Source organism: Lactuca sativa, chromosome 8 (genome assembly GCF_002870075.4).
Source record: "Lactuca sativa cultivar Salinas chromosome 8, Lsat_Salinas_v11, whole genome shotgun sequence".
In the NCBI taxonomy this organism is placed as follows: domain Eukaryota; kingdom Viridiplantae; phylum Streptophyta; class Magnoliopsida; order Asterales; family Asteraceae; genus Lactuca; species Lactuca sativa.
The window spans coordinates 171,530,174-171,602,262 of NC_056630.2; the positions used below are offsets into that span (position 1 = coordinate 171,530,174).

A 72,089-nucleotide genomic window follows, 5' to 3' on the forward strand; every position below is an offset into this window, starting at 1 on the left:
CCGTTTAGATCAACCACGAAGGATGGGAACCGCTTCTACATGACTTTTACCGATGATTATAGTAGATATGGGTATATCTATTTAATAGAGCAAAAGTCAGAAACCTTTGAAAAGTTCAAAGAGTTCAAGAATGAAGTGGAGAATCAATTGGGCAGGAAAATCAAGATGCTTCGATCCGATCGAGGAGGAGAGTACCTAAGTCTTGAATTCCACGATTATCTCAAGGAGTGTGGAATAGTTTCGCAATTCACGTCTCCTAGGACACCGCAGTTGAATGGTGTGGCAGAAAGGCGTAATCGAACCTTATTGGATATGGTTCGCTCTATGATGAGTCGTGCTTCATTACCTATCTCTTTCTGGGGGTATGCCTTAGAGACTGCCGCCCATATCCTTAACCGAGTCCCTACTAAGAAGGTTGCCAAAACACCTCACGAGATGTGGACAGGGAAAGCTCCCTCGTTGGCACATATCAAGGTTTGGGGTTGCGAGGCTTTCGTAAGACGAGATACTCACGACAAGCTTGAACCTCGAAGTGAGCGATGTATTTTCATCGGCTACCCGCAGACATCCTTTGGATATCTCTTCTATAGACCAAAGGACAATGTTGTCTTCGTTGCGAGGAGAGGGGTTTTCCGAGAGCGAGAACTCATAAGCCAAGGAGACAGTGGGAGGCAAATCGAGCTTGAAGAGATTCAAGAGTCAATAGATGAAGGAACCTCTACCGCTGGCACTCAACTAGAGGAGGAAACTCCGGTTGAACCGATTGACGAGTCCTTACCTCTTAGACGTTCCGATAGAGTTAAAGTTCTACCCCAGTTTTATAGTTTTCATATTACTACCGAAGGGGACACGTATATTAGTGATGGTACACTAATAAATCTTGATGAACCTAATAGCTATAAGGAAGCCATGGCAGGCCCGGAGTCTGCGAAATGGAAAGAGGCAATGGATAGCGAGATCCAATCCATGTATGATAACCAAGTTTGGAATTTGGTTGATTATGTGCCCGGACGTAAGACCGTTGGGTGCAAGTGGATCTTCAAGAAGAAGACCGACGTGGATGGAAACGTGCACACATATAAAGCGCGATTGGTTGCGAAGGGCTTTACTCAAACTCCCGGAGTTGACTATGATGAGACCTTCTCACCAGTTGTGAAGATTAAATCTATTAGAGTGATGCTAGCAATTTCCGCATTTCATGATTATGAGATTTGGCAAATGGATGTCAAGACCGCTTTCCTTAACGGAAAGTTGGCTGAGGATGTTTACATGGCTCAGCCCGAGGGGTTTGTGGATCCAAAGCATCCGAATAGATTGTGTAAGCTTGAGAAGTCCATTTATGGACTTAAGCAAGCGTCTCGCAGATGGAATCTTTGCTTCAATGAGAAAGTCAAAGAGTTTGGATTTGTAAGAAGCGAAGACGAGTCTTGTGTATATGTCAAAGCCAGTGGGAGTATAGTAAGCTTCCTCGTTCTATATGTCGATGACATATTACTCATAGGAAACGACATACCGACTCTGCAGGAAGTTAAGTCCTAGCTCGGGAAGTGCTTCGCTATGAAGGACCTCGGAGAGGCTTCTTACATTTTGGGAATAAGGATAGTGAGAGAAAGATGTAAGAGACTAATTGGACTTAGTCAGAACACTTACTTAGAGAAGGTACTAAAACGTTTTAGTATGGAAAACTCAAAGAAGGGAGAATTACCGATACAAAGTAATGCCAAGTTGAGTAAGACTCAAAGTCCGAGTACCGAAGCTGAGATAGCAGAAATGAGCCGAGTACCATACGCTTCCGCAGTTGACTCAATCATGTACGCTATGACTTGTACTCGCCCTGATGTAGCCTTCGCTTTGAGCATGGTTAGTAGATATCAAGGGAATCCTGGCAGAGCACATTGGATTGCGGTGAAGAATATCCTTAAGTACCTTCGGAGGACGAAGGAATGGTTCTTAGTCCTCGGAGGGAGTGATGACTTGAAGGTGCGAGGGTATAGTGACGCCAGTTTTTAGACCGACAGGGACAACTACCGTTCGCAGTCGGGCTGGGTCTTTACCTTAAATGGAGGAGCAGTGACATGGATGAGTTCCAAGCAGGAGACCGTAGCTTATTCAACGTGCGAATCAGAGTACATTGCAGTGAGCGAAGCGTCGAAGGAGGCAATATGGCTAAAGAACTTCATCGGTGATCTTGGAGTCGTACCTGCCATAAAGGAGCCCATGGAGATTTTCTGTGATAACGAAGGAGCGGTTTCCTTGACCAAGGAACCAAGGGATCATGGTAGATCAAGACATATCGACAGAAAATATCACTTCATTAGACATCGTGTCGAAGAAGGACAACTCATAGTGAAGAGGATATCATCAGAAGATAACCCAGTAGATCCGCTTACGAAGGGACTGAGTAGGGTTAAGCACTTACAGCATGCTAGGAGTATTGGGCTGAAGGATGATATTAGCATAGATTAGATAGTATTAGAAACGTGTAATAGATAAATGTAATTAACATTTGATGATTAAATAAAGGAGTTTTATTTATGAGTAATGTTACTGTCTTATGTTAATTGTTTAACTATTGTTTCACTTTGCATGTTTTGACTTCCAGAATAATTGAAATTATTAGGAATAATAGAATTGTTCAAATTGTCCACAATCGTTCATATGTTGGAAGTAGATATGAATGAAGATTGTCATGAATTGGCGTGTAGATTGTCTGAATGGTGTTAGACATAGCAAAAGGTTGCTGCAACGTTCATGAGTGCTTATGAACTAGTTTTGAGCATTGGAACAAACTCGCGCTTGCTGGAATCACCTTATGGAATAAGATATAAAAGGGTGATCGCAAGACGATAATATCATATAGTCTTAAAACCTAGATATATGGTTTGTTATTTGTTAATTGATTGTACATTGATAATGCGAAAACGCATCAGTAACTCGGTGTTATAAAATGCATTGTTGTGTATAGTTGGTTAATGAATAAGTAAATGCATATAAGTCGAAGTTTATCTGTAACTTTTATCTAAGAAGGTAAAAGCGATATCTCGGTCGCTCGATGATTTGATTTGACTTATGTGCCGGGCCCGGTCAGAACTAAATTGATGTGTTCAATTAACTTTTATGTCAAATAAATCAGAGATCGAGAAACCTAAATGCTTGACTAACCATTCCATAGGATTGTCAGCATGATATCTAACAGAGGACTGTACAATCCCTTATCTAAAGGACAAGATTGATTAGATCAGAGTTTGACAGCGTCTTTGAGAGCTACGATTGCAAACCGAATTGTACTTGTGTATATAGTTACTAGACTTATCCAAGTGGGAGACTGTTGGAATAGTGTCTAAGGCTGCAACTATATTAGGCAAGTATTTGACCCAGTTGTGCATGTCCTTTTGGGTTGCCTTCACCATAGCAACTTGATAGGATGATTTATTAAGAGAGAGTAAATATTATTAGTATATTATGAGAATAATATAATGAATAATATATTGTTATTTGATTAATATAAGTCATAGAATTAATTAGAATTAATTTGGTGACTTAAAGAGATTAATTAAATAAAGGGGTATAAACTGTCAATTGTTTGATAGTTAAGCTTTAGACTATAAATCCATATAGATATATAGTGGACGGATTCTAAGAGCTTAGGGATAGCTAAAATCGTCCATATGGCTTATCTAAGGAAAGGATTTGGATAGCCTTAAGAGAAGATTATCCAATTAAGGTTTAGGTTGTAACCCTTAAGGAGTCTACAAGTATAAATAGATCCCATGGGCAAGGGAAATCGACACCTCTCCTAAAGTAAGAGAACCCTGGCCGATTTCCTCCCCTCTCCTCTCTCCTAAATCATCTTTCTTGCTATTGGTGTTTGTAAGCCATCAGAGGAGTGACATTTGTGACTCTAGAAGCTCCAAGACCACAAGATCAACAAGGAACTCAAAGGTATGGTTCTAGATCTGTTTCAATGTTGTTATTTAACCTAATTAGCCATTAGAAGTCTTGGATTCAAAGCATGTTTAATTAGAAAGCCTAGATCCAAGCATTAGGGTTTTGCATGCGCACATAGGAAAATTCTTATGGCTAAAACCCATCACCAGACACATTGACAGAAAATATCACTTCATCAGACATCGAATAGAAGAAGGAATCCTCATGGCAAAGAGGGTATCATCGGATGAGAACCCAACAGATCCCCTCACGAAGGGACTGACTCGAGCTAAGCATCTCCATCATGCTTAGGTATCTAAACAAAAGTCGTAGATTTCGTTAAACTGTGATCAAGCATAAAAAGAACGCCCAAAACGGACTTCGTATGAAGAAGTTACAAATTTTCTAAGTTTCGTAACAGCGGTAGATAACTAAAAACTCGAAATAAAGATCGAGCGATTTTTTTGCCGACACAACTTAAATGAGAGTGGAAGGTCTCGACAATAGTAGTTCAATGGTAAAAAGACAAATAAAAACGGACGTCGGATAAAGAAGTTATGGATTTTTAACGGAATTATCGTGTCCCGGCCTATTAAATAAAATATAAATAAAAATAAAGTCAAAATTTGCCAACGAAGTCTAAATGAAAGTTTTAGAGTATTTTCTCACCTCCGCGTGGATATAAAGAACGTAAAAAATGGAGCCCATATGCGAAAGTTATGGATGTTACAAGTTCAAGGCACACACACAAAGACGATTTACGCCCAGCGTACCCTCGTACGCCCAGCGTACTCGGGTGCTAGGCCTCGGTTCGTCCACGTCGTTCCGGGTCCCATCCAATGCTCCGTCCGAGGATGCGGTAAGCGCTGAAGTCGCGTACGCCCAACGTACTCCGAAATTACGCCCAGCGTACTCCGAAATTATGCGCAACGTAATCCCTCTTTCAGCACCCTATAAATATCATACGAGGTTGCCCATATTTATTTTCTTCCTTACCCATTTCTTTCACCCTGGAACCCCTCTAAAGCCCCTCTAAACCACCCGAAAGTCCCGGTACACCCCTAGTACACGACGCAAGGTCCGAAGCCCCGAGATTCCCGAGAATCTCACCACTTTCCGGTCGAAGCGCTGCCCGAGAAAAAACTCGTTTTCTTCGAATCGTCGCATTTTCTTCGGTGAGTTCATACCCCTATAAACTACACTTTCAAATGTGTTATCAATGCTTTTATACACTTTTAAGGGGGGGGGGGGGGGGGGATGCAAGTAAACACACGGTTATTATCGTGTGTAACCTAAAGCTTCACTATATACTCTTTTTATCAAGTAAATCATATGTGATTCATAATTACTATATGGAAACTTTCGTACGCAAAATATATCTCGATAACATCTTGTCTTTTGAAATTAAATATGTTGTTATATATATATATATATATATATATATATATATATATATATATATATATATATACGAATCAAACATTTTATCTATACTTTGAGTATATGTGTTCATTTATGTCACTACAAAAGTTATACTTTACATAACATGTGAGCATTTCACTAGGGTTTACTATACAAACGAAACAAACTTTTGGAAAAACTATAATCGGTATAGTTTACGACGAACATTTTTACATATTAAAAACTCTTTATCAAACTGTCTTACATACTTTATGTTTCCTTTCAAACGCTGTTAGAATCATGTTTCTAACAAAGGTCTTCCTATACTTAAAACTGTTCTTATTAAACAAACTGCTTTCAAACCGTTTTATAAACTGACATCAAGTCATCATATCTTATTTATTAAACTTTTCAAAGGTTTTACAAAACTTCTTTTATATTTTTATATTGTCAATTACATGCCTATATATGTATAGTTATATAAGTAATGTTTAAAGGACATAGGACGGCTAGCTCGCTTTATTTCCTTTTCCCCGTTAGGATGTGGCCTGAGGGCATCAGTTATTCGTCCGAATGTCATCTAAATATTAATTATATATATCATGTATACATATATAGACATAAAAGTTTCCATCAGTTGGTTCAGTACCTTTGGGTAGCAAAGGCATACTTCAGTTATACACGTACAATACTAGTAACTATAATAGGTATAGTTAGGAGATACTACTTACCATTCCAAGTACAAGGAATCACACAAGAGTCAGTTTATTCATGAGTCTATACTAATACATTACATACTATATGAAGAGATACGATTACATACAATTACAACGCATAAAATTTCAAGACATACAATTACAAGAGATACGATTACATAAGATAGTGTACTAGATATTCATGAAATTTTACATACTACAAGTACTATATCAAGGAAATACTTTCATATACAAAAACAAAGTGGACTTTCATATGTAAATCTTTTTAATACTAAGAATTGTGAGACATTTCAGCTTCACGTACTTTCGAGTATGCATTTCAAGTCCTGTATTATAAACCATAATCTCTTGGAGGGAGAGCGTGATACTTGTGTATATATCTATACGGGATTGACAATCTCGCACCTAAACTGTTAGCTACAGTTAGAGCGGCAGGTCTGGGGTGACAAACGTCATAACATTCCAACACCTGAAGAACGTTGTTACAGGCAATCTGGGTCATTATCATGGTTATAAAACTCACATGGGGTATTAAAAACACGTTGATTTACGGGGTTATCAAATACCTTAGCGATTTTATACGTACACAAATCTACTATTTTAGGCATGAAAAACACCATGGTAGTTCATTTTTGGGACTTTTAAACTACCACCCACTTATGGGAAAATATTAGATTTCTAAAAGCAAACATTCAAAACAGTCGGGTCTTGGTAGAAGGCTACTTTTTATACTAGTAGAAAATGGGATTTTCTAGGGTTTTCAAACGTTTACAATTACTTACAAACATGTTCATTGGTACAAACTTTCCTTCAAACATTTACAGGTCTTTCTTTACAGTTTTACAAATCAAAGTCACATAAATACTTATGAATTCACCAGCATTATTGCTGATACTCGCTTTCAAAATAACTTGTATTCCCAGGTCACAAATAGGCAGGTACGAATACCAGGTTTTGTGAAGACGGAGCAGTCAAGACTCGTCTTTTATAATGAATATTCATTTTGTAGAATTATACTATGAAAGAACTCGCATGTAATTAAAAATATACTATTAATGCAATGGATGATGTTGTTGCTTGTTTACTACTTTGCATTGTTGTGATACATTACATGACGTCCTCCGCCCCAGAACGTTTCCGCCGTTCTTGGTTTTGGGTTGTGACAAATAGTATAAGTTATGATTTATTAATATATTATAAGTTCTAATATATTAATTTAAAATCATATTATTTAATTAGTATTGATCTATAATTAATCTAGGATTAATTTAGAGATCAAAAGTATTACTAATTAAATATGGGCTCCTATATTTATATAGTGTAGGCTAATGCTTATTTGGAATGGGCTAGGCTTGCATGGAAAGTCCATGGATACTCCATGGAGCTTTAACCCATGGATCTCATGGAAATGAAAAGACATGGGTATTAGGGTTTACTTGGATGTAATCCTAATCCACCACACTATATAAAGGAGGCTTTGGTTCTTGAAATCACACTAGTTGTGGTGAGTAAAGTAAGAGGGCCGATTTCAAGATAGTTGTGACTATTCTCTCAAGGTTCCAAAGTTTGTGGTGATTTGTGATTTCCATTTGAGGCGTCCACACTATTGGTGCTAGGCTCTAAAACTCCAAGCAATCAACTACAACTACAAGGTAAGTAATTCTACTAGCTTTATTTGATTCAAGTTCCCCATGCCATGCTAGATAGGATAAGAACCTTGGAAAAATAATTATTTGCATGTATCTTAGTCAAACATAGATCCAAGGTTTCTAGGGTTGCATGTACACCATAGGAGTGTTAGAATGCTCAAAACCCATCAAAAACATGTCATGTTGTACTTATGTCATCATCACCATCAACATTATGAATGTTATCACTGTATCCCATCAAGCTCATATTTTTACTTCGTTTATATATTATCCCAAAAGATGTACCACGTAAGTAAGAAAGAATTTGCTTAATAGCACATGCGTGAGATTCTCTTGGACGTTGCATGTAACAGCTAACGACTCCAACCAAATATGCTAAATCTAGATGTGTGTGCAAGAGATATCGTAAGCAACACACTAGTTTTCGATAATGGGTAGCTACAACTTTAGGTTCATCTTCAGCGTTAGATAGTTTTAGCCTTGGCTCCATAGGTAGTGAGTTGAATTACAGTCTTTCGCGCTTGCTTCTTTTAGAATTTTCATGGCATAACTATCTTGTTTTACTTTTACACAACTTTTTTCTTGCAATACCTCAATACCCAAGTAGCAAGTTAGTTTTCCAAGGTCTGACATTTCGAATTGTAACGTCATTAGGTTCTTGAATTGGTTTATAAACTTTAGACTTGTTCCCGTCACGAATAAGTCATCTGCATAAACCATAACAATTATAAACTTTCCATTTGAAACCATTCTATAAACAACATTTTCTTGCATGCATCGTTGAAAACCCATATTTCTCAAAGTATTATTAAGTTTCAAATTCCATGCTCTTTGAGATTGTCAAAGACCATATAAAGCTTTTGCCAATTTGTAGACCTTTTTTCTTCACCTTGCTTCACGAAACCTTCCGGTTAGCTAATGTACACTTCTTCCTTGAACTCACCATACAAGAATGTCATTTTTCTGTCCAAGTGATGAATTTTCCATCCATTCCCGGCTGCGAGAGCAATCAATAGTCTTATTGTCTCAAGACAAGCTACTGGCACGAATACTTCATGAAAATCAATACCTTGCTCTTGTACATAACCTTTAGCCACTACACATGCTTTATACCTTGTAAATGATCCACTCATATTTCTTTTTAATTGATCCACACATATTTCTTTTAATTTTATACAACCATCTTAGCCTGATCGGTTTAGCATCTTTAGGTGGAAGAGCTAATTTCCAAGTGTTGTTCTTTTTAATGGAGTCAATTTCGGCCTTCATAAATTTAAGTCAATCCTTGTTCACTTTAGCTTCATTAAAATTCTTAGGTTCTTCATTGAATGTCAACATTAAATGATCTACATTTAGCTTGTAGTCATTTAATCTTCTTGGCAACACTGAAGTTCGAGTAGACCATTGAAGTGGGAAAAAACTTGCATTGCTATTATGATCATCAACAGGTTGCGATGGGCTATTGTCAATGTGCAACGTGCCATCACCTTGGTTGGTTTAGGCCCGATCGGTGGGTTGTTCGGTTTCTATTGTAGTTGGGCATGAACCAACATTACATTGGGCTTCTTCAACGGTTTGATCATTACTTCATGAGACCATGAATGTACCCGATCCATTTCCAACTTGATTTCTGTGTACATTAAATTGGGCCGACATTGGTGCCTTAGACCCGTTCCTATTGAAGGAAACTCACCTCGCAAAGCTGACTGTTGAAATCTCGAGTGAGGAATCTCTGATGGCTGCTCCAACGACTCCCCGGCTATTAATATCACAATAGCACTTAGTCAAAACCTAATAATCCTCCTTAGGGTAAAATGACCATTTTACCCTTGGTCAAAGTCAACATTCTGGGTTGACCAACTACCCGAGTCGACCTATCAACTCGCCGAGTTCTTTAACTCAATAGTCCTAAAATCGCGATCCAACTCGCCGAGTCATCCCCCCGACTCGTCGAGTTCTATCGTGTTGCTCATGGTAGCGATTTAGCGAATCAACTCATTGAGTCCCTTCACAGACTCATCGAGTTCTATCTTAAGCTAAAACGAGACAACACGACCCAACTCGTCGAGTTCCCTTAGGGACTTGACGAGTTCCTCTGTCTGTTTGGCCATCTTAACAGATTAAGCCTCTACTCTCAGATCCAAAGTCCAAACTTCGTCTATACACTGGAAATACCACTTTTAGGGGTAAAGTTTCCAACTTTACCCGCTAATAACCCATCTTAATGGGTTTAGCTAAAACTCTAGTTCCTTAGGACATAGTGATGGGTTTTGAGCATTCTAACACTCCTAAGTGTACATGCAACCCTAAATACCTTGGATCTATGTTTTCTCTATTATACATACAAATATGAACATCCAAGGTATTATCCTAATGTATATAAAATAATGAATATAACAAGATAGAATGCATACCTCTTTCATGTAGAAAGTCTTCATGAAGCTTGAGTGCCTAGTGCCCCAAGTGTGACACCTCAAATGGTTCACACAACACCAAATACACTTGGAATAACTTGAGAGAAATCTACACTTCATGAAATCGGCTAGCCCTTCTATTACTCACACTAGTGACCGATTTTGTCAAGAATAAGATCTTTATATAGTGTTACAATTAGGGTAAACCCTAATTGTCATGACTTTCCATTTCCTTGGATCCATGGGTTCAAATACACCATGAAGCATCCATGGACCATCCTATGGGTTTTAGCCCAACTTGATTATCCATGGAGCATTAGCCCACTATACAAGTATGGATGATTTACACAATCAACCCATATATTTAATTAGTCTTCTTTTGATCACTTAATTAATCCTAGATTAATTCTTGATCAATACTAATTAAATAATCTTATTATTCTTATTATTAATATACTAGAACTTATAATATATTAATAACCATAAGTGTCTTATTTCTCTCATTATAGTCTATCCAAGTGCATGATGCCATGCAACCCAAATGGACCATGCCGGGTCGGGTCAAGTCTTACCAATTATAGTTATGGACTTAGACATTAATCCAACACATAGATCTTTTTCCAACAACCTTATTACTCCAAACCAATGCATGAAAACCCAGATCTAGGTCCAAGATACCAGAAGAACATGTAAATTAAAGCCTCAGACTTCCCTTTAATGCATGGCCTTTTAGGTCACAAAAGGCCATAACAACACCTTAGAGGTTGCATGGGGGCTTTAATGGCATAAAGTTTTCATGTTTATGCCTTAACAACCCTTAATGATCCCAGATCTGAAAGGATCCTTGCTTGGGACGTCTAAACCCCAAGGGCCAAGCTTCTTGAACCAAAACCCTCAAAAAGTGGAAATAAGTAGATCTAATGAATAAATGATCAAGTTAGAGACTTGATTACCAGAAAGTGAAGGGAATGACATGTTACTTTTGGATCAATCTTCTCTTGGAGTTCTCAAGCTTCTTTTTCTTCTACAAGCTTCAAAACACACAATAACACTAAAAAATGGCTCACACACTCACACAATGCTCTAGGGTTTCGTGGATTAGGGTTTGGGACTTGGAGGCTGGAAATGAGGCCAAAAAGTGGGGATTAAGATGCTTAAGTAGGGTGCAAAACCCCGAAATTAGGATTTCACTCTGGCAGACCTACTCGCCGAGTAGATAACTTAAAACCCGCATCCAAGACCCATTTCTACTCGACGAGTCTGGGGCTTCCAACTCGTCGAGTAGCTCTAACAAAATGAATAATTTATAAATAAATGCGTACCAGAAACCAGGCGTTACAGTTTTGTTGAGGTGCATAAGGAGCCGTCAAGATATATGTTACCCCTTCTTCATTACAAAAACGATTTAACTCATGCGATGTGAATTCTCCACCTCTATCCGTATGGAATATATTGAACTCTTTACTGGTTCATTTTTGAATTGATGTCTTGAAGATCTTAATAACTTTGGATGCATTGTTTTTGTGCTTCAAAAGAAAAGACCACATGTATCTAGAATAATCATGAATAAGAATTAAAATATAAATATTACCCACTTGGGCGGGGGGATCAACCAATCCAAAAATATCTCCATGCACCATCTTGAGAATATTTGTTGCTCTATACTTAGCTTTCTTTGGAAACGACTGCATCTTTTGTTTTCTAACCTAGCAAGATTCACATAGTTGGTCTTGATGTTCATTTTTCAATACCCCTTTAGCTAGCTTGTGCATTAAGTGTATTGCACCAAAGTTAATGTGACCAAGCCGTGTGTGCCATAACCATGCTACTTCATTGATTTTAGCTTGTAAACAATGTGGTTTTCCAACTTTCAAACGAATCTGGTAAAGGCAGTTTGCACTTCTTGGGACTTTCATTAGTAATCTTCGATCTCCATCTCACAAGGTTAAGAAATCACCTAACATTTGTATGTCACACCCGAATATAGTAAATTTTCTAAGAATTATTACATTACTAAGAAGAGATGGAATGTAATAGATATATTTCATCAATTTTTGCTCTCCATTTTTGCCTTCGAATAAATTGATCCTTTCCCTTTGATGCTACCACATGATCTATCTCCAAATCTCACCCTTTCCGTTATGTTCTTATTTAATTTAGATAATAAGAGTAGTTGCCGATCATGTGGTTGCTCGCACCATTGTCTAAGTACCTAACGCCATCTTGATGGAAATTTTCCTCAATCTTTGGAAGGATATATTTTTCTTCATTCAAGAACACCGCTTCTTGAATTGCATTCATCGTAAAGAAAGTTCATTCTTCATGATTTGTATCTCCTTCGTATGCCTCATCAAAGTTTTCCTCATGGTTTTTGGTTCGATTCAGGCATCTTGAAGTGAAGTGTCTGTATTTGTCACACCAGTAACATTGGATGTTTGAGAGAACTCTTTGCTCGCATGGTTTGCCCTTTTGTTTTTTATCTTCACGAGTTTTAGAGGATCCTAAGTGATCATGATTTTGTGTGTTACCTGGACCATGTTCACCACCACGTGCTTTACCTGGATAATTTGAACCCTAACCTCTACCTCTTGATGATTCATTGTTTCTTTTGGATGATTCAGATTTGGAATAGAGTAGCTTTGCTTGTGTTTCGAATGAGTTATCTTCACCCTTAATTCTTTCTTCATAGGCTTTAAAGCAACCAACCATGTCCTCAAAACCTATTGTTTTATGATCCAATACTTGTTCGAGAGCTGCCACAATATTCACAAATCACATAGGGAGGCTCGTAAGAAACTTCTTTGCAAGCTTCTGTTTAGTGATGACCTATCCTAGTGAAGCAGATTTTAAAGCAATTCCAAACAGTTTAGTTGCAAAATCATCTATTGTGCTTGTATCACCCATCTTGGGATTTTTGAATTCAATGATTAACGTCTAGAGTCTCGCTTCCTTCACTCGATCGGCTCCCAAGTTTCAAGTCTTAATTGCATCCCACATCTCCTTAGCTGTTCTGAGATTTCTGATTTGAAGTATCAGGTCTTCCGGTGTTGACTGGAACAATAGTCCTTTCACGATATTGTTGCTCTTGTAGTTGTTGGAGCCTAGATCAACGACATCCCAAACCCCATGGATTCTAAGCAAAACCTCCATTCGCATTCTCCAAATCATGTAGTTTGTCGACGTTAAAATTAGGTATTGAAATGTTAACGAGGTAGGTTCCTTTGTAGTTGGCTGTGAAAAGCCTACTTCTCCTGTCATCACCAAATGGATTATGCTTCTGCCTTAATTGTCAAGCTTTCGATTCTTTTTAGCTCTTCAAACTATTGATCGAGAATTCCTAAAGCCTTAACCTCACTCAGGGTGTATGATCCTCATGTTTTTGATTGATCCAAGCCGAGAAAACCTACCACACGAACAAGAAAGTTGTTTATTCACTGTTCCGATTTAGATTTATGCTCATGTTTTCCACACGAACTGTTTCTCTGATTTTGAACATGAAAGCTCTTTCTCTTTTGTCCCAGGTTCACCTTCTGTCACAGGTCTTTGATTCGAAGCTTTGATACCAATTAAAGGTAACATGAAATACAAGTAACAAAATTAGAATACCTAACTCGCATGAACTTTATTTGAAGAAAATTACTCAAAACTTCAATCGGATACAGAATACAAGATCCTATCTCTATTATATACTATACAGATCACATTAGAATATAACTAGGATACCTAAATGTAATTAAACAATACTTTCCATGTGAAGCATTCCTTATGGCTCAAGGAAAACTCTAAAACCTTGGACAACACTCCAAGTAACCTTTGATTTGGACCCGAATACGCCAACATGCCACATTTGTCTCAGATAAATTGTCAACAGTTTATTGTACAGATTGTGAATGCTATCAATAACCATTTTCCACAAACTATCTTTTTCATTCATCATCCTACGCCACCATTTGATTAAGAGGGCTATATTTTGAGCTAATAAGGATCCAATTCCAAGACCTCCATCAAATATTGGCGCGATGACTTTTGACCATTCCATCCAGTGAATTTTCTTTTTAGGTCCTCCACAGCTCCCCCAAAGAAGTATGCTCCTGATCATTTCAAGATTATAAATAATTCGTTGATGAGCTTTGAATAAAGATATGTAGTAGGTCAGAAGGGAACCAAGGATGGATTTGGTGAGAGTGGGATGACCGTCAAACGATAATGATTTAGCTTTCCAAACTGATAGGTTGGAGCTAAATTTATCAAGAATCGGCTTCTAGTTCTTTTTCAAGAACAACCCCAACCGGGACACCTAAATAATTGAAAGGGAAAAAACCCTCCAAGCAGCCGAGAATACGGACAATTGCATGTAATTTTGCATCGGAAACTCCAACTCCAAATATAATTTTACTAATTGGTTAATTTCATATTTCTGGGTAATTGAGCTCTCAAATAAAGTTTGATCATTTTACGGTCATTGAATTTGCCTAAACAAATATATGATTGTCATTCATGGCAAAATTAAAAATTATATTAATATTAGGTTGATCGTTGGATGTGAACTAAATTTAGTTTTGTTAAAATGTTAGTATTTAATTATTTGGAGTTGGTCAAGTAAGTAGTTTTATCAAAACAAAACAAACCAAATCATGAATTTATTGTTTTTAAAATTTTTAATATTAAATTTTACAAGTTTATGCTCAATAACAAAAATCATGTATTTTATTTGCAGCTTTATTGTCTTGAAAATGTATTTTAATTTGTAAAAAAATCATTTTTAATAGTTTACACGTATTATATGTCAATGATAGTAGGATTGTGTCAACAACACATTCTGGGATTTTTGCAAATTTGTTTTGTCTACCAAAAAAATATATTTTACAAATTGTCCTTATTATTTACAAAAGGTATCAATTTTAGGATTAGTCAAGGTAAACACTATATTATTGGTATATATGGTTTCAAAATCTTGAATTTTTGGGCCTTTTAACAATTGGATTGCACCGTTAACAACATATAAAATAACTAATTTAACATTCTTATCGTTACACAGGGTGTGTGTGGGTTCATCATCTAGTTTGTGACAAGTTTGAGCAACCTAACATAATCATCATCTTCTTCATTGCTATAATGGTTGGATATAGAATTTGAAGTCAACTGGTTTTTTTGAATATTTTTAAAACCGACCGATAGGTTATACAATGTTATGATCGATAAAGTGGCCTTGTCAACTTCTTCCTCTCATTTTGAATCCAAAAATCAGTCACATCCTATCTCTTAAATCATAATCTAGGATTTAAAGATTTAAACATTTTATTTCATATTTCAATATCTATATGGGTATTGTTGGTTTAGTTGGTGCTTTATCAATCAAGATATATATTAGTTTAATTGGTGGGAAAATGATTTAAAAGTCTAACGAAGTTTTCAAACCATTAAAAAAATCTCAATAATGTTTTATCTGTTCAAAAAAACCCAACAAACTTAACTTTCTGTCTAAAAAGTCCAACAAAGTTCCAAACCGTTCAAAAAATCTCAATTTTGTTTTGTTTAAGTTTGTTGGGTTTTTTTTTAACAGTCAAAACATGATTGGAGTTTTTAAACGTTTTGGAAACTTCGTTGGTCTAACAAGTTATTTTCCCGATACGGTAATGAGTCATGTCATTTGTTTCTCTTATTTGACTTTCAGGAAAGTGTAACTTAGTTGGGGCTTTTTAGACAAAATGTTAAGTTTGTTGGGTTTTTTTGAACAGACAAAACATGATTGGGGTTTTTTGAATGGTTTAGAAACTTAGTTGGGTTTGTAAGTTATTTTTCCTTTAATTGGTATGTGGTCACAATTCACAAAATATGAAGATGATAAAGGTTTCAATGTGGATTGAAAAACTATATCGGTAAGTTGTATGTTTTTTGATCATTAGATATCATTTGTTTTGGATAGTTTTATGGATCTATTTGTAACTTAAATCCATGTAAGTGTAGTTATATATTTGTAATCTAAAATTAAATACTCATATGTTGCATTACGGGGAAAAAAAACCTTGACCTTTAGAATGCAAAGTTCGGGTTAGAGGTTATTTGATAGTTGTTAATTGAATCAAGAGTCAAGAGTCTGACTCACTGAGTTAGACACAACCTTGAATCTGAAGCATGAACCGAATCAAAAGCTTCTAAATATATACCAAATAGTGTGAATCTAACACAGTCATCCGAGCCTTTTACTAGAGGTCATAAAAGGCCTATCAATTTATCAAACACCTAATATAATGAGTGCGTTTGAGATAAACTGAGATTAGAGAACTAAGGAGTAAGGAATATACTTACCTTTACTAAAACACAAAGTGGAATAAATTTGACCAAGTCAATATCCAAGTCAGCAAGAAATGTCAAACGCCAAATACCAAATCCGCATAAAATATTTACGTCCTTGCAACCTATTGGGAAACCTGAAATTGTTCAATTGGCCAAAATACAAAAACATAGATCATATCTTAATTACATTAATATTTATTTAAATTAATTAAAAAAATGAAAATAAGATAAGAATATATTAATGGTTATTATATTATTTTATATATTTCAGATTTCATCATACAAAATTGATAGTCTTAACAACCGAAGAACTAACCGTGTTTGATTTATGAAACTACATGAACCAATTGTATAACATTGTCCAACATAATCCTTAAATTGATAATTCTTAGAAAATGCATGGATCATTCATGACATTTCGTTTTATCAAAGATATACTTTCTTTCGAAATTTCAAACCTTATCACAAATTCACAACTATCAAAAAGCATGTGCTTTGTGGAAAAAGTACAAAATAAAGGATTGATTCAAAATCAAAGCACGATCGAAATGTGAAACAATAATATGAATGTTTTGGTCTTAAAATAATGAATACTCTTCTGAAATTTGTTGTGTAAACTTCCAAGACTTTGATGTTTTAAAAAAACCAAAATGCAATAACAAAACTATTTTACACGGTTGAGATAAAGTCAAATTTAATCATTTTTAGTCCGGATAAAACAATTTCGAGTTAGATGCAACCATAATATCGAATTTTTGGAATATATATATATATATATATATATATATATATATATATATATATATATATATATATATATATATATATATATATATATATATATATATATATATATATATATATAGGGTTGAGATCGGTTGAGAACACATAGTTTCCCGAGAACCTGATAACTAAATATGGAGCGTTAGATCAAAATTAACTCATTAAGGGCATGATCGTAATCTTACCGATTTCATTTAATGTTTATTTTTTGTGTTATTGGACAAAATTAACATAATAAATCAAATTTCGGATTTTAATATTTTTTTTAAATGGAGTTTTTTTAATTTTTTTTTCAGAAAACATGAATTTTTTTTAAAAAAAATGAAAAAATGTAATTTTTTAAAAAAAATTGCAAAAATTTTCAAAAAAAAAAAAACTGTACTTTTTTAAAAAAAACTGCTTCTTTAAAAAACAGCATTTAAAAAAGAACTGCAATGTTTTCAGAAAAAAAAAAAAACCTGCAATTTTTTTATAAAAAACTGCATTTTTTTATAAAAAACTGCATTTTTTTTTCAAAAAAAACTGCAATTTTTTCAAAAAACAAAACTCCAAATTTTTTTTAAAAAATTGTATTTTTTTTTCAAAAAAAAACTGCAATTTATTCAAAAAAATTACAGTTTTTTATAAAAACAACTGCATTTTTTTCTTAAAAAACTGCATTTTTTTTCAAAAAATAACTGTAATTTTTTCTTATACTATAATATTCTTAAGTAAATCATAAAAGATCTTATTTTTATTAATCAATCTATAAATATAATGGTGCAATTATTTTGTTCGATACAAAATAATATATAAAAAATAAAAAAAGCTTCAAAGATTCACAATGTTATTATTTTTTCGTATCAAGATTTTCATATTTTCTTCAATTTGTCACTTTTTGCATCTTCAAAATTTTCCACAAATTCTTTCAAATCTACAAGAAAATAAAAAAAATGATTAATGCAAGAACACTCACAAAAATGCATATGTATATATCATGTAAGATTCACATTCGATTATATAATATAATATTCACATGTGATTGTATCTTTTAAAATTCAAATGTGAAATTCATAAAATAAAATGAAGAACACTCACACAAAATTACATGTGATTTATATGTGAATTACATGTGATTTATATGTGATTTATATGTGAACATGTAATTCATATTTGATTCACTTGTGAATTACATGTGATTCATATATGTGAATTACATGTGATTTATATGTGAATCACATGTAATTCATATTTCATATGTGATTCGTTGTAGATTACATGTGATTCATATGTGAATTACATGTTATTTATACGTGAATTACATGTGATTTATATGCGAGTCACATGTGATTTATATGTGAATCATATATAATTTATATGTGAATCACATGTAATTCGTATGTGATTCGCTTGTGAATTACATGTTATTCATATGCGAATTACATGTGATTTATAAGTGAATAACATGTGATTTATATGTGAATCACATATAATTCATATGTGATGTGATTCATATGTGAATTACATATAATTCATATGTGAATTACATATGATTTTTATCAATCAGATATGTAATGTAACTAACTGTCTAGGTTACTTTAAAGGAATTACATGTGATTAAAAAACAATAATTAATCAATAAAAAAAGGAATGATTTTTAGTAACTTTTTTTAATTCTTTTTTAAGAAATGATTTTTTTTAGTCAACTTGAAAATTACCTGTGTTTTGGCTTTGAATCATAAATAGCTAATAGTTAAAGACGTAAAGATACTTTAGACGTACATATTTGGTTTGTAATTTGCAATCACAAAATAAATAAAGTGTAGCTAGTTGTACCTGTGCCTTCTGGGATGGTGTAATCCAACATCATATAGTTGTCTGTGATAGTATTTCCAACTATGTGAATGTTTTCCGATAATAACTGAGTGCAATTTCAAGAGCCCATCCATCAATCACAAAAACCACATCCTACAACAAAATACATACATACCTTCTAACTAAATTTAAATCAAACAAACAAAACAAGTAATTGCATCAATAATAAATGTAAGTCATTTGTTATCTTCATTGTAAGAAAAATTCTTTCCATATTTCTATAAACTTCATCTTCTGTTTTTCTATTAACTAACAGAAGCTGGCCTTTGGGTTCTGTACATGATTGAAACATAATGAAATTTGAAAACTACAAACAAATCATAAATTCTAAAATTTAATCAAACATGAAAAACTATCATTCCTACTCAAGATACGGGTAAACTCAAGAAATAACAACATATTTTTGTTCATTTTTTTACTTTATAATTGAAAAACAAATTGAAATGGTAAAATCCTAAGAAAATATCATGGATTATTAGAAGTGAACAAAGGAATGCAAAGTTGTATACTTGTATTAAGCCAATCTACCTTAAAATTAAAGCAAAGGAAAAATGGATTTGAAATTGGAATCAGTCATTAATATTCAATCTGATTATTGGTTTTTTCTGTTCACCATTTTTGGTTTCTGGTTATTCTGGATCGGATTCGGTTCAGACCGGTTCTGATATCAAGCACCTTCTTAAATAACATACTTCTTAATAGAAGCAAACTGAAACTGGTTAGTGAAATTCGATTCAATTTTCAGTTTTCCGTTCACTCCTTAATCGGTATTCGGTTATTTCGATTGGATCTTATGACCATCCTTTTAATACTTATTATAAAATATATTTAAAAATAATTAAATTCTGCGCGGTTTCTATAAATCTATTTTATTTTACAACAAATATTTAAGAAAATTTACTTTGAGAATTATAAAATGTATAGTGTACACCACCCATTTAATATTTTAATGATTATCTCAATTTTTTACATTAGGACAAATTTCTTTGAAATTGACATAAAGACATAGACGTTGTAACGTTGACTTAGACCTAGACGCTAACTCATTATAAATCATCGAATCAATGTTAAACTATCTTCCACAAATAATATAATCAGAATTCCGAAGGCTATTCATTCACTAATTCATACATAATCGCAAAGGTATTTTCAGAAGCATCAAATTCAAACCCTCACTTACACTCTACTACTCATGATCTCAAGCAATTAGGTTTTTAATCGTTAATGGTGTAACTGTTTAGATATGAAGCAAACAGGTGTGCAATTAGCCCCAATCGATGAACAGAAGCCCATAACTCCACAGCAGCAGCACGAAATCATCGTTCCTTCTCAATCAAGGCCACCACAACCGAATCTACCTGCTTCTGATCTCCTAACAGGTAAATTTCTCCATTTTCTACTTGATTGGATCATTGGGTGTGCGTATAAACTATAAAGTGATATGATTTGAGGTTTCGCAAATAAATATCATATAATTTTGATTTTGAACAGATATCATGCAATTTATAACTTTTTTAATCGATTGGTGATCTCATTCGATTCGCAATAACTTTTCCTTGTAACTAATTTAAAGGAAGCAGAGAAGTTTACATAGACATTGGTGTCCCTCTATACGAAGCAGCCATTAAAGGCGATTGGAAAGCTGCTGAAGCGATTCTTGAAAAAGATCCAAAGTTAGTACGATCAAGTATCACTGAAAATCACGAAACAGCCCTCCATGTTGCAGCATCAGCAATAAGAACAAAACAGTTGCAAGAATTTGTGGAAAATTTAGTGGATAAGATGGATGAAAAGGACTTAGAACTTCAAAACAATAGTTCCAATACTGCCCTTTGTTTAGCAGCTGCAGCTGGAAATGTTGAAATGGTTAAGATTATGGTGAACAAGAACAAAAAGTTGCTTTCAATCCCTGGTAGTCAAGCAATGATGCCTCTTTATATGGCTGCTTTATTTGGTCAACGTGACATGGTGAAGTATCTCTATGATAAATCTAAAAACTTGAGTGATGATGGTTGGACACCTCAAAATCGTGGGTGGCTTCTTCTTAAATGTGTTGAGGCTGATCTCTTTGGTAAGCATGTTATCCATGATTTTCATTGTTGATTTGTTGAAATTTTTTCTCTCATTGTAAAAAATCGTTTTTAGATATCGCATTAAAGATAGTGCAAGATCGCCCTGAGCTTGCTAGTAATGGGAATGTACTTGGAGTTTTGGCTCGAAAGCCGGATGCATTTATTGAAACAAAGACTAATGTAATATGGAGAAAAATCAATTCATGTAAGCATCTCTAATTCTTGATTTGTTTTAATTAAGGGTAAATTACATAGATAGTCCTTGTGGTTTAGGGTAATCTGTGTGTTTGGTCCCTAATAACTTTTTTTTTTACCTTGGACCGTTCCTACTTTATATTTTTGTTGCACGTTTGGTCCCTGTCCGTCATAAAAAGACTGATTTAACAGGACCAAACGTGCAACAAAAGTATAAAGTAGGGACGGTTCGAGTTAAAAAAAAATATAAAGTAGGGATGGTCCGAGTAAAAAAAGTTGTTAGGGACGAAACACGCAGATTACCCTAAACCAGAGGGACCATCCGTGTAATTTACCCTTTAATTAATTATGATATAATTTTGTTTCTTGTTTTAGGTTTTGCTTCCATTGGTTTAAAAATGGGAGCTCCCGAAAAGGAAAACGAAGCATTACAATTACTAAGAATCATTTGGAAAGATATTGCGAAGAAGCCAAAGAATCAAATAGATGACATCATCCGGGGCCCACCCGATCCAATCAAGCAAGATGACAAGCTACATTTGGGAAAGGAAGATCAAGCTCTACAACTACTAAAACTCATATCCGAAAATATTGTCAAAATGCCAATTGAAATCCAAAAATTAGTTGGAAGTGGTGGTGGGACCACATCAAAACCAATAACAAGGATGCCATCAATGGTGAATGTTAAAAGAACTTATTCTTCTAGAATACTGTTTCTTGCTGCAGAAATGGGCAACACTAAATTTGTGGTTGAGCTTATTAGGCAATACCCTGATTTGATATGGAAAGTGAATGATAACAATCAAAGTGTGTTTCATATTGCTGTGAAACATCGTCATGAGGGTATATACAATTTATTGTATGAGATTGGGTCAATGAAGGATTTGATAACTCCTTTGAAAGATCAAAATGAAAATAATATGTTGCATTTAGTTGGGAAGAGTGCAAAGAGAAAACGTCTTCAAGATGTTTCGGGAGTTGCTTTACAAATGCAACGTGAATTGTTGTGGTTCAAGGTACGTTTTACATGAGTTTTTTTTTTTTTTTTTTAAATATTTATTGATTATTGCTTTTATTCTTTCATTTCATTAGTTCTATATATAGATTTCGCTTTTAATTATTTTATTGTTTAGGGGTCAAATAACCAGTTTCATAACTCCTTTATATACAACAAAACTTATTCTCATAGGGTAAAACAAATTTTCCTATTTTCCCCTAATTTTGACATAAGTTGAGAGACTTTTACTCTCATTTCACACGATTCCACACTTTTTTTTACTAATAAAAATGGCCTCTTTAGTCATTTTACCCATTAGATTTTGCTTCTGACTATCCGATTATTTTCATGATTCATGCAAGTGTTTGTTCAGTAGTGTTAAATGCATGAAATAGCAACGTACTTAATTTGATTTGTATATTATAACATCATCTTTTCATTTCTTCCTATTACAAAAAATCAACCAAATTATAGCAATGTTATCCAAATACAAAGTAATGTTCTTATGTTCACTACTATTGTTGTTTAAATATTTCAAAGTAAAATGTCCTAATCTAAAAAAAAGTCTAAAAAAATACAATGTTGTAATTAGCTAGACTTTGCGAAACATAATGTCCTACTAAGAACAAAAAAAAAAAATCAAAAGAAAATACCGTAATTACGTAAATTTTTCAAAATACAATTCCCTAATAAGAAAAACAATCCAAAGTAGCATTCTATAACAATACACAAATAAATAAAAGTATTGTTGTTTCACACATTTAGCCGTAAATAAAAGAGCATATAACACATACACATTTATGTTATAGGAAGTAGAAGCCATGATCCCTCCATCTTACAGAGAACGTAAGAACAAAGACGGTTTAACACCACACGAATTATTCACAAAAGAACACAAAGACCTCGTTTCACAAGGTGAGAAATGGATGAAAGGAACCGCTAGTCAATGTATGGTCGTTGCAGCACTCATAGCCACCATAGTATTCGCCGCCGCTTTTACAGTGCCAGGTGGATACAACCAATCCGATGGTATCCCAATCTTCCACACAACACCAACCTTCATAGTTTTCGTAGTAACAGACGCCATTTCCTTATTCTCATCCACAGCTTCAATTCTCATGTTTTTATCCATCCTCACGTCTCGTTATGCCGAACGCGATTTCTTAGAGTCGTTGCCTAAAAAACTCATGTTGGGGTTAACATCGCTTTTTTTGTCGATTACGAGTATGACGATTGCGTTTAGTGTTAGTTTTTTTGTGCTTTATCGGAAGGGGTTGATTTGGGTGCCGATTGTGATTGGGTTTTTAGCGGTTATGCCGGTGTTTTTGTTTGCTTGGTTGCAGTATCCGCTTTTGGCGGATGTGATTCATTCGACGTATGGGTCTAGGTATTTGTTTAGACCTAGGAAGCTTATTTTGTACTATAAAAATCCTAGGCATTGATGAAATTTGGAATTTTGGTTGTGTGTGTATGTATGGTTATGTATTTGGAATAAGATTGCTTGTGTATTGGTTTTAACTTTTATGTTGTAATGTGATTGTTGTGTTAATATAAAGAATGTGGCCTTGAATGCAATAATGAGAGACGAATGCTTGTGAAGAGAAATGACCAAAACATTAAAAACACTAAAATACTAGGATTATTTAATGACTATAGCCATTATACCAATAATTCCTCGGATATACCATATTTGGGATCTTTGTTGATATATCTCCCAACAATGTGAAATGCAACTGTGAAGATAATTCTAGGTATTATGCACAAAAAACTGGCTATTTGAACTCTAATGTGGAAACTCATCTTGGTTGAGATATTGATCCTTTGGTGTTCTAGAATTGGAACTCTTTTGCTTTAGATCTTTGTCTCTTGCTTTTTTATTTCTAGCCTCTTGTTGGTCATTTTTCTTTGTCAAATAACATTAACGTTCCAAAAAAAATCAGTTATACTATCGATCTACATGCATACATGTTTATCTGTTTTTCAGATTCTTTTATCCATGTATGTTAATTGTTTCTTGAGTTCTTGGTATTTACATTAATTATGTAAATTGCTTCATATGTATGTTAATTTCTTATCTTTTTGGATTCATTTGAATTTTATGGGAAAATTCGTAAAGAATGTAGATTATATTGGATGTAGATTAATGAGTAAATACCAAAAAATATTAATAAAAAACATAAATGAACGAGTAAATTACAAATCTAGGCCTTATGGTACATTGTATTTTGGTGTTTGGTCAAAGGGTAAATGCTATTTAAAAGAATAGCAAATTTTTTTATTAATGGTTAAATTGAATGCTTGGGACCAACCATGCAACAAAATGACAGGACAAAGACAGACAATCCGTACAATAAATTACAAAATTGTCCTGCACTTGCACTCGAGGCTTTTAGATATCACATGTACCATTTATGTAATTTTGTCTTTATAAAAGCAAGTAACAAATGCAATTAGTTTATATGTAAATAAAAAAAAACTTTAAGATATACCTCCTTTCAGAATCGAGTATAGAGAAAGAATAAATGACATTTTTTACTATTTTACTATTTAAATTACTTGAATTTGTTATATAACTCTATCAAAATCTATTAAAATTTGAACCAATTATAATAACAATATAACAATCCAAAAACTTACGTAAATTTTTTTCATTTATTAACTAGAAATGATATCCATATTTGTTTCCCACAAATTCCATTACATAATACATTGTTCAAAAGATCAGAGTACCCAAAACAACTAATGCGGAATACTGGAGAGTGCATACTGCGCCATTAAGCCGGACCCTTGCCCTTAGAGCCAGAAGTACCTAAAACACCCAACAAACTGTAAGCAAACACTTAGTGAGTTTCCCAAAATACACAACACATACAATCACATAAAAACTATGCAATAGAAAGACATACATGAACTGCCATGGACTCCCTCCATGGTCTATACTTGGAATGCCATGAGCTCCCCCCACGGTCTGATAACCAAGTGCCATGGGTTCCCCTCATGGTCTTTACCTGGAATGCCATGGGCTCCCCCATGGTCTTCACATAAAACAATCTATACCATAAAGCATACAATTGCATATCAACTAATTACTACATATCATATAATGGGCCGACATTGGTGCCTTCGACCCATTGGTATGATGAGAAGACTCACCTCAATCTGCTGAGCACAATAGTTGCTCGCCTATCAGCCCGAAACCTCACATTGAACAATGGTACAAATAACCCTAAATTAGGATTATAACTCAACCTAGTCAAAGAGTCCAAAAACCTAAGCCTAAGTCCTTACATGGTGGCCCAAAAGTCTTTCTTTTACTAATGGGCCTAGGATCCAAGATAAAAGCTATTAAAGGGTCACATGACCCAATAAGGCCCAACCAAAACAACTATGGCCCAAAACAGAATAATCAGACCACTAACTCTAAATGGGACCAGACCCAAAACTAAATAAGTCCCAAAAAGCTTACTAGCCCACACAAAGCCCAAACCCATCTAGGGTGCGTACGCCCAACGTACCACTCCAATACGCTTAGCGTACTAAGCCCCTTGGCTATACGCGTGGCGTACACGATATTACCCCCGGTGTACAAGCAGAATATGCACCAACGACAATTAATTGCTTAATACTTGGGATTTCAACGTTAAACTTCAGATTCGAGTCCATTAAGATGTCCTAGGGCATAAAGTTGACAACTTTATGCCCTTGCATGTCATAAGGGTCCCCGATACTTCATTCTACCCATTAATACCTCATTTAAGACCTCAAACTCATGCATGGTATTAAAACAACCTTCAAGATGGCACCTTTATGCATCAAGCATGCTCAAAGAGCTTAGATCTAATTATCCTAGTCTATGGAGTTGCTCAACTCACAAGAGAGGGTCCCAGAACCAAAAAGGGACTTCACAACAAAACCCTAGATCAAACTAACAAAAGAGATGACAAGGTTATGATTTATACCTCCAGAAGTTCCTCAAGATGAACTAAATGCATGATCTAGAAGTTCAATGACACCCAAGACTTGATCACCACCTTCTCCTTCTTGAATGCTCTCTAAAATGGCCACCAAAACACTCTTTAAGCTCAAGGATCACACTCACATGAAAAATCTGGGGTTAAGGGACGAAATGAGGCTATGGAGGCTGATTAGGGTTTGGTCCAAATGATATAAGGTTGCTTAAATAGGGTGAAAGTCAAAGAATTAGGGTTTTAGACATCTGTCACGTATGCCCCGCGTACATGCTCGTACGCCCAGCGTACGAGCCCCAGCCACCTAATGCCCTCACACCCTTACGCTAAGCGTACACATATGTACGTCCAACATACGGAAATGACCATTTTTTTGAAAAAATTGAAACACTTGAGGGTGAACAATGGAATACCTGGATTGGAGTGTTACAAATAATAACAAATGCAATCACTCAGAATTTTTATAAGTGTAACCAACATATATATGTTCAAAAAATTATGAACCGATTTCAATCGGTTCCAAACTTTAGGAACATAAACCAACCCTGGTCACATCGGATCTCGGTTCTGGTTTTGAAATTGTCGGATCCTATCCGGTTCTGGTTCCAAAAACAATTATTCGGTCTTAATGCTTACCCATCACATTAAAAGAAGCATGGCCATCAAAGAAAATGATAAAGGTTATAACTTACAACTCCAAAGACCTGGAAAAAGTATAAAAGATTGCCTTTAAAAAATATAGTTGAAGATTTCTCTTCCTATTAGTGTACATTAGCCCATTATTTATTAGCTCATTGTTGTATTGTATAGGCCCAATTGTATTATGTATTTTGTATATAATATGTTTGTGTATGTATGAATGAGAAGGCAAGTAATATTTGGCAATCTATTATGGTATAAGAGAATTGATCCTCCTAACCCTACCTATTGTCGCCCTCATCTTCTCCATCTCTCATGTGATCATTTTTTCTTCTTCTCCACCATTCTCATGGTTGACAGCCACCTCAAACCCTATAGCATCACAAATATAAAATATCTTGTTCCCTTGATTCTTGACTTGAATCAATTGAACTATGATGCTTTGAGAGTTTTATTCCAGACCCACTGCAAAACCTATGACGTTTCCGGTCACGTTGATGACACTTCCAATCCGAAAGACGACAAAGACGTGGCATGTCACAATCTTGATTCTCTTGTTTCCATGAAGATTTATGGCACCCTTACTCAACCTCTACTCACTATGGGTCTCAAAAATGACTACAATGCTTGATAAGTTTGGAAAGCTCTTGAAGATTTGTTTCTAGACAACAAAGATGTGCGGGAAATTGAGCTTGAAAACGAATTGCATTCTATGGTTCTTGGTGATCGATTTATTGTGAAGTATTGTCAAAAGATTAATATCATGGCAGAGTTATTAGCTAATATCGGGTCTCTCATTCCCGATAAAACCTTGGTCATCCATTTTTTCAATGGCTTAGGTCCCAATTGTGACAACATCACAACTCCCATCCGTCATCATGAGCCTGTTTTGAGTTTTCTTCAAGCTCACTCCATGCTTGTTCTTGAAGAACAATGATTTGACAGGATCCGTCCCTCTCAGGTTGTTTACTTAAACCACTCATCGACCTCAACAATCTCTTCATACCAATGTTGATGGTTCCCAATCTCAGCCTCGTAGGAACCCTATCCATGCTCCAAATTTCAACAATAATAACCGAGGACCACCACACGACAACCGTCGCAGCCACAACCGTGATAATCACCGCCAATAGCCCTCTGTCGGACGTCCACAACAGTAAAAACAACCACCATCTTAGGTGTTGCATTGGCTTAGCTACCCTCCCTGAATGAACGATTAGATTCAAGTTTGAAATGATAAAGAGATTCACAAGAACACATAAGGTAAATAAGATTTCGTTTTCATTAATGAGTTAGAAGAACAATTCGATATAGGAAAGAGCTAATCTGTCAAAACTCTAATTCACTCTGCTAACTAATGTCCCTTTATATATGCTTCAGAGGAACATCATAAAGGAATCCTACATAAATAGAAAAACTACGAACCTAAGAATACATAATGTGTGAATTCGGAACTAAATCAATTCACACAAAGTAAAGACATAGACATGATAAAACATGTAAACTTAGCGCGCTACAAATTGACACAACTTATACATTCCAAAACCTAACACTCTGCCTTGGTGGCCACCCTCTTTGTGGTACAACTACCGACCGATGCAACAACCTTCCACCATCGGTCGCTAACAAACATGTAATATTCCAAAATCAAGGCAAATTTTTTCATTTTTAAACCAATCCAAATCCATAATTATCAAAAAATCGTAGTTTCTAAAAGTCATAAAACAAGAATCATAGTATCCCAAAAATCATAATCTCATAAAAATCCAGGATGATATGCATGATCAAGCCTTTGCCTTGCCTATGTCCTCTGAAGTACCTGAAACCATAACAATCAACATATAACAGCATGCAAACAGGAGCCTTCATCCTGACTGGACCGCCTCATAGGGCCTACAACCTATCTATATCACTCTCCGGGCTTTCAGCCTGAATGGACTGCCTCGCAGGGCGTACAACCTATCTGGACCGCCCTGTGTATCTTGGCCTTCAGCACAAAGCAAGACCGCCTCAACCCAACAAGCTATAACATGTCGACATATACAATAACAATCAATAACCAACAAATACAGGTAATCATACAAATCTACCAGTCTAACATATAACCAACAAATACAGGAAATCATACATATCTACCAGTCTAACATATATCCAACATAACATCATCCTATATACCAGGATACATAACCTAGTGGGTCATCATTGGTGCGTTCAATCCACAAGTACAATGAGGAAAACTCACCTCAATGTTAAGAAGGTAGTTGAACAAATCACTTCTCTGAAACTAGCTCTACCGATCACCTAAACATTAAACATGGAACAAACCTTAATTCCCTACCCAAAATACCCTATATGACCTAAAGTCATACTAGGTCAAATCAAAGTCAATGGTCAAAGGTCTATTGGTCATTATTTTCCCACACAGACCAAGTACGCCCTACGTACTACCACTCTACGCCCCACGTAGAGGTTTGCTTGAATTTTATGTGACAAACATGAGGTATGCGATGTGTACCCACCTGTACGCCCCACATACTTGTCTGAATCCAAATCTTTTTATTAAGTCCTTAATGCAAAAAGTCAACTCATCAAACTTCAGATCTAGACAAAAAAGAACGTCTCAATGGATAAAGTCTTTGACTTTATCCATTTGCAAGCATACAAGAGGTATAAATTCAAACCATAGGTCCAAAAGTCATCCAAGACTCCAAAAATCATGCATGGCTTAATGATAGTGACCAAGCTCTCATTTTTATGACTCCATAAGCTCAATACTACAGAAAACTACACCTCAAGGGCCTGGAGTAGCTCATACTCTGCTAGACCAAGACTATGGGACAAAAAATGTACACAAACCCTAGAACTAGCAAGATCTTAGAAAATAAATCAAGTTCCAAGCTTTATAACTTCTGGCGATGCTTGAGGGTGAGATACTTCTGGATCTAAGTTGATTTGAACTTCCAAGCTGATCTACCACTTCCTTCATCATTCACAAGCACAAGAACACACACTTTCAAGCTCAAAAACACACACCAAATAACTAGGGTTTGTAAGGAATGTTTATGGGAGAGGGAGGCTAATGGGAGGAAGGTATCAAAGGAGTTAAGTCCTTTATATAGGGCTCAAACCCTAAAAAAATTGGGTTGTCCTTTATATAGGGCTCAAACCCTAAGGTACGCCCTACGTACTACTATAAGTCCCTGCGTCCATTTTAATCAGTTACGCCATGCGTAACTCCAACTTATGCCTTATGTAAGGAAAAAATTTCAACATTTTAAACTTTAAGCCATAAATGAAAATACTTAGAAAACAAGTGTTACAAAACAACCTCCCGACATCAGCCCAAGATCCTCGATTAGCCTTCATCGTTACCTCACCAGTCAGATTTTCCTGTTTCTCAATCATCTTCCATACAACCCCCTTGGAATTGGTTCCTGCGGTATCAAATGATCAACTCACATACATCGGTCAATCATTTAGCTTTATGTCTCTTCAAGAGCTTAATGATTCAACTTGGTTCATGGAAACATATGCCACATCTCACTTAGCCTCAAACTCACGTATTCTCAACTCCTTTAGCAATAAGAGCTATATTAATTATGTCTTGGTTCACATTCGTCTATTCCTATTACTCACACTGGCCGTACCTTCATTCTTTCTAAATGTTGTCTCTTTACTTTACAAAGTGTTCTTGTTACATCCGACATTATCAAAAACCTTGTCTTTATTCGTAAAATTACTAAAGATAAAAAAGTCTCTATTGAATTTGATGATTTTGGTTTTTCTGTTAAAGACTTTCTGACTAAATAGGTGCTCATCTGATCTGATAGCACCGATGATCTCTACCTTGCATTTATGAAGTCACTTGATTTTGTTGCCATCCTTTCCAACAACCTCACTCTGTGGCACCCTTTGCTAGTTCTATCATGGTGTAAGAGCTTTAGGTTAAAACCCTATAGCCAACCCCATTTCACAGTCGCCACCATCCACCTCCAACGACCTTCTCTAATAGTCGTTAGAAGTTCCTTTTTTGTCCAATTTCCCCCTTTTCAATCTCATATCCTCCTTCTCCTCCTAAGGAAAACATCTCTCACATAAACAACTTGTAACACTAAAAAATCACAATAATTTAAAATTTTCAAAAATCAACCATTCATCATCAGTGTTTACAAAATAGTCATGGTTTCAAAAGTATTATTTCAAATAAGAGTTTTCCCTCAAGATCTAGTGACAAAACAAGAAGTTGTGTACGAGCACGCCTTTGCCTTTCCGCGGTCCTCTGAAGTACCTGAAATCATAAACTAAAAACTGTATGCCAAAGCTTAGTGAGCTCCCCCAAAGTACCACTACACAAACATATAATCAAATAAATAATAGGTCCATAACCTCCTGGTTGGATTACCCCCGACCCACAACCTCACGGTTGGAATGCCTTGACCCACAACTTTACGGTTAGAATTCCCATTACATAACGAGTCCACAACCTCCTGGTTGGATTACCCCCGACCCATAACCTTTTGGTAGGAATTCCCTGGCCCACAACCTTATGGTTGGAATGCCCTGGTCTGTTAACTTACATCACAAAGCAGTACAATCTCAACCCCACCTTACCATGTTGCGATGCACATAACAAATAACATATATCTAACAACTGATAATCATATAACTGGTTAACAGACTAGTAGGCAGATCTACAGATCTCTACAGTATAGCGACATCCTATATACCAGGATACATAACAAAAGGGGTCGACATTGGTGCCTTCGATCCACAAGAACAGTGAGGAAACTTACCTCACAGTCTGACGAATAGCTGAACAATACACTTCTCTAAATGCAGGCTCTACAGGTCTCCTATTCAATAGATACAGACCAAGGCTTAACTATATCTCAAAATACCCTTGATTCAAACTTGGTCAACCCTAGTGAAAGTCAAAGTCAAAGTCAACGGGTCAAGGAGTCAATTTGGTCCACTCAGCCGAGTACGCGAGGCGTACTCAGCTCCTATGCTGGGCGTACTCGAGCCTTGATCGGAGTCAAGAGTTTGACCACATACGCGCACCGTATGTTTAGGTACGCATGACATACACTCAGAACCCCACTTCCTCAATAAGAGCTTAAAGCATTAAGCTCTCACGTCCAACTTTCAGATCCAAGGCCAAAATACCACTAAGAGTCATAAAGTTTCCAACTTTTTGACTTTGCATGTTCATTAAGTGCTCAATACACTAAATCTCAACATCTTAATGCCTTAAGACCTTCTATAGCATGCATGGAGGAAAACTAAGCATCAAAACCACAATTTTATAACTCAAGATCCCTCATAAGGTCTGAAAGGACGACTTATTTGGTTAAGAGCATGCCAAGCTCAAGAATCACCATTTTGTGACCAAAAGTTCCTTAAATTAAGAAATGGCTATATCTACAAGATAGAGTGATTATGTCATGAACTTTTTACCTATGGGAGGTTTCTAGTAAGGAGATAATCTCAGATCCAAGTTGCTTCCAAGCTCCAAGCTCTTCTTACTACCTTCTTCTTCTTCAAGAACACCATAAAACACAAAGATAAGATCAAGATGCACTCTTCTCACTTAGGGTTAGCTAGAGGGTCGTTTATCTCAGATTGAGGCTGATGAGGGAATGACAAATGAGAGATAATGATGCTTATATCTGGACAAAACCCTAAAAATTAGGGTTTGAGGATTTACCACGTACGCCTTGCGTACACAACGTACGCTAAACGTACTAATCTTCTAGCCATAGTTACCAAAATGTCACAATGGGCCATTCTTGCAATATTTCTCAAACCCAAGGGTCAAAATGCAATACTCTTCCATACACAGGTTTAAAATTGAAAATACCTCATCATCAGGATGTTTAATTCTCCCCCACTTGAACTAGAGTTCGTCCTCGAAGTCGGCTATCGCAAATAACTCAGGATAATGCTCCTGCATCTCTGGCTCCGGCTCCCAGGTCCACTCGGAGCCTTTCTGATGTTGTTAATGAATCTTTACCAAATGTATCTCCTTGTTGCGCATAATCTTCATCTTTATCTCAACTATCGCTACTGGCCTCTCAATATAATTTAGGCGATCATTGACCTGAATATCATCCAAAGGAAACACTGCCTCATCGTCCAATACGCACTTCCACAACTACGAAACATAGAAAATGTTGTGGATCTGACTGAGCTCACTCAGCTTATACAACCGGTAGGCCACCCTGCCTAACCTGGCGATCACACGAAACTGTCCAATATACCGGTGGCCTAATTTTCTCCTCTTCCTGAAGCGTATCACACCCTTCCAAGGTGAGACCTTCAGTAGTACCATATCACCGACCTGAAACTCCAACTCTGATCGGTGTCGGTCGGCATAAATCTTCTGCCAACTCTGAGCGGTCTGCAATCTCTGCCTGATCTGTTGGATAAGCTCCATGGTCTGGAGGATTACTTTAGTCCTTCCCATGACTCTGTGACCAATCTATCCCCAACAAACCGGGGTACGACATCTCCGACCATACAAGAGCTCAAAATGCGGGGCACCAAATGTTAGAGTGATAGTTGTTGTTGTAGGAAAACTCCACATGAGGTAGGTAGGAGTCCCAACTCCCACCAAAATCTATGACACAAGTTCGCAGCATATCCTTAAGTGACTGGATGGTCCGCTCACTCTGGCCGTCGGTTTGCGGATGATATGCAGTGCTAAAATATAGCCTCGTACCTAGTTCCTCGTGGAACTTTTGCTGGAATTAGGAAGTGAACCGAACATCAAGTTCTGAAACAATGGAGACCAGAACCCCATGACAAGCAACAATCTCCTGAACATACACATCGGTTAACTTTTCGGCCGAGGAGCTCTCTCGGATGGCCAAAAAGTGGGCACTCTTGGCCAATCGATCCACGATGACCCCTATAAAATAAAACCCTTGGCAGTCTTCGGTAGCTTGGTGATAAAATCCATGGTGATCTGTTCCCACTTCCACATGGAAACCTCCAAATGCTGCAGCTTGCCATGCGGCCTCTGATGCTCGGCCTTGACCATTTTACATGTCAAGCACGTCTCAAGATACCATGCTAGCTATCTCCCTCTTCATACACGACCACTAGTAACTTAGTCTCAAATCCCGATACATCTTGGTGGCTCCCAGGTGTATCGAAAAGAGAGACTTATGAGACTCCTCCAAAAAATTCTGCCTGATCCCAAGAGAAACCAGAACCCAAAACCGACCACATTGGGTCAACAATCACCGACTATCGTTGACAAATCTGTCAATCTCACCCCTGATCCTCTCATGTTTCCAATTCTCTTTCTTGAATCCCTCTGCCCGTGTCCCTCTGATCAAATCCAAAAATGGAGAATCAATGGATATCCTTATACACATATCCCCAGCTGAAGATCCGACCGACTTGTGGCTCAAGGAATCCGCGACCACATTTGCTTTACCCGGATGGTAAAGGATCTCGAAGTCATAATCCTTAACCACGTCCAGCCACCAGCGCTGCCTCCTGTCCAGGTTCGGCTGGTCCATAAGATATCACAAACTCTTGTAATCCGTGTAAACAGTACAATGGAACCCATATAGATAATGTCTCCAAATCTTGAGGGCGAACACCACTGCCCCCAACTCCAGGTCATGAGTAAGATATCATGCCTCATGCGGCTTCAACTGCTGATAAGAATACACAATCACTCACCCTTATGCATAAGGATCGTCCCCCAAAACAGTGATGGATGCATCACAAAATACCACGAAACCCTCGACATGCTCCGGAATCGTCAACACCAGGGCCTCACATAACCTTTGCCGCAATGTCTCAAATGCCGACTGTTGATCAGGGCCCCATCGGGAATCCACGCCCTTCCTCATCAAACGAGTGAGGGGTACAACAATCTTGGAGAAATCCTGTATAAATCCCCGATAAGATCCCGCCAAACCCAAGAAACTCATGATCTCTGATGGAGACTTCGGAACCTCCCACTGCATCACAACCTCAATCTTGGCCGGATCGACCAAAATCCTGTTTTGGTTAACGAGATGCCCCAAGAACAGGACCTCTCATAACCAAAACTCACACTTCGAGAACTTGACACACATTCGTTCCCGCCTCAATACTCCTAAAAGCTCTCGAAGGTGCTCCTCATGCTGCTCCCTGGTCTTGGAATACACCAAGATCTCCTTAATAAAAACGATAACTGATCGATCGAGCATCAGACTGCATACCCGATTCATCAAGTCCATAAACACTGTAGGCGCATTGGTGAGCCCAAATAGCATCACCACGAACTCATAATGCCCGTATCGAGTCCAGAATAATGTCTTCTCCAAATCCCCCTCTCTCACCCTTACCTACTGATACTCGGACCTCATGTCAATCTTGGAGAACCAAGATGCACCCTACAACTGATCAAATAGGTTATCAATCCGCGAAAGGGGATATCGGTTCTTCACCGTCAATTTTTTCAATTATCGGTAATCAATGCACATCCGGTGTGAACCATCCTTCTTCTTAACGAATAATATTGGTGCTCCCCACGGCGAACTGCTTGCCTAGCAGTTCCTGAAGCTGAGAGGATAACTCTTGCATCTTGGGCGATGCCACATGGTACGGCGCCTTGGCAATCGAAGATGCACCTGGCCTTAGGTCAATCATGAACCCAATCTACCTCTCGGGAGGCACACCGGGTAACGCCTCTAGAAACACATCAGCAAACTCCTTGACAGTTGGCACGTCTGAAATCGATACCTGCTCCCCAACCTAAGTATCAACCACATAGGCAAGATAACCCATACACCCATGCTAAATATATTGCTGAACCATGGCTGCCGAACAAAACCATGTTCCAACCCTGGTACCTTCTTTGTAGATGACCAGGTCTCCCCCACTTAGGGTTCGAACCACTACCTGTTGAACCTCACATTCTATCGTATCACTAAACCTACTCAACCAATCCATCCCCACTATCATGCATACATCCCCCATGGAGATAGGAATCAAATCAATCAAATAAGGCACCCCAAAAATCTCCAGGCCACAATCCTGATACGCTCTAGATGTAGAAATCCCATGCTTGTTGGCGATAGAAACCCGTAGTAGACACTCCAACTCGATAATGGTCATAACAAAATCCCTACTAAAAGACCAATACATAAAGGACCGACTCCTGCCTGATTCAAATAACACAAGAGCAGGAAAAAAATCACCAAGAATGTACCTATGAGAAACATAAACATAATTATACCATAAAATAATCGATATAATGATAAATAGAAACATAACAGTAATGACGTCCGCCGCCACCCTGGTCTCCTCTGTCATAAGCTAAAAAGTGCAACCTTGAGCCCCCGGGGGCTCCGCCCTGCCTTGGCTCCCATCCATGATCCTCAGAGTAGCCGGCAATGGAGCCTGCTTCGGTCTAGTAGTAAGCAAAGGGAGCTGGGCCTTCACATGGCCCACCTAGTCATAATGATACCAAATCCTGGTACTCAGTACTGGAGCCTGCTGACGACAGTCCTTGGCGTAATGCCCCTCCTTGCCACATTTGTGGCAACTAGATGAAGATCGAAAAATACCCTCATGAACCCTGCCACACTTACCACAAATGCGGCCCCTCTGCCCTCCAGACCTCGAATTAGCGGGCTTGAACCGCTTCGTCGCGGGTTGTGTATAAACCGAATCCTACCTCTGCTCTCTCAGCTGGAGCTCCATCGCAATCTCTCGTCTCCTAGCGGCCTCCTGCAACTCCACAAGTGTACCATACCGCTGTGTGGATACGAATTGGTAGATATCCGTCTTGAGCATGCTCAAGTACCGGGTCATCTGAGCTTGCTTAGAAGTAGCAAAATCAGGACAAAACATAGCTCTCTTTATAAACATCTTGGTGATCTCAGTCACGGACTCAGTCCCCTGCCTTAGGTCCAGATACTCCTGGGCTAATCTCTCTCTCTCTCTCAACCAAAGAGGCGTATCTCTAGGGGAACATATCAGAAAACTATTCCGATGATATAGTACCTCTCTGCTTTAGAGTGTATGAACTAGTCACCAACCTCCACCAGTCATTCGCTCCAGACCGAAGAAGGTTTAGAGCGCACCTGACCTTTTGGTTAGCTGGGCAGGAACAAGTAAAGAAACATCCATCAACATATGACAACCACCTCATAGCATTAATCAGATCCTGAACACCATCAAACACTGGGGGTTTCGTATTGTCGAAGTCTCAGTACTGGAAGGCTCTCCCCGCGCCAATCCCCGCCACAACGATGACCGTAGTAGATGCAACATCAACAACCTTAGAAAGTGCAGTGTATCGGTCATCAAAGAATTCCATCATGGTTCTCTTGATAGAACCAAACAACTCTGGTATCCGCCCCTAGACAATAGAAACAACCTCAACATGAATCACCTCCCCAACCCGGTCCTCAATCAGCTCTGGCCTATCCTGGCCACTCGCTCCTGCTCCTGATCCAGATTCCCTCGTGAACACCATACTAAACTAATCCAAAAACTATCAGATAAAGCACAATTCATACCATAGGAACTATTTCAATTAACGAAACCCTAGGGGTTGTGACTTCCCTGCTACGTGTACGGGCCCTGTGCTTTCGGTAGTATGGGCTCATACTACCTTCCACACCTACCCGTATTTCTCTCAAAGGATCATCACAACAACCTTAACAACACACACTAGCATGCTCATACATCCTATTCTTACTTCCTAGAGAAAGGCTAGACATTCCTCAACTGGCCTGTTGACCCCACATAGCTCATCCATGAAACTTTCACCAACCCTGTAGCACTCGTGTATCCTAATCATACATAACACTGGACCCTATAGACAGTCGAACACTTGATTCTACCCTAAGCCCTTCATCAAACAAGAACAGTAAATAAGGCTAAACCAAACATTCTCAGGTTATAAAATATTAGTTATTTTACTTTTTAAAACAATTTATGAAAAATCAGTTTAAAAACTTTTGCAGTTCGCTAGTTTGAGTCCGGATTCACACGAATGCCCATCTAATTCTCTCAAACCAAAGATTTGATACCAACTTGTAACACTCAAGAATCACCATAATTTAAAATTTTTAAAAATCAACCATTCATCATCAGTGTTTATAAAAACAGTCATTGTTTCAAAAATATTATTTCAAATAAGAGTTTTTCCCGAAGATCCAGTGACAAAACTCAGGAAGCTGTGTACAATCACACCTTCGCCTTTCCGCGATCCTCTGAAGTACGTGAAACTATAAACTAAAAACTATAAGCCAAAACTTAGTGATTTCCCCCAAAGTACCACCACACAAACATATAATCAAACACATAACGGTTCCACAACCTCTTGGTTGGATTACCCCCGGCCGACAACCTCACGGTTGGAATGCTCCGATCCATAACCTTCTGGTTGGAATGCCCAATATGTAATGGGTCCACAAAACACTAAAAATTAGAGTTTGAGGATTTACCACGTACACCTTGCGTACACGGTGTACGCCCAACGTACAAGGATCCTCCCTAGTACACCTAACGTACACAACGTACGCTCAATGCACAAATCTTCTAGACATAATTACCGAAATGCCACAATAGGCCATTCTTTCAATCTTTCTCAAACCCAAGGGTCAAAATGGAATACTCTTCCATACATAGGGTTAACATTGAAAATACCTCATCATCGGGATGTTATACAACTGTTATAGCCTCTGATGCCTTCTCCGATGCCTTTTAGACGTGGACTTCATCAAACATTAGTGCGCTCCCACCGCACCTAGTTCTTCTAAAGCCGCAACGGTTCCGGTTCCTATTTTTTTTTTTAATTTTTTGTTGCTTAAAACATATTCACATGTTAAGTAATCACAAAACTTTTAAATGGTTTCTTTGTTACCAAATTCAATTTTTTTTTGAAACAACAAACTAATATACTTCTAAATATAACCACTTATGTTTCAAGTGAGACTTGAACCGATGACCTCTTAAATGAGAAAGTCACTCCCTACTGCTAGGCCAAAGACCCTTTGGTATTGTTTTTTTCATCTTCTCTTTTTATAAGTTTGAAAAACATGTATATGTATATTCTTTGTTCGTAAATTAAATTACCTAATACTCTTGCTTATCTTTGTTCATAAAATAATTTTTCAATCATACTGTTTACTTACGTCGTAACAATTAATTTATCTACCTTTCCATGAGGGAATTATAAAAAATAAAAAGCAATCGGGTACCCGGTACTGAAATCGGTCCCGGCGGTTCCGAGACGGGTTCCAAATTCTGAAGAACCGGTGTAACCAGTTTCGGATCCGGTTCCTACATTCTGTCAATCACCTATATATGTGTTATGGATTTATAGCTAAACACCTATTGGCAAGAAGATTTCTCCATTGAATGCTCATTATAAAGCTAAACGTTAGTATTTGGAGGATATTCTTGAGGACCAACTCAACATATGATACCAAATGGAAGTACGCTTAGATTCATAAAAAATTGTTTGACAAAGTCAAGTGATTCAAATGCTCATTATAAGGCTAAACTTTAGTATTTAATTGGAGAATATTCTTGAGGACCAACTCAACATATGATACTAAATGGAAGCAAACTTAGATTCATAAAAAAATATTTGACTAACCATTAAATCCTTAAACTATCTTTTAATAAAAAATATTAGATTCATAAAAAAATCTATATGTGTTGTAATCAAAATTTTGCTGTATTTAGAATGATATTTTCGTATCTCATTCTGAAAGGAAGACGATTAAAAATTACAATATTATATTTGTCTAATTTATTTTATAAACATTATATTTATATTTCATAAATTGTTAAAACATTATATTTGTTCAGCCTTATTTTAATTTTTATTAGTTGATTATTATGCATATCTTATAAATTTAAGTTTAAAACAACATTTATAGCGTAACTTTTAAAAAATAATATTTACCGAAATTATTATTTTAATTAATTTTAATAAGTTTAAAACTATAGGTAACTAAATAATTAATTTCTACTAAAGCAATTCCATACTCGTCCTCTCTATTTTTTATGGTTGAAGCTTGAAAAATGTAAGATCAATATAATCAATTAATTATTTAAATAATTGAACTTAAATAAGTTATAAAATGTATTGAGTGATTAATATTTCTTGTTAGATATACAATTTTCAAAAATGTTATAGAAGAAGCATTTTAGGAAAAAAATATTAAAGCTTAGATTATTTTTAATTTGATTTTATCGTAACACTATGATAATAAGAAGCCTTTTAGGAAAAAGATATATTAAAGCTTAGATTATATTTACAAAATCTATTGTTATAAAAATAAACATTTTAAGAAAGTTTCTCATTATGAAAATTATTTACACAAAACGATAGATTAAATAAATTTATTATTTTTTGCGATTTTTTAAATCTAAAAACATTCATTTCATGACAAATATTACAATTAGGCTTACTTTTGTACAACAAGTTTTAAGAAACATAAACGATCGAAGATGACAATTCGTAAATATGCGAGTGAAGTTCAAGTGTAGTGGCTTTCATAAAACTTATGGTAAAGGTAATCATATAAATATTCTATCAACAAATATAAAGATAAGCGAAATAGTTTATTTTGAAGAGTAAATGCAAAATACTCGTTTCATCGTTAATAAATTAAATGCAATATGTTTTTCTATTAAGAACAAAATTTTGATATTTACCTCTATAAACTTCAATGTTGAAAATAGAGACGATGAAAGTACGGAGCTGTTTTAATAAAAAAATAGTTATTCGTTATTTTGAGTTTTAAACTTATTAAAACATGATTACAATAATAACTTGCATAAATTAAATGATATTTTATTATTAAATTTATAAGAAGGATATAATAATCAATATAATTAATAAAAATAGAGATTTAAAATAATGATATAATAATAAAAAATAAAAAATAAAGATTTGAATAAATCAAAGATTTTGAAAGTTTACAAAAAATAAATATAATTTTTAATAATTAAACTTACCAAATGTTTGTTGATTTAAAAAAAAAGATATATATACCGAACTTTCCAAAATGTTGACATTATATATGCAAATATACGACTTCAAGTCGATAGTCGATATCAATGTAAGATATATGGGCAAAGTGACACACTAAATCGTAATAATGTCGTCATCTTCTGATCTACACTTGTTCGATATATATCAACTCCTCATGTCCCACGTTTCCCCATAAAACCCCTAAAACCCTACATATTTCTATCCGTCTTCCCAACGTTAACACCAAATAAAGTAATAAGCAATGAATTCTATATGGTTTCTTCTTCTTCTTCTCCTCCTCCCAATCTCCATATATGCAGACTGTTCTTGCGAAGATTCAGGCAACGTAGACGACAACAACAAAATCCAATCTCTCAAATTAAAATTGGTTGCTATCGCTTCAATTCTAGTGGCCGGTGCTTTTGGCGTTTGTGTCCCTTTGTTAGGCAAGAAGTTTGAATCATTACGACCTGAAAGCACCGTGTTCTTGGGTGTCAAATTCTTCGCCTCCGGTGTCATCTTAGCCACCGGTTTTGTTCATGTGTTAGCTGATGCTAACGAGAGCTTGGAAAACCCTTGTTTGGGCGACAAGTCTTGGGGAGATTTTCCGTTGGCTAATTTTGTAGCGATGGTGGCGGCTGTGGTGGTTATGATGGTGGAAACTGCTGCTACGAGTTTGTTTAATAGACATTCTAGTAAGAATGGGGCGGAGGAGCATATCGGAGATGAAGAGAAGCAGGAGGGTCACGTGCATGTTCATACACATACATCCGATGGCCATGCACATGCCCATATTAAAGATTCTAACTCGTCGGAAGGTTTGCTCCGCCACCGGATTATTTCACAGGTACCACACTAATGCGATCTTTTTCTTTCTATAGATTTGTCATGTTTTCGTGATATATACTTTTGTATATTTTATTATTTTTGTAAATGGCTAACTAAAAACTAGTTATTTTTATTAGATTTTAAGAGAATCAAAATTTTGGCTGAAAATTAAACATTGTTGCATGCAGGTGTTGGAAATGGGTATTCTGATACATTCAGTAATAATTGGAATATCATTAGGTGTGTCAGTCAGTCCCAAAACGATAAAACCACTTATTGTTGCCATAAGTTTTCATCAAATGTTCGAAGGCATGGGCCTTGGAAGTTGCATCACTGAGGTACCTGTGATTTTTATATATACACCATTAATTAATTACTCAAACCTCCATGACAAGATTTATTTATAAACTAAGTTCTATATATTTTTGCAGGCAAAGTTCAAGATTCGAACCATAGCAACAATGTCCATATTTTTTTCTGTCACAACTCCAATTGGGATTGCTCTCGGGTTCGGAATCTCTAACACTTATGACGAGAATAGCCACACAGCTCTCATTGTACAAGGTGTCCTCAATGCGGCTTCTGCTGGCATACTAATCTATATGGCACTTGTTGACCTTCTTGCTATGGATTTTTTGAAATTAAAAGTGCAAACAAGTCCAAAGCTGCAAATCTTAGCATTCATGTCTCTTCTATTTGGCTTAGGTTGCATGTCTCTTTTGGCTATATGGGCATGACTTTCATCTTGAAGATTTTAGTATTAGGTTAGGTAGATTAGATTTTACATAAAGAGGACCTACAAACTACAAAGCATGATTGATATGAAAAGGAAGATGATTCATACACAATAATTTTTTTTGTTCTACATAGCAATGACATGTTTTATTTATTTATTTATTTATTTTTGTATATTGTACAACCATTTTGAAACATAAGTTATTATGTATGATGAAAAACTGTTGTGTACGAATCATCTTTTTATATGAAGAGTACATTTTGATTAGTATCGACTTAGCATTATTGATGATGATGAGTTTGTGTTTTTTCATTGACAAAATTGCAAAAATGGTCCCTATGGTATGTATTTTTTGAGGTTTTAGTTCAAACAGTGACTTTTTTGGATTGGTGGTCCTTTTGAGATAGTTTGTATGTGAAAATAGTCCCTCCGAAAATTGAAATGACTATAATACCCTTGGGGTATTTATTTTTCATTTTTCTTTCATTTTTTTTAAAATTAAATATTTATTTATTTACTTTAACAATTAAAAAATAATGGAGGACCCACCTCTCTCTCTCTCTCTCATCCCAAGCTATCACTTCATCACACACACACAAATAGACGAACCTTCCCTCTTCTTTCAATCTCCACCCTTCTCCCCTGATTTGTTATATTTTTTTAGATTACACTTCATCAATTCATTAATTCCCCCTGATTCAATTCGATCTTCGAGGATGGAATGATCAGTTTTTCAGAAAAAACATTCGTTCTATTTTCACCATTCTTGTTCATCCAAAAGCCGATTTACCCACCTGTTATCCCTCCATACTTCTCCCTTCCTCTAATTTTGATGGGGGGATTGATTAATGGGTTGTTCTTGATTTTGGTTTGATGTTGGTTACAAGTTTTAATTTTTATCTGGGGATGAGTTTAGGGGGAGATAACGACGGTGAAGAAGAATAGGTGGGAGGGAAGAGGAAGTTGATGAGGCGAGATGAGGGGAGGAACCAAAAGACACACACATACATGGATTTCTGGTGTGACTAGGGAACCTTCATCCTTGCTCAAAAACTGATGAAAATGAAACCTTCATCCCTATTCAAAAACCATTATAGGACGTCAACTAAATCAAAGATTGGGGTTTCTTGCTCTAAAACCCTTAGAGAACCTGCAACTAAATCAAAGGTTTGACATTTAAAAACAAACCCATATGTCAACGGTTTCATCGTGTGTGTCCTGAATTAAAAAGAAATCTGGAATTCATATGGGTTATTGAAGAAATAAACTTGAACGGAATCAAAATAGAAGTATGAAATAAAACTAAAAACTTGATTGAAAACAAAATTAGAGTTGTTCCATGGGTTTTTGGTTCTGGTTAGAGTGAGAAACAAAATCGAAATCGACACCATAAACAAAACCAAACCCAAATAAAGATTCATTGTGTGTATCTCTTCCCCATGGTGTTTGTGATCAATGGTGACAGGGGATGATTACCTCGGTGCATGTTTTTGTTGTGGGGTTTTCAATGGTGCAGCTTCGGTGGTTGAAGAAGGAAGCTTGGGTTCAACATTCTTGATGTATGGATGATGGTGGCTAAAAGGAAGATGATGAATGTTGATGATCTGGAGTGTGTGTGTTTGCTTGAGAGAGACAGAGAGAGAGGGGGGGGGGGGGTCCTCCATTATTTTTTAATTGTTAAAATAAATAAATAAATATTTAATTAAAAAAAATGAAAAATAAATACCCCAAGGGTATTATAGTCATTTCAATTTTCGGAGGGACTATTTTCACATACAAACTACCTCAAAAGGACCACCAATCCAAAAAAGTCACTGTTTGGACTAAAACCCCAAAAAAAATGAATACCACAGGGACTATTTTTGCAATTTTGTCTTTTTCATTTATGTTGGTGCAAAATCATTAGATTGTGAAGAAAAACAATGTTTTTTTTTGTAAGAAAATAAGTAATCAGAAAATTATAGGAATTCTTTCTTGAGGTTTGAGCCAATGTGAACTTTTTTTTAATGATGACTTAGACCATTGTTTTGGTATTCTTTAGTTATGTTTTCTAATCTAAAAAGAGAATAATACCCTTTTTATTAACATTTTATATTTTCTATTTTTTTTTAAAATTTCTTTTATTAGGACCCACTTTAGTTCTTACCATACCCACCCCTCTGCTCCCTACCATGTTATTAGATGCAATTGCATCCCATATGTTCACCTCCCGATATATACTACCGGCAAGTCCCAAAAACCTATAATCAAAACCAAATCAAAATCAAAACCGAACAAAAATCAAAATTAAAACCATTCAAACCCAAACTTTATATATAAAAAAATCCAAAAATACAACGTGAAACAAACTTGAAATCAAAAATAGTCCTATGAGACATAGTAATCGAAAATAAAATGAGTCTTAAGAAATGTAATAATAAAAACCTTAAATCAAAATCAATCAAGAGACCTGAACCCTGATGAACATGAATCCCCTCATCAATCCAGAAAGTGAAGTGCCCATATCGGATCAAAAATCGTTTCCAATAGGTTTTAGGATCCAAATTCCAAAGTTGATGATGGAGCATAGATATCCTTAGAGACTATTTGAAGGTGATGAAGGTTAAAGTAGTGGTGAGGTGCAGGTGGAAGAAGCTTGTAATAGCGAATGTTGGAGGATAAGGGTTTGATTGATATCACCATATACTATGGTTAAGTTGGAGAGGTTCGTGCCAAACTAGTCTGAAAGGAGAGAGAAACAAGAGGAGAGAGTGTGTGGTGTTGGCGAGGGAGATGATAAAGCATGTGGGGTAGGTCTTATATTCAAATTAATCATATTAAATAATGAAAATTAATAACAAAAAGGTAAAAATCGGAAAGAGTATTGGCCTCTTTTTTACATTTGTTTGGAACAAAAATCACAACAAAAGAATACCATAAGGAGTATCCACGTGAAAAAGGATGAAATACGTAGATTGGGTCAAACCATATGGACAATTTGTGTAATTTACCCTTAAGTATACTATCAATCTGGTTGAATTGGTGTTTATAATGTAGTTTTATTTATTTTATTTATTTTTTTAAAAAAACAAATGTTTGTATTTTTAAAAGAATTAATTTTAAATGCCTTAACAATAAATGGGAAAACTAAAATAACACTTCAAACAAACAACTTTTTTCACAATTTGGTATAATCCGTAATATTAAAATCTGCCATAAAATGAAAGTAGAAATGCACACAAAGAAGGTGTTTATGCTACCTTGTTTGTAAATAGTTACTATCATTAAAAACCCCAATATATATGGAGGGGTTTCGGGTTAAACATAAACTTATTTTTATTTTTCCTAACAAAGACATTTTATATATATATATATATATATATATATATATATATATATATATATATATATATATATATATATATATATATATATATATATATATATATATATATATATATATATATATATATATATATATATATATACACATTGTAATAGATCTACCGGTAATATTCCGGTTTTAGACAAAAAAATTTGCAAAACTCTAACTTTTTTCCTGAAAAAACTTTCAAATTTGACAAAAAAAATAAATTCTTTTGAACTAATTTTTTCGGAATAGCTCATGATTCATATATTCTTCTAGTTGTTACTATTTATAGTATTTTTTTTTATTTTTTTTTACCACTGAAACTTAAAAAAAAATTTTGATTTAAAAAAAAAAGATATAATGTTCACTATATATGATGAGTTTTGAGCGTTACAAAATTCTTATGATGCACATGCAACCCTATTTGCTTTGGATCTAGGTTTTTCTCAAGTTATACATGCAAATTAAGTTTTTCAAAGCAAGAACCCTAATTCTAAGATATAAAATCGAAATATACTCATATTAGGTTTAGAAGAATACCTTTCTTGTTGATTGCTTGATCTTGACCTTCAATAGCTTAGTGCCTTAATTGTTGCACCTCTAATGGAGTCACAAAAACCACTTAACAATGGATGAACGAGAGAGAGAGAGAGAGAGAGAGAGAGAGAGAGAGAGAGAGAGAGAGAGAGAGAGAGAGAGAGAGAGAGAGAGAGAGAGAGAGAGAGAGAGAGAGAGAGAGAGAGAGAGGCTACAAGATTTCGGCCAGGGTTTCTTCTAAGGAATCAAGTGTCAGATTTCAAGAGCCTTGGGGCTCCTTTTATAGTTGAGGCTACTAGGGTTTTCAACTGGAAACCCTAATTCCCTTGCTTCGGTCTTAAGCAATCTACAGACCCCCATATGATAGGCCTTGGATGAAAACTCTATGGGCTTCCCATAATTTTTTTCCACCCCTTATCAATAGGATCCATTAGCCCAAAATACAACTATCACTGATTTACATAATCAATCCCCGTTCTTTTAATCAGTTTCTTTTGATCACTACATTAATTCCAAATTAATTTATGATCAATACTAATTGAATAATATGATTTCTCAATTAATATATTATTCTTATAATATATTAACAAATCAGTTATCAAACTCTTTCTCCATAATTCATCCTATCAAATTGATATTGTAACATCCGGATTTCCATGTATCACAATTTGAGTATTTATTTTGACTTAAGAAGGGGGACTCGACGAGTTGGCGCCTAAACTCGTCGAGTAGGATCGCGACTGATGACTTGGATTAATGAATGGACTCGATGAGTCCGCACTGTGGACATAAACCCTAAATCTTTGAGCATGTGCCCTATTTAAAGGTCCTTATGGCCTTCATTTGCGGCCACACATACCCTTGCGAGACCCTAATCGAACCAGAAAACATAGAGAAAGAGAGGGAGCTAATTTCATCACTTTCGTGCATTTTTGCAAGGAAGAAAGGGGGGATTCAAGCTAGGCTGGCTTGAGGGGCTCAGATCTTCTACCATTTCATTCAAGGTTGTTGCTTAAGGCATGAATCCATGCCTATTTTCATATGATTAGTAGATCTCATGAATCTAGGGTTTCTTTGCCCCCTTTGTAACGTCCCGTCTCTGGTATGTTGTTTCATGTTTATTTATTTTGAAGTTTTCCATAGGGACTCGGCGAGTCTATAGCCCGAATCGTCGAGTAGAGACGGGATTTCGAGCACGTGTAAGTCGGCGACTCGACGAGTCCATATTCGGGACTCGGCGAGTCCGCCCGTCTGGAAGAAACCCTAAATCCCCGGGTTTGCTCACTATTTAAGCAATGATATGTGCCCCAAACTCGCCTCCTTCACCCTCAAAGAGTCCGTGAGCAACCCTAAACCATTCCTTGTATGATTAAAGTGTTTTGTGTGGATTCTTGAAGGTTTGAAGAAGAAAAAGAAGAAATGACCAAAAAGGGGAGGTGTAGAGCAAAGATCCAAGGCCAAAGTCAGAGTTCATTAAGGTATATCTCGGAGTTATTATGTTTTGTGCTTAAAACCTCCATTAGAACACCTATAAGGCTAGTTTAATGTATTTTCCAAGATTTATAGTTGTATGGATGCCTTGATGGGTCGAGATATCCCTAGATCTGTTCGTTTAGGAGTTCTAGAGCCCTGATCTATTACCTTTTCGAAGTTGCTTTGCATGAGAACCCTAGATCTAGCCTTTATTATGCTTTTTGAGCCTTTTGATCTTCATGGATGTTTATGGGCACGTAAAGATAGAATCTTTACGTGTTAATCGAGCCTAAGGAGCCCAGATCTACAAGTTATATGCGCTGGATTCAAGCAGAGTTGAGTTTATAGTAGCTGCATGCATGCGACTCGGCGAGTCGTTCTTCGGACTCGGCGAGTCGAGGCGCGAGTCCCCGATTTTTCCCCTTTTTGAGTGATTCCGAGTGGGGACCAGTGAGTAGTAGAATTGACTCAGTGAGCCGGAGGTCAGACTCAGTAATGGAGGGACTCGACGAGTTGTTCATACAACTCGGCGAGTCCAAGGCAATCTTCTTAGTCCAATAACAACTCGTCGAGTTGTTCATACAACTCAGCGAGTCGGATGTAGATAGTCTGAGTTCTAGAATCGAAAGGAAACTCATCGAGTTGATGCCATACTCGACGAGTAGCAGCGAACAGGGTTGAGAAGTGAGAGTAGGGACTCGGCGAGTTGGCGGCCCAACTCGGCGAGTCAGGTCAACTGAAAGTTGACTTTGACCGGGAGAGTTGACTTTGGCCAGGAGTAAAAGAGTCATTTTACCCCAATAAAATTATTAGTATTTGATTGAGTGTGTTCATGGAATTGTAGGCGGGGAGATACCGGAGCAGCAGCAGATAGCTTCCAGAGCCATACACTCAGCAGCCAGTTCACGAGGTGAGTTCCCTTCCAATAGGAATGGGTCTAAGGCCACAATGTCGGCCCGTTTAATTAGCAGTAGTTCCGGACTTCGGTCTGATGCAGTAGTTAGTATGTTTGATGCCTTCGTGGCTCAGACAGGTTTTCGTGTTATGTGTTCCGGGTTATGGCCCCATGCAGTATATGTTGTTGTGTTAGTTGATATGTTTATGCTATGCTATGTTCAGTAGTTCCGGAATTCTGTCCGATGCAGTCAGTTCCGGACTTCGGTCCGATGCAGTTAGTTCCGGACTTCGGTCCGATGCAGAGGGCAAGGCCCTGGTTAGTTCCGGACTTCGGTCCGATGCAGAGGGAAAGGCCCTGGTTAGTTCCAGACTTCGGTCCGATGTAGTTTCCGGACTTCGGTTCGATGCAGTGGGCAAGGCCCAGTAATTGTTATATGTTTGTATGGTATGTGGTAATTTGGGGGAGCTCACTAAGCTTCGTGCTTACCATTTTAGTTTTGGTTTTAGGTACTTCCACAAGTAAAGGGAAGAGCTTGGGATGATGGCATCGCACACACCACAACTTCAGTTTTGTCCTGGGAGTTGATTCAGTATTTCTTGGATGTGTTTTGATACAGTTGTGATACAGTTTTCTGACGATATTTTATTATGGTTTTGAGAGACGGGACGTATGGTTTTTGTTGGGTTGAAGATTCGTTTAAGTATTGCGTCATTGGGCTCGGCTATTTGTCCAATTATTTTTGTACTCCGGTTTAGGGCCTGTCCAACCGTGAGCCTGTTAGGTTTACTATATAAGTATATGCTTGCATGCATATTAGGTTAACGATCCAGAATACAATAGAGAATTACGATAGCTTTGATTTTCTTTATCGTTCCTGTAAACCTTCTAACCCTCTACAGTTGATGTTCTTGATCGAGCTCTTCTGAGGGTTGTTTTATAATCATTCGACACGTTTGATTCATTCTTGAGTTGTTTATTGTTTTCGTGTTCTTGCTGTTTAATCTTTATTTTACCTGTTTAAGATCTAATCGATCTTCAAGATTAAGTTTTAATCTCATCAATTGGTATCAGAGCAGGAGGCTGTGTAATCGATACACTTCTTTTCTGTGAAAAGGTTTCAATTAGGGTTTTCCGCAATTACTGATATTTATTGAGCCGTCATCTCATTATTGACGTATCTTGATATTTATTGTTTTGCCCTAATCTGATTTATTACAAGTCTGATCTTTAAACAGGTTATTCGATCATTATGGACGAGTCGCAATCGAATCCCATCAATATTTCCAACAGCATTGGATCAACCACGAAGATTCCCATCCTATACACCCATGATTATGAAGTCTGGGCGCATCACTTTGAAGACTATGTTATAGGATCTGAGGATAATGGATACCTCATCTGGGAAGCAATTATTAATGGACCGTTTTCTCACTCTGCAACGTCAAGGATTATTAAAACTCAAAAGGAGTATAATGATCTACTGAAGGATGTTAAAGATATTGCGCAAGATGAAAAGGATAAATTCCAGTGCAATATCAAGGCGTTAAGATTGATCAGATTCGCCCTTCAATCCGACACTTTCAGGTTAGTAAGTTCATGCACGACGGCAAAGGAAGTTTGGGATAGACTTCGTGAACTGTACTCTACAGACGAGGATCTCGAACACTCTATCCAAACCTTACTCTTATCTGAGTTTGGAGAATTCAGGCAAGGAGCCGAAGAAACTGTGACCCAAATGTTCGATCGCTTCAATCATCTTCTCAGCAAGATGATCAAACATGACATCGAAAGGAAGCTTATCGAACAGAAGGTTATGTTTTTAAATGGTCTAAGATCAGAGTGGAGAGCAGTGGCGTCTACAGTTAAAGCCCATGAGCAGTTTAAATCATATTCTTTGGCGAAACTGGTGGGTATTCTCAAGTCTCAGGAGAAAATTGTGCTGCAGGAAAAGAATGTTGTCTCAAGCCTAGGTTCGCTGGCCCTCCTGTCAAAAAGTAAAGCTGTGATGGAGGACGAAGACCTCAACTTGGAGGAGTATGACCTCACGGCTGAGGATTACGCTATGATGGTGTCTAACCCCAAGAGGTTCATTAAGAAGAGATTCCCCAGCAACAAAAACCGAAACTGGCAGGGGAGTTATAGTTCAGAAAAGGTTAAAGATGAACCGAAGGTTGATGAGTCTAAGAAGGAACCGAAGGCAGAGGGTGATTCTGGCATAAGCTATTACTACTGTGGAGGGAAAAACCACTATGCTAAGGATTGTGTCCTCAAAAAGATGGCTGAAAAGGATGAGGAAGCTTTGCTGCAGAAAAAGCTTGATGAGATGAGGAAGAAGAAATCTACTGCTAACCCTTCCATGAATGCTCTAATTGTGCAGGGTTCGATTGCTGATGACGAGTTCGGTGGCGTGGAAGTTTAGTCAACCGAATCTGAAGACGATGAAGTGAGGAAGCCTTCTCATGGAAAGGCTTGTGTGGCAAAAGAGGAGAGCAGTGGAGGAAGGTGCTTGATGGTGTCCGAAGTATCTCAGATGAGGGGATACAACACTGATGGTGGAAGCAATGAACCGAAGGAGCAGCAGGATATGTGCTTTACAGCCAAACCGCTCAGCGTGCAGTTCAACGAACTCGATGAACTGATCAAGAAGGTACAATCGGTTTTTGTTTCATTTAAAGTACCACAATGCTCATATGAAAAAGAACTAAAAAGTGTTAATTCACGAATTTCTCATCTAGATAGTAGTTTAACTCAAACTCGAGTCACCAATTCTAACCTAACTGATCAATTAAGCAGGGTGTCTTCGAAGAGTGAGGAACGGCGCATGTGGATCGAGTTGAAGGAGTCAGAATTAGTTAAAATAAAAGATGAAAACATTTATTTACAAAGAGACAATTTAAAGCTGTTAAAACAGCGAAATGTTTTTTGTTTGATTGCAAAACGTCTTTACACTAATATTACTCAGCTTCACTTGGACTGTGAAATAGGACAAAAGATTCATCGCATGATTTTGCCCTTCCTTGAGTTTAAGGAGGATGAAATTGATGCTGAAGCTTATAATTGTGAGAGTGTGATATCATCTGATGACGTCAATCCGACCTATATGTATGGACTAGACAAAATAGAATCTTTCATTAAATCCAAGGACCATAAGGACATGCTTAAAAACCTTTTGGATGAAAATGATAGACTTAAACTGAGAACCGAAACCATACAAAAATTTGACTCTTTAAACTCCAACTTGAGCTCAGAAAACAAAATTGATGTTGAAAATGCATCTGAGCTTAATGAGGACGACAATATGAGTGAAATTTCGGTAGAGGACACGGTTGACTGCTCAGAATTTGTGAAAAGCGAACCTGAAAACCACAAGAATCTAATTTCAGAAAATTCAGTGGAGTTCGCTCGATTGTCCCAACAAAAGTCCCCGATCTTAGCAGAGAAAGCCGTTGTATATCAAAAGGTTAGGACTACTCCAAATCAAGTGTACAAGGTCACAGGAGTAACCGAACATCAGACTGCTGAACTCACAGCAATTGTAAACGAAGACAATGCTGATGGCTGCGATGAGTTCTTCTGGTCAGCTCCAATCGATAATGCAGATGAAACGGTAGGCTTATCAGAAAGGACCTCATGGATAAGTAAAGGTAGATACATACCAGAACCCTTGAACAAGCCAGATAATTTCGATATGCCAAGTACCAGTGGTACGAAAGACATTCCTCAAGAAAATGGAAGTTCGGCAAAAGAAGACGTTCCCTCTAGTTCCTCAGTTCAAAGTGAAACTTCCACAGTTAAAAGTGAACCAGCCAAAGAGAAACCGAAAATGAAAGCCAATATCCATCATCAACCGAAGCAGATGAGGAATCAGAAACGTCAAAGGAACCAGAGATACAGGAAGAATCTCTCTGAAAGCAAACAATTCTGGCAATCCCAGAATGCATATTTCTCACATCAAGACAAGAATCTGAAGTTTGAGAATAATCCTGTTAAAAAGCACGAGAGCCACAACAACCGAAAGCAGAGGTTCGGTTCTGAGAATAACTCCAACCGAAAGCAAAGGTTCGGTTCTGAGAACGAAACCAACCGAAAGCAAAGGTTCGGTTCTGAAATCAAAAGAGATCAAAACTCTAAAGTCAGTCCCACCAATGATCAAAAGCAAAAGGGCCACCTAGAGTCTCCAGCCAAGAAGTCATCTCAATCTAAGCCCTCTCAATCTCACTCATCTAATTCTTCTAATTCTTCCAATTCATCTCCATCTCGCTCTAAAGTTCATTCTGTTCATTCTCAAAAATCTCATTCGTCAGCTGAACAAAAAGGCAAACAGAAGGTTTCTGCATCCAAACCAGAGTCTAAACCGAACGCACCTAATCCTAATAAAATCAAAGTTTTTACCATCAAAAAGAAAGATGAAACAACACTAATAAAACGAACATATGTTGTTGACATCTCTCTTACTATTCCTGTACCTGTGAAAGGCTCACGTGGACCCAAGAAACTTTGGGTTCCTAAATCTGCTTAATTTTTGCAGGTTATAAGTGACGAGCAGTTTGACGAAGAATGGTACATTGATAGTGGCTGCTTGCGTTACATGACAGGGAGGAAAGAAGAGCTCAGGGAATACATGTCTCTTACAAATGGTGGCAATGTCAAGTTTGGAAATAACTCCTTCGGCACCATAAAGGGATATGGAATGATTACCAATGGTAATTTCACTATAAGGAATGTGGCATACGTGGAAGGACTACAACACAACCTCATCAGTGTATCTCAGCTTGTTGGAGGTACAGGTCTCAAAGTCTCATTCGATGATGAAGGTTCTGAAATTATTGAGAAGAAGACGAAGAAAGTAATTCTCAAATCAGAGCGTAAGGGTGAAATGTTTCCTCTAAACCTCAAACCCATCAAAGGAAACCCAACTATATGCCTGTTATCAAAAGCACAATCTGACGAAAGCTGGTTGTGGCACCGAAGACTCTCTCATCTCAACTTTAAAGATATCAACAAACTTGTCACTGGAGGTCATGTTCGAGGTCTTCCATTGCTCAAGTTCGACAGAGATCATTTGTGTGCTGCATGCGAAATGGGGAAGCAGAGTCGTCAAAGTCATCCATCTATAATTAACACGAAAGTTGTTGAACCACTCGAATTACTTCATATTGATTTATGTGGTCCATCATCTATCGAAAGCATCGGTGGTAGCAAGTATATTCTTGTTATTGTTGATGACTTTTCGCGGTTTACATGGGTGTTCTTTCTAAAGCTCAAATCTGAAGCGACTCATAAGCTGAAAGTGTTCATCAAGCAGATTGAAGTACAGCTCAAGAAGGTCGTTCGCAACATCAGGAGCGACAATGGTCTGGAATTCAAAAATAGAGAATTTGAAGAATTTCTGGCAGAAAAGGGAATAAGTCACAACTTCTAAGCTCCCTACACACCTCAACAGAACGGAATTGTCGAAAGACGAAACCGATCTTTGTGTGAAGCTACCCGAACAATGCTAAGTTTCGCTTCCTTACCTCTTTATTTTTGGGCTGATGCTATTTCTGCTGCTTGTTTTACACAGAACATGTCATATCTTAACAAGCGATTCACGCTCACACCTTATGAGATTCTCAACAACAGGAAGCCCAATGTGAAATTTTTCCACGTGTTCGGCTCACGGTGTTTCATCTTTAACTCTAAAGAACACCGCAACAAGTTTGATGTCAAAGCCGACGAGGGAATCTTTCTGGGCTACTCTCTCACTTCCAAAGCATACAGAGTTCTAAACAAGCGTTCGAGAAAAATCGAAGAGACTTATTACGTGACTTTCGACGATAGCTATGTCAAAAAGCTACTGGCCAAAGAAGACACAACTGGGGAACTCTATCCTCAAACTGGCCAAGTCACAGTCTCGATCGCTAATCTATTCGAGAAGTTTATGGAGCTATTTGACGAACCAGAGAAAGCTACTCTCTCAGAAGCAGGCGCAGCAGACAACAAGGTAGACCATATGAAGCAAATTGTCGAAGAAGCTGCCAGGAGAATGAACGAAGGAGGATCGAATTCTGACGAACCTCCATCAAACGATGCTTCAGTCGAGGGGGAGGATCAACCGTCATCAACTCAGCCGACCTCACATGTTGAGGGGGAGCCAAGCCCTCCAACTGCTCCCGAAAGTACTTCTCTAACCGAAAGTTCTTCACCATCCGAAGGTGCATCAACGCCTGAAAGCCCAGCACCACAAGAAACCTTTGATCCTCAAGTTTCTCAAAGCATTCCAGAAATCTCATCTATCAAGGGGGAGCAAGCTGATATGTCATTCGACTATGAAAGCCAATCCGAACCAGAAGAAATGATCAATGCTGAACTGGACCCAACCTTTGATCCTAACTACCCTCCTCTTACCAAATGGACCAGAGATCATCCTATCTCTCAAGTTGTTGGTGATGTTTCTGAAAAGGTTCTAACCCGATCACAACTCAAGGCAAAACAGACATCCTTATTTTCCAAAGTTGAATTTTGCATGTTTAACTCATTCGTATCAAAAGTTGAACCGAAGACAGTTAACACTGCTCTCGATCACTCCGATTGGGTTCAAGCGATGCAAGATGAACTAAACGAATTCGAGAGGAACAAAGTCTGGCGCCTCATTCCAACTCCTCCAGATGCCTCGGTTGTTGGTCTCAAATGGGTCTTTAGGAATAAAATGGACAAGGAAGGGAACGTTATAAGGAACAAAGCTCGTCTGGTCGTAAAAGGATATTGTCAGGAGGAAGGGATTGATTATGAAGAGACTTTCGCTCCTGTAGCTAGGCTGGAATCTGTAAGAATATTTCTTGCTTATGCTGCCCACAAAAACTTTGAAGTTTTCCAAATGGACGTCAAGTGTGCATTTCTTAATGGAGAACTCGAAGAAACAGTGTATGTGGAGCAACCTCCTGGTTTCGTGAACGAAAAGTATCCCAATCACTGCTATATTCTGGATAAAGCCGTGTATGGACTCAAACAAGCTCCGAGAGCCTGGTATGAAACGCTAACTAAATTCTTAAAGATGTCCAAATTCAAACAAGGTTCGGTTGTCCCAACCTTCTTTTGCAAAAAGGAAGGTAACCACCTTATGATCGTTCAAATTTACGTCGATGATATCATCTTTGGCTCAATGAATCCCAGCCTAACAGCTGAATTCAAAAAGCTGATGGAGACTAAATTTGAAATGAGCTTAATGGGTCCTATTAACCTTTTCCTTGGTTTAAATATTAGACAGGGACCCGAAGGCATCTTTATCAATCAGGAAGCTTACACGAAGACTCTTCTAGCAAAGTTTGGTATGATGGGAGATTCCAAAGTCAAAGTCCCAATGGCATTCGGCACCAAGCTAACTCCATCCCTAGACAAACCGGCTGTTGATATCACGCTGTATCGTCAAATGATAGGCTCACTGATGTATCTTACTGCTAGCAGGCCTGACATCATGTTTTCTGTGTGTTACTATGCTAGATTTCAGGCAAACCCACGCGAACCTCACATGCTTGCAGTGAAGAACATTTTACGATATCTCAAGCGAACGGCCTCCTTAGGTCTATGGTATCCTTCCAACTCAGGCTTTTTCGTTCAAGCCTACTCAGATGCAGACCTTGGAGGATGTGGACTCGACAGAAAAAGCACCACTGGCGGCTGTCAATTCCTTGACGGGAAGTTGGTTAGCTGGCAATCAAAGAAACAAACGTGTGTGTCGTTGTCTACTGCCGAAGCTGAATACATAGCCGCTGCATCCTGCACCTCTCAAGTGATTTGGATCCAGAGTCAACTTCGAGACTATGGACTCAATATGAAGAAGATCCCATTATATTGTGACTCTGAAAGTGCAATTAGGATCTGTCATAACCCAGTGCAACACTCCAAAACCAAACACATAGCACTGAGGTATCACTTCATCAAAGATCATGTGGAAGATGGAAACGTTGAAGTACACTTTGTTCGAACCACTGATCAACTGGCTGACGTCTTTACCAAAGCTCTTCCTGAAGCATCATTCAACAGAATTTTACAAGGGCTAGGTATGATGGAATCAGAGTCAGTACCTCAAACTACCTGTCAACCACAAACTTAAGAAGCGCAATTGACCGAATGTTCAGGTTCGGTTACATAATCTGACTCGCTCATCACCACAAAGGTAGATTTCTTGGTTGTATATTTCATGTACAAAGTTGTTTCTCTTATTGTCAAAGGTATTTTCTTATTGCAAGCCTAAATTCCTTGGTTTTCTAAAATTTTCCAAAACTGAAACCTACCGAAGGTTCGGGTTCAGTTTCTCAAAATTTTCTTAAACCGAAACCAACCGAACGCTCGGGTTCGGTTTTTCAAAATTTTCTTAAACCGAAACCAACCGAACGCTCGGGTTCGGTTTTTCAAAATTTTCCAAAACCGAAACCAACCGAACGCTAGGGTTCGGTTTTTCAAAATTTTCCAAAACCGAAACCAACTGAACGCTCGGGTTCGGTTTTTCAAAATTTTCCAAAACCGAAACCAACCGAACGCTCGGGTTCGGTTTTTCAAAATTTTCCAAAACCGAAACCAACCGAACGCTCGCGTTCGGTTTTCCAAAATTTTCCAAAACCGAAACCAACCGAACGCTCGAGGTTCGGTTTTTCAAAACTTTTCTCAACTGAAGCCAACCGAACGTTCGGGTTCGGTTACCAAATTTTTCCAAAGTTTTTTTTACTCTTTCTAAGTCTTATTTTTTTCTTGCTTAATTTTTTTTATTATTTTATTTTCTTTTAATTTTTTTATATATATCAAAAAATGCAAAAATATTTTCTTATTTTATTTATGTCTTCGTTCGTTTATGGGGATATAACTGTTGGATTACTTAAGTGTCCCTAGAAGCATGCTGCTGTATGTGTCCCAAGCCTCATAAGATTTTGAATAATAGCCTTAATGACCTGGTATAAACAAACCTTGTCTTCCCAATTAGGCTACCACATTTATTCTAATCGTGAGCTACCTCACTCTCTTCTCATATGAGATAAGAGTTTACTGCTTGGTCCTTATTTTTGCAGCTGAGGTACTTTAATTTCTTACACCATCTCCATTACATTTCTGCATTGCATTCGCTTCATCAACGTAACCCTTGAGACTCTCAGAAATTACCACTGAGGTTTATGGTTACACAACAACTGTGTTTATGATCTTAGTTTCGTGCCACTACGAGCTGAGTGAAACCCAAAATTCAACACCAAATCTGAATTGACGGTGAACAATTAATTTGCTCAAGTTTTCACCAAAGAATTGACGGATGTACCTTGATGAAATCTCAAATTTTATTTTGTGTGATTCCTATGAAATTGTTAAACCCCATAACATTTCTTCCCTTGGGATCCAGTTTTACATTTTTTGTGTTGAGATTTCATGTTTTCCAAGCCACTTTAAAATTAATTCCTACCTACTTGTTCAACAGACTACACTGGTCTCACAAGTACTTTGTTCACTTTCTTTCTTATTTCAAGATTAGAATTGTTGCATCAAAGCGAAAGCCACCCTTAAGTAGCCTAATTAAAAGAAGCCTTTCAACATTTATTAATAAATGTTTGATCGTCATTCAACGGGAAACCACACTAACACTTTAAGGTCTCTCTTGACTTTGAAGGAAGAGATTCGTGCCCGGGATCATTTGTTTCGTGTCATTATTGACATCACATTTATTCCTAAAAAGAGTTGCTTTATTTCTTTTCCTTTTACACTCTTAGCACGAAAATCTTTGATTTTCCAAAATTCTGGTACTAATAATTACAGGCTGTTTTACTAAATTGGAGGTTATTTACAAGTTGCGGTCAACAATCATCCACGTGGAAAACTAATTCAAAAGATGCCATTTAAAAGATAAGATTAAGGGTTGCTGACTCAGGCGGGAGATCAAAGGATTAAATTTCAACCGATGGTTAAAAAGGGACGCGTGCGAATTTGAAACACCCATTCTTTTACTGACATAATGGACGCGTGTGCGAATTTCAAGCGGTTCCTCTCTGGCACTTAAAGGCGCGTGTTTGGTGATTGACCTAACCCCTTAGTCCATGCCACATCACACATCCTTCCCATTCACCCTCAACAGTGTTTGGTGATTGACCTAACCCCTCAGGCGTATGATTCCTACATGTTTCCGATCATGGAGTGCCTGAAGTATTCACAAATTGCTCCTGCACTTTCTAGGGTTGAGACTGTGCCCATGGAGCTCCTCTTGCAGGTGTATGCGACTGCACATTACGATAAAGCAGTCGATAGGGTGTTCTTCGAGGTTTCTGATCACAAGACCTCGATTTCAAGGCAACGATTTGGTACACTGCTAGGGTTTGCTGCTGACCCTTCAAGGATCAATACGGAGATGATTCCGGTTGGCCATCTCTACAACATGTTTTACAATATGGGGTACACGGAGGTGCTCACCTCCGTCGCGAAGTTTAAAAAATCCTTCTTGCCGCCACAGTGGAACGACATGTTTACAGTCCTCTTCAAGGGCTTATCTGAACGGAGCTCAGGATCCGATGGTTCTAGTCGACTGTTCTTGTCGATTATGTATGGCGTCTACAACGGAGTCAATCTTGACTATGGGTTTGTTCTCTGGCAACAACTCATCCAGAGCCTCTCTTCTTCTTCACGACATTCTGAGGTGTCGTATGCCCGGTTCTGGACTCTCATCACAAAATGGGCGATGGATAAATTTGATGTCCCCACTGCTGCTGGTGCATCGATGTCTTCGATCGGTTCTTTTCATACCACGAAGATCATCGTCTCTGATGCATCCAAGTTTTCTTTATTGGCTCCATTCCGGAGACAATGTACGACGATGTTCCATCTGACAGCAGGATCATCAGGACTATTAAGGAGTTCAAGGCGTCTGGACCTAGGGAACTCACACAGGAAATGCTCAAGTCCATCCATGATGCTGACAAGCCTGTTAATAGGGGCAAAAAGGCGGATAAAGGGAAGCAAGTGACCAAAGCTGCTAAAGGTCCTTCTCCCAGGAAGAGGAAACCAACCAAAGCTGCACAATCCCCGCAGCCGAAGAGGCGGAAGACTCAACCGAAGCGAAAGCTTGTCATCGCTTCCTCTTCGAGTGACTCAGAAGGCGAGAGTTCAGGTTCGGACGGCTCTCAAAGAGGCGAAACCCCTCCAAGAGGCAACACCCCACCCCGCTCACCTACCCCATACATGGAAATTCATGTCTCACCCATTCCCTCTCCTACTCAAACAATCCCTACTTCCATTCCCACCATAAAACCCACTACCACCATTCCTAAAACCTCTTTCCCTATACCACCACCCATTTTCACAGATACCACTACAACAACTGCAAAGGTTACAACCAACGTATCTGATACGGGGGTTCATACCGATGCAACCGAAACACCCCCTGTAACCGAACCTCCTCATACAACCGAAACCCAACATACAACCGAACCTACCCACACTCAACCTGAACCTACACAAACCACCACACCCCCAGCTTCCCCACCCCCAAAATCTCCAGATCATGCCTCTGATGGAGATAACCCTTTCCTTGGAGGGGAAAATATGACCTTCGATTCGGTCTACTTTAGTCCGTTTCAGGTTCAAAGCGACGATGAGGATGATGCTCCAGTAACAAAGAAGCATCTTAAGGAGCTAAACGAGAAGGTCGACTTGCTTCTTGCTTCATCCTCCAACACTCAGTCCTCTCTCTCTGAAGCCGCTCTTCAGAAGATTGTTGATGCCTTCTCTAGGGCTCAGCATGATTCCGTCGCTTCAGCCACTGCAGCAATTGACGCCTCCACAAAAGCTTGTGAGGCTGCGACCGCAAAAGTCGATAAACTATTCTCTGAAGCCTCTTCCCTATTGACGTCCTTACAGGAGAGCGCTGATGCTACAAAGACAACGTTGGAACCAATCGTTCAACAATTGGCCACGTTCGTCTCAACGGAGTTGCAGTCGTTCGCTTCCCTTCGCCAATCCATCAGTAACGACAACTCGGCCCTTCGTGCCTCCATTGACGAGCGCCTCGCTAAACTTCAAGAGGATCTCGCTGCCGAAAACTCGTTAATGGACGTTCTTGCTAATAAAACCACCGTCCTCAAGGTCAAGAGCGCTCAGCTTTCAAACTCTCAGCAACAGATTGAAGCTCTTCGATTCGAACGGGAGGTTATCAAAACATGTGTTTCGGATGTACACTCTGCCCTATCCAACATCCTAGAAGCACACGATCCGATTGTCAATCATTCGGTGAGGCGAACCCTTGCTGAAAAACTTGCTCCTGCCCTGGACCTACTCAGCAAAATAGAAGGGCTACCTAGTTTCGTGTCCACTCCGAAACAAGGGGGAGAAGTGAAGTCCGGATCGAATCCACCTCCTTCCTCAAAAGCTGCTCACACAACCGAACCTCCTACTAGTCAAACTTCGGGTTCTGGTGTGAAGGATAAAGGAAAGAAAATAGCTGAAGAAGAAGATGAAGATGATAAAGAAACCATTGCTGCTTAAACGCAAAAATAGTCGCAATGTTGATGATGACAACATTCGTGTGGCGCGAGAAGCTGAAGAAGCCGAACGCAAGAAGAAAGAAGCCCACGATCTCCTTGAGAGCAGGAAGACTCTTTTCCCAGCTTGGACTCGGGAGAGAATGATAAAGGAGGCCATAGATACTCCTAGGATCCTATGGCTCGAACCGGTGATCTCCTTCGACTGCTACAATTCTGTCGATTCGCAGTTCGATATGCCCTTGACCCGAAAGGCGTTTATTTTCCACGCCTTCTCCAACATTTTTGAAGTCCCTCATCCTAATCCTGAGGTCGATAGGGAGTTAATCGAATTCTATCTGAAGGCCGCTCAACCACAGTACCAAACATGGAGCGCTCAGAAGATCGTTAATGTTCGGGTTTTAAAGCCGTATACCGAAGGGAGATTCATCAACGTTCGGTTCAGGGTGATTCGAGGGTCTGCTAGAACCGAACATCTTATATCCTTAGCATATCTACCGAACCTCAACCCCCATGATTGGATCGTTTTGCATAATATCCTTTTGACAAATGAAGCTGAGTATGGTCCAATTATAGACCATCTCAAAAGGATGTTAGTATGTTATATCATGGAGGTCGCCTTAATGGATCAGGAGGTAGCCACTGTCTTCAAGAAGAAACCGAAGATATCTCCTGTTGGATCAGCCAGTGATCTCAATCAAATGAAGATGGGCAAGATTGACCCGAAGCGTAATTCGGTCATGTTCACTAGAGCAGAAGGACAGAAATGTCTCTTTGCTTTGGTGGATAAACATCTTTATACCACTGCTTGTCTTGAGCATGTGCTGTCGATCATCCGTCGGTGTAAAGAGAATGCAGCAGACGATGTCAAATACTTCAACGATATGATCCAATGGTACATCAGATTCAGACAGACGATACTTGCTCTTATCTCTCGTCTGTTTCAGACTGTAAAGAAGAAAGTACCTGCCGGTGCTGCTGGCCCAAGTAACAAGTGAAGATCTCGCTCCAATTGACGCAAAGGGGGAGATTGTTGGGTTGAAGATTCGTTTAAGTATTGCGTCATTGGGCTCAACTATTTGTCCAATTATTTTTGTACTCCGGTTTAGGGCCTGTCCAACCGTGAGCCTGTTAGGTTTACTATATAAGTATATGCTTGCATGCATATTAGGTTAACGATCCAGAATACAATAGAGAATTACGATAGCTTTGATTTTCTTTATCGTTCCTGTAAACCTTCTAACCCTCTATAGTTGATGTTCTTGATCGAGCTCTTCTGAGGGTTGTTTTATAATCATTCGACACGTTTGATTCATTCTTGAGTTGTTTATTGTTTTCGTGTTCTTGCTGTTTAATCTTTATTTTACCTGTTTAAGATCTAATCGATCTTCAAGATTAAGTTTTAATCTCATCAGTTTTATTAGATGATATTCAGTATTATGATCTCTGTTATTATTTTAAACAAAAATTTTTGGGTCGTATTTTGAGGGTGTTACATGTTGGTATCAGAGCCTTGGTTTGAGGGATTCGGATACACTCTCGGGTGTGTCTGAACTCAAGCTAAGGGAAAGATAAAAAGATTTTCAAAAAGAAAATGTTTTCGAAAGAAATTTTTTTTAAAGCGCTTAGAAAGAAAAGAGTTTTGAAAACGAGATGAGGGTGTGGTGCATGCGATCAGCCGAGCTCAATTAAGTACTCCCAAATTACCCATACAAGTTTATATTATAATTAATTGTTTCAATTTCAGTAGAACAGTATGCTAGTATAGGACTAAGGATCTAGGAGGATGCCTTATGTGCCTGCTTTGTGTGTTCCAGCTTTATGAGAATTGCATGTTAGCATCAAGTAGACAGCAGTAGGATAGCCTGTTTAGGTTATGCCTGATAGCACGAGCTTAGCATTGTATTCTAGTACAGTTTCTCATTACGAGGATAGAATTGCTTGAGTAGTTTACGTGTCCGAATGCTACCTGCTTTGTGCTTTGTGGGACTCTGAGTGATGGGAGTTAGCCGTTAGGTGAATGCACCACAGCACATGAGAACAGGGTTGAATAATCTCATAGTGTTGGATTTGTCCATGCTGCGTAGCTCTTGTTTGAGTCTAACCGTTGTGGGGACGAGTTCTGTACTCGAAGGATTATCTGAGCCTCGCCACATGTGATGGTATTCATGTAATGACTAATTGGCGTCACAAGGAGGCCTTCAACAGCTGAGGACTGATAAGGGTTGAGTCAGATATTTACCTAGGGCAAGCCTAGGATGAGTGTAGTAGAGATCAGTAGCAGTAGTAGTGGTCGGGTGGAGTCGAGGCAGTTCTTGAGGAAAGTACGGATAGATGTGGAAGGTAGTAGGGGCCCATACTACTGGAAGTACAGGATCTGTACTTGAATCAAGGAAGGCTGAGATGAGACCGGAGGGTTTGTAGTAGTAGTGATCCCTCGAGATGTATCAGTGTTTCTGACATTTACCGTAATATGTTTTCAGAATGGTGGTTTAACGCTCTAGACCAACAGGCGGCAGTTCAGGTTCCGGAGAAGGATCGGGATCAGGCTCAGGAGCCGAACAGTTGGATGAACAGACCAGAGAGTTCTTCACTTCAGAAGTCACTCGTATCATTCTTGAGCAGACTCCAGTGATATTTGGTTCGATCAAGGAGGATATACTAGAGTTGATGGAGGAGAAGCTAGGCACCTTTCGTGCTGAGGTGGCGGCCATGATGGGGTCGCGCACGCTTACTTTCAGGCAGTTCTGGGCATGTGGAGCTCCAGACTACCACGGGACGCGGGACCCCATAGCGAGTACTAGATGGTTGGCAGATATGGCCAACGCTTTCCGCACAAGCAGGTTTCCCAAGGGGGACAATGTTAGATTGACATCCTGTCTTTTGAAGGACAGGGCACGAGATTGGTGGGAGGAGGTCGGGCATTCCATTGAAGGACATGACCTGGGCTGATTTCTCTACCAGGTTTAGGGCGCAGTTTGCACCGGTTATTGAGGCGCAACAGTTAGCCAGGGAGTTTCAGGACCTCACCCAGACTATAGAGACCGTGGCGGAGATCACCGCCAAGTTCAGGGAGAGGGCTCTTCTCGTTCCTCAGTATGCAGCTGACGAGGAAATGAAGAAGGCCCGTTATCATGAGATGCTACGAAGTGATCTTTGTCAGTTTGTGAGCCGGTCCAGCTGTAAAACGCTGGATGACATGATTGCTAGGGCTCGGGAGAGGGAGATTGACCTTGAGATGGAGAAGAAGAGAAAGCCGGAGGCGGTTTCTGGTACAGGTAGTTCGGGCAAAAAGCCCAAGGTTTCAGACCACAGATCCAGGAGTCAGCAGAGCTACGGTCGATGTGGAAAGTGTGGGAGATTGCACGATGGGGTGTGCAAGGCAGGGAGTTCCGGCTGCTACAAGTGCGGTCGGACTGGGCATTTGAGCAGAGATTGTACAGCCCCTGCTACCGCCATTGCGGCATCAGATCTGATTTGCTTTCAGTGCAATCAGAGGGGACATAAAAAGTCCCAGTGTCCGAGTTTAGCTGCAGCGGGGAAGGTGGTGGCACCTGCCCCTGCTACTTTGAGGATTACAAATGGCCGTTAGGGCCGAGCCGAGGCGCCAGTGGCGAAGAGTAGAGCTTTTCAAATGACAGCAGAGGAGGCACGAGCGACTCCTGATGTGGTGACGGGTATGTATATTCCCTTCATCTCTATATTTATTATTGATTATTGCTTATGGTTATATGTTTTGTATAGGGTCGTTCTCTTTGAACGACATTTCTGCTACATTATTGTTTGATTCGGGGGCTACCCGATCGTTTGTATCGCTAGCGCTTAGCAAGAGATTTAGTAGAGCTTCAGGGGAGCTGGATTGTCCACTAGAGGTTGAGATAGCAGACGACAGGATCGTGAGGGCCGCTAGGGTGCACAGAGGATGTTCTCTTCAGTTGTTCGATGAGCAGTTTCCGGTGGACTTGGTTCCTATTCCCCTGCGGGGGAATAGGGTTATATTGGGCATGGATTGGTTGAGTCCCAATGGGGCAGTGATTGATTGTGAATTGTAGCTAGTGAGGGTTCGCACTCCCAGTGGGGGAGAGTTAGTGATTCAGTGCGAGACTACCCTGATGTATTTCCAGAGGATTTGCCGGGAATACCTCCAGAGAGACAGGTCGAGTTCAGGATCGACCTGGTTCCGGGTGCGGCACCGATAGCTAAGGCACCGTACCGGTTAGCTCCCCCTGAGATGCAGGAGTTGTCTACGCAGCTGCAAGAGCTGCTAGACAAGGGTTTTATTCGGCCGAGTAGTTCGCCTTAGGGAGCGCCGATCCTGTTTGTGAAAAAGAAGGATGGGTCACACCGTATGTGTATAGACTACCGGGAGTTGAATAAAGTAACGGTGAAGAACCGTTACCCACTCCCAAGGATAGACGATTTGTTTGATCAGTTGCAGGGAGCGTCTTGGTTCTCCAAGATCGACTTACGCTCTGGGTATCATCTGATGCGAATTAGGGACGAGGATGTGCAGAAGACTGCTTTTAGGACCCGCTATGGTCATTTCGAGTTCGTGGTGATGCCTTTTGGGCTCACTAATGCTCCAGCCGCGTTCATGGATCTCATGAATCGCGTATGCAGACCGATGCTGGATCAGTCTATGATAGTATTCATAGATGATATCTTGGTGTATTCCAAGACACGGGAGCAACATGAGGAGCAACTGAGGGAGGTGCTAGAAGTTTTGAGGAGGGAGAGACTTTTCGTGAAGTTCTCCAAGTGTGAGTTCTGGTTGCGTGAGGTGCAGTTCCTTGGTCACCTCATCAACCAGAAGGGTATTTTGGTAGATCCGGCGAAGATAGAGGCCGTGATGCAGTGGGAGGTCCCAAAGTCTCCATCCGAGATTCGGAGCTTCCTAGGTTTGGCAGGGTATTACAGGAGATTCATTCAGGATTTCTCCAAGATAGCAGTACCGCTCACCCGACTGACCAAGAAGTTGGTGGTGTTTCATTGGGGGCTTGAGCAGCAGGCGGCGTTTGAGACCCTCAGGCAGAGATTGTGTGAGGCTCCGATCTTTACCCTACCAGAGGGAGTAGAGGATTTTGTAGTCTACTGTGATGCGTCGATCACAGGTATGGGAGCAGTATTGATGCAGCGAGGCCATGTGATAGCTTACGCCTCGAGACAATTGAAGCCTCACGAGGCTAACTATCCTACTCATGATTTAGAGCTGGGGGCGGTGGTGTTCGCCCTCAAGATTTGGAGACATTACCTCTACGGGGTCTGTTCTACCATTTACACGGATCACAAGAGCTTGAGGTACCTTATGGATCAGCCGAATCTAAACATGCGGCATAGACGGTGGTTGGATGTGCTGAAGGATTATGATTGTGAGATCCTTTACCATCCAGGGAAGGCCAACATAGTGGCCGACGCCCTAAGCCGCAAGGCGACAGCAGCCCCCATCAGAGAGTTATGTCTGCGGATGACGGTGATTACTCCGTTGTTGGAGCGGATCAGAGAGGCACAGGTTGAGGGCCTCAAGGAGGAAAGGCAGAAATGCGAGAGGATAGTGGGCCGAGTAGCTTCATTTGATTATGATAGTCGAGAGTTGTTGACTCTTCATGGGAGAGTGTGGGTACCATACTGGGGCGGAGTACGGCAGGTGCTGATGGACGAGGCTCATAAATCTCGATTTTCTATCCACCCAGGGGTGACGAGGATGTATAGAGATCTTCGACCCGATTACTGGTGGCCCTGCATGAAGCGGGATGTCGCTTGGTATGTAGAGAGGTGCTTGACCTGCAGGAAGGTCAAGGCAGAACACCAGAGGCCTCACGGAAAGGTTCAACCGTTAGACATTCCCGTGTGGAAATGGGAGGACATCACCATGGATTTTATAACCAAGCTTCCCAGGACCGCACGTGGGGTAGATTCGATTTGGGTAATAGTGGATCGGTTGACGAAGAGTGCTCATTTTATACCGATCCAGGAGAGCATATCGGCGGAAAAGTTAGCCGATATCTATGTGCTGGAGGTAGTGGCACGTCATGGAGTGGCGATATCGGTGGTGTCAGACCGAGACGTCCGTTTTACATCCAGATTTTGGAAGCGGTTTCACGACGAGATGGGTACTCGTCTCCATTTCAGCACCACTTTCCACCCTCAGACGGACGGGCAGAGCGAGAGGACGATTCAGACTCTCGAGGACATGCTCCGGGCATGTGTCCTAGACTTCGGTGGCAGTTGGGATACGTATCTTCCGTTAGCGGAATTTTCGTATAACAACAGTTATCATGCGAGCATTGATCGACCTCCCTTTGAGATGCTCTATGGAAGGAAGTGCAGGACCCCGATTTGTTGGGGCGAGGTCGGTCAACGAGTCATTGGGAGCACCGAGGTGGTACTCAAGACGACCGAGTTGATTCAGCAGGTTCGTAGTAGACTACAGACTGCGCAGAGTCGGCAGAAGAGCTACGCCGACAGGAGGCGTTCAGACTTGGAGTTCCAGGTGGGCGATATGGTCCTCCTGAAGGTCTCACCCTGGAAGGGTGTCATCAGGTTCCGGAAGAGGGGCAAGTTAGGCCCCAGTTTCATTGGTCCTTTTAGGATTTTGGACCGGGTTGGACGGGTTGCGTATCGGTTAGATCTCCCTGCGGAGCTTAGCCAGATTCACAGCACTTTCCATGTTTCTCATTTGAGGAAGTGTTTGGTGGACGAGTTAGCGGTGGTGCCCCTGGAGGACATTTAGGTCGATAGCAGCCTGAATTATATTGAGAGACCGGTAACGATCTTGGATCGGAAGACGAAGATCTTGAGGAGCAAGGTGGTTGAGTTAGTGAAGGTGCAGTGGCAACACCGGAAGGGGTCTGAGTGGACGTGGGAGGTTGAGGAGGAGATGAGAGAGCACTACCTGAAGTTATTTGCAGATTCAGCCGTAGCAGACTTCGAGGACGAAGTCTGAGTCACGTGGGGGAGAATTGTAACGTCCCGTCTCTGGTATGTTGTTTCGTGTTTATTTATTTTGAAGTTTTCCAGAGGGACTCGGCGAGTCTATAACCCGACTCGTCGAGTAGAGACGGGATTTCGAGCACGTGTAAGTCGGCGACTCGACGAGTCCATATTCGGGACTCGGCAAGTCCACCCGTCTGGAAGAAACACTAAATCTCCGGATTTGCTCACTATTTAAGCAATGATATGTGCCCCAAACTCACCTCCTTCACCCTCAGAGAGTCTATGAGCAACCCTAAACCATTCCTTGTATGATTAAAGTGTTTTGTGTGGATTCTTGAAGGTTTGAAGAAGAAAAAGAAGAAAGGACCAAAAAGGGGAGGTGTAGAGCAAAGATCCAAGGCCAAAGTCAGAGTTCATTGAGGTATATCTCGGAATTATTTTGTTTTGTGCTTAAAACCTCCATTAGAACACCTCTAAGGCTAGTTTAATGTATTTTCCAAGCTTTATAGTTGTATGGATGACTTGATGGGTCGAGATATCCCTAGATCTGTTCGTTTAGGAGTTCTAGAGCCCTGATCTATTGCCTTTTCGAAGTTGCTTTGCATGAGAACCCTAGATCTAGCCTTTATTATGCTTTTTGAGCCTTTTAATGTTCATGGATGCTTATGGGCATGTAAAGATAGAATCTTTACGTGTTAATCAAGCCTAAGGAGCCCAGATCTACAAGTTATATGCGCTGGAGTCAAGCAGAATCGAGTTTATAGTAGCTGCATGCATGCGACTCGGCGAGTCGTTCTTCGGACCAGTGAGTGATTCCGAGTGGGGACCAGTGAGTAGTAGAATGGACTCAATGAGCCGGAGGTCAGACTCAGTAATGGAGGGACTCGACGAGTTGTTCATACAACTCGGCGAGTCCAAGGCAATCTTCTTAGTTCAAGAACAACTCGTCGAGTTGTTTATACAACTCGGCGAGTCGGATGCAGATAGTCTGAGTTCTAGAATCGAAAGGAAACTCGTCGAGTTGATGCCATACTCGACGAGTAGCAGCGAACAGGGTTGAGAAGTGAGAGTAGGGACTCGGCGAGTTGGCGGCCCAACTCGGCGAGTCAGGTCAACTGAAAGTTGACTTTGACCGGGAGAGTTGACTTTGGCCAGGGGTAAAAGAGTCATTTTACCCCAATACAATTATTAGTATTTGATTGAGTGTGTTCATGGAATTGTAGGCGGGGAGATACCGGAGCAGCAACAGATAGCTTCCAGAGCCATACACTCAGCAGCCAGTTCACAAGGTGAGTTCCCTTCCAATAGGAATGGGTCTAAGGCCACAATGTCGGCCCGTTTAATTAGCAGTAGTTCCGGACTTCGGTCTGATGCAGTAGTTAGTATGTTTGATGCCTTCGTGGCTCAGACAGGTTTTCGTGTTATGTGTTCCGGGTTATGGCCCCATGCAGTATATGTTGTTGTGTTAGTTGATATGTTTATGCTATGCTATGTTCAGTAGTTCCAGACTTCTGTCCGATGCAGTCAGTTCCGGACTTCGGTCCGATGCAGTTAGTTCCGGACTTCAGTCCGATGCAGAGGGCAAGGCCCTGGTTAGTTCCGGACTTCGGTCCGATGCAGTTAGTTTCTGGACTTCGGTCCGATGCAAAGGGCAAGGCCCTGGTTAGTTCCGGACTTCGGTCTGATGCAGTGGGCAAGGCCCAGTAATTGTTATATGTTTGTATGGTATGTGGTAATTTGGGGGAGCTCACTAAGATTCGTGCTTACCGTTTCGGTTTTGGTTTCAAGTACTTCCGCAAGTAAAGGGAAGAGCTCGGGATGATGACATCACACACACCACAACTTCAGTTTTGTCCTGGGAGTTGATTCAGTATTTCTTGGATGTGTTTTGTTACAGTTGTGATACAGTTTTCTCATGATATTTTATTATGGTTTTGAGAGACGCGACACATGGTTTTATTAGATGATATTCAGTATTATGATCTCTGTTATTATTTTAAACAAAAATTTTTGGGTCGTATTTTGAGGGTGTTACACCCTTTTTAGTTGACTATTGGAGCATGTGGAGTCCCTTTGAAGCATAGACATTAGATCTAGACCTTGAGAGGTCCAGAGAGTCCCAACAACCTAGCTTTATGCAGTCATATAAAAGTATTGAGCCTAAGACACCGTTATAAGGGTTATTTCATCAATTAGGGCTAGATGTGTGGTGCATGGACATAAAGATTGAACCTTTACGTGGCTTTTGGGTGCTAGAAGGCCAAATCTATAAGTTCGAGAAACAGATGTAACCTTAGAAGGTCAAATGTGTGTTTCCATGGAGGAAACTCGTCGAGTCCATAAGAGGACTCGACGAGTCGGATCGGGTTGCCCCACGATTCGTGATCAGTGGTAACCCGTCAAGTGAAAGGTTAACTCGACGAGTCGAGTGAGGCCTTAGGAGGATTCAGAGGACGCACATGGACTCACTGAGTCACCCGAGTGCACTCGACGAGTCTGGTCAAAGTTGGACCGTTGACTGGAGTTGACTTCCGTTGACCTTAGGGTTTTGGTCAAACTGATTCAAGAGAGGCCATGGAGGGGTAGAATGGTCTTCTACCCATTCTTTAGAGATGAGAACATAAAGAGAGTATTGATTAGAGATATTATCATTTTGATAGGAGGAGGCTAGATCGGGGATAACGAGAACGAGAGTATACTAGACATCATACGAGGTGAGTCTTCTCACTATACATTACCTAGAGTGGTATCTATGTGCAGACCAGAGGGTCTTATGTGTTATGTGCATAAGATTATGTGCATTGTGTTAAATGGATGCTATGTGTTATATAGACCAGACCAGAGGGTCCAACGACTTATGAGGCCAGAGGTTCCTCGATTAGACCGGACCAGAGGGTCCAACGATTTAGACCGGATCGGAGGGTCCAACGAGCTAGACCGGACCGAAGGGTCCAACGGGCTATGGGACTGGAAGGTCCCGCTGAGATACATTGTCCGGAGGGTCATACTGAGTTATATCCTCGAGTGGCTTATGTGTTGTATGTGGTATTTTAGGGAACTCACTAAGCATTTATGCTTACCATGTTATTGCCAATATTAAGTCTTAGTAATGAGGTCTCGCTCAGGACAAGGGGATTGTGGTGTAGTCTATGGTGGCATATTTGGCATTAGATATACATATTTTGGTATTGGTTGTGGAGCATGTCTTTTGTACTTGAGCCAATGTTTTTACTTCTTGGTAGTAAGGTTGATGATGCTCGACCCAAGGTATATGGTGCTCGGACAAGGTTTGTGGTTCTCGGTGTTAAGGTTTGTAGTGCTTGTAACATGGTATGTGATGCTCGTGAGCAAGGTATGCAGGGTACAGACAAGAAGGCAGGCTCAGATAATAACATCTTGTGCTTGGGGTCAATGGCCCACGATCAGTTCTAGGTCAACTCATGGGCGAAGAATGTTGCATATAACATTGTCAATGAGAAGCCAATGGTTGGGCTAATCAAGATGTTATCTATCATGTAGTAGATGTCATTGTCTACGAACAAAGTTATCTTATTTATACAGTTGGTAAATATGAAAATGAAGAATGTAATGTCGTTAACATATCACGTAAAAAAGTTTAATTGAATATTATGTAGGATAACATCAGTTAAAGTTAGACTAAAAGATAAATTTCATGTATTTCCAATATTATCATCATTGTATGGGATTTGGTCTGGAACAATTACTGTAGTGAGTAGTTCATCACGAACTACTAAGCTTACCTTTAAAGACATTTTCAATTACATCCTAGGTGAGGATATCTACAAGAAGAATGTAGGAGAATTTTACACCGGTTTGTTAAATACGTGAGATAAGAGCAAGAATCCAATTGAAGCTCATTTATGAATTTTATTTTTCAAATCTAATGTACTACTTGGATATATGCTCAGGTTA

General features: G+C 38.8%; 2 protein-coding genes across 2 annotated transcripts; both read left to right on the forward strand.

Annotated features, from left to right (window-relative positions):
• Positions 1-20,060: 20,060 nt before the first annotated feature.
• On the forward strand, positions 20,061-23,863 carry LOC111893645 (uncharacterized). Its single transcript, XM_023889702.3, has 6 exons — positions 20,061-20,184; positions 20,283-20,420; positions 20,615-21,112; positions 21,187-21,318; positions 21,684-22,324; positions 23,115-23,863. The coding sequence occupies exons 2-6, from the start codon at positions 20,285-20,287 to the stop codon at positions 23,745-23,747; spliced, it is 2,040 nt and encodes a 679-aa protein (XP_023745470.1). The 5' UTR covers positions 20,061-20,184; positions 20,283-20,284; the 3' UTR covers positions 23,748-23,863.
• A 16,979-nt stretch (positions 23,864-40,842) lies between these two features.
• On the forward strand, positions 40,843-42,676 carry LOC111893633 (zinc transporter 5). Its single transcript, XM_023889691.3, has 3 exons — positions 40,843-41,764; positions 41,934-42,083; positions 42,177-42,676. The coding sequence occupies exons 1-3, from the start codon at positions 41,180-41,182 to the stop codon at positions 42,480-42,482; spliced, it is 1,041 nt and encodes a 346-aa protein (XP_023745459.1). The 5' UTR covers positions 40,843-41,179; the 3' UTR covers positions 42,483-42,676.
• The last annotated feature ends 29,413 nt before the right edge of the window (positions 42,677-72,089 follow it).

Bases quoted from the DNA above. Each gene is read 5' to 3' on its own strand.
- LOC111893645 (XM_023889702.3), top strand. From the start codon at position 20,285: ATGAAGCAAACAGGTGTGCAATTAGCCCCAATCGATGAACAGAAGCCC. The intron at 21,319-21,683 runs GTAAGCATCTCT...TTCTTGTTTTAG, and splicing joins ATGGAGAAAAATCAATTCAT to GTTTTGCTTCCATTGGTTTA. The intron at 22,325-23,114 runs GTACGTTTTACA...TTTATGTTATAG, and splicing joins GTGAATTGTTGTGGTTCAAG to GAAGTAGAAGCCATGATCCC.
- LOC111893633 (XM_023889691.3), top strand. From the start codon at position 41,180: ATGAATTCTATATGGTTTCTTCTTCTTCTTCTCCTCCTCCCAATCTCC. The intron at 41,765-41,933 runs GTACCACACTAA...TGTTGCATGCAG, and splicing joins GCCACCGGATTATTTCACAG to GTGTTGGAAATGGGTATTCT. The intron at 42,084-42,176 runs GTACCTGTGATT...ATATTTTTGCAG, and splicing joins TTGGAAGTTGCATCACTGAG to GCAAAGTTCAAGATTCGAAC.